This window comes from Diabrotica undecimpunctata, chromosome 4, assembly GCF_040954645.1.
Source record: "Diabrotica undecimpunctata isolate CICGRU chromosome 4, icDiaUnde3, whole genome shotgun sequence".
Taxonomy (NCBI): Eukaryota; Metazoa; Arthropoda; class Insecta; order Coleoptera; family Chrysomelidae; genus Diabrotica; species Diabrotica undecimpunctata.
In genome coordinates, this window is record NC_092806.1 from 61,810,386 (window position 1) to 61,882,474 (window position 72,089).

General features: G+C 33.7%; 1 protein-coding gene across 1 annotated transcript; it reads left to right on the forward strand.

Annotated features, from left to right (window-relative positions):
• Positions 1–6,992: 6,992 nt before the first annotated feature.
• On the forward strand, positions 6,993–22,692 carry LOC140438252 (aspartate aminotransferase, mitochondrial-like). Its single transcript, XM_072527948.1, has 4 exons — positions 6,993–7,258; positions 8,721–9,053; positions 17,855–18,159; positions 22,146–22,692. The coding sequence occupies exons 1-4, from the start codon at positions 7,068–7,070 to the stop codon at positions 22,601–22,603; spliced, it is 1,287 nt and encodes a 428-aa protein (XP_072384049.1). The 5' UTR covers positions 6,993–7,067; the 3' UTR covers positions 22,604–22,692.
• Positions 22,693–72,089: the final 49,397 nt, after the last annotated feature.

Here is a 72,089-nt window from a genome sequence, read left to right on the forward strand (position 1 = left end):
CATCGACTACCAAGAGAACGACTTTTCACACCATGCTGAACACGGATGGCAAACTGCTAGAATCAACGGAAGACAAACTGAAAGAATGGGAAAACTATATTAAAATTCTTTTTCACGACATACGAGAAGAACCAAGATTGGAAAATAACAACGAAGGGTCAACAATTCTGAAATCTGAAATCATAAATGCAATTAATCATCCTAAAACAAATAAAAGCCCAGGTCCAGACGGAATATACCCAGAAACGTTAAAATTAATCAGCGAAGAAAATATCGAAATATTTGTCCTTTTATTCAATCGCATTTATGATACAGGTAAAATACCCCAAGATTGGCTGGAGTCAATATTCATCCCACTACCAAAAAAGCCAAACCCACAACACTGCAATGAGTTCCGTCTGATAAGCCTTATGAGTCATGCAGTAAAAGTCCTACTAAAAATCGTACATAATCGTATCTATAGAAAGTGCGAAACAATCATCGGAGACGATCAGTTTGGATTCAGAGCCGGCATGGGAATGAGAGAAGCCCTGTTCAGTTTACTAGTTCTCGCCCAAAAATGCTACGACCAACAGAAAGATATATTTATATGCTTTATAGACTTCGGAAAAGCATTTGATAGAGTAAGACACGACCTACTATTAGAACGTTTGCAAGAAGTCGGTTTAGATGGAAAAGACATCAATATCTTAAAAAACTTGTACTGGAACCAAAACGCCAGAGTTAGGATCGAAGGTTCCACATCCGCAGAAGTAGAAATTAGGAGGGGAGTTAGACAAGGATGTGTTCTGTCGCCTCTGCTGTTTAATCTTTACTCCGAGTTTCTATTTAAAGAAGCATTGGAGGATTCCAAGGATGGAGTCAAGGTGAATGGCGTAAATATCAACAGTATCAGATACGCCGATGATACAGTGTTAATTGCGGATTCCGACGTAGGTCTACAACGACTCATCGACAAGACCAACTCGACCTGTGAGCAATTTGGTATGAAAATAAACATTAAAAAAACCAAAGTGATGTCAATCCGAAAAAATCAAAACGTACCTCAACCTTGCACAATAAATGGGCACATTTTAGAACAGGTCAATAGATTTAAGTACCTGGGATGTTGGATCGATAGCAGCCTAAATCCTGATCTAGAAATAAGATCGAGAATAGAACAGGTCAGAAAATCTTTCGAAAAAATAAAAAAACTGCTTTGTGATTCTCGAATAAAACTCGAAATTCGACTACGTTTATCAAAATGCTACGTCTGGTCGACTCTTCTATATACAGTTGAAACGTGGACTCTAAAAACATCAACCGTAAATAAATTGGAGGCCTTTGAAATGTGGATCTACCGGAGAATGCTCAAAATTTCATGGACATCGCATACCTCAAACGAAGAAGTGCTGCATAGAATAGGCAAGGAAAGAGAACTTTTTAACACAGTAAAAGTTAGAAAAACATCATACCTAGGCCACATACTGAGAAATAATAAGTACCAATATGCCCAACTTATAGTGAAAGGAAAAATCGAGGGAAAGAGAGGCCTAGGAAGGAAAAGACTATCGTGGCTCAGAAACATCCGACAATGGACAGGGCTAAATTTTGAACAGCTAATAAGAACAGCTGAAGATAGAGAAGATTTTAAAATTGTAGTAGCCAACCTCCATTGAGGAGAGGGCACTTTAAGAAGAAGAAGAAGTTCAATTAAACTCAACTTCAAATCCTCATATTATTGATTTTATTTGTTTAAAACTGTAAACTATTTGTATCATCACAACAAGTATAAACTTACAAGTATTGCTTTGTACAAAAGTTTTATAGTACGGATATGTAATGCGAATGAGAGAAGAACGATGGCCAAACAGGCGTTAAACTTTTTTTCATGGAATACAAGAATGAGAGCATAACTACCATTAGAATAGAGAGAAGGAATCAGAGAAAAAATGGGAGATAGAGTCATCGATAAGGAGGAATAGACCGACCGAAAAAGGTGGAGGTCGAAATGCGGGATGCGGCGGAGGTTTTTGCTACAATACACTTTTTTGTTAGAATTTCAAAATAAGGAAACCACTTATTTATGATCCTCAATTATTGTAATACATAATTTTGCAACTTCCAGTCATAAGTAATGTACTTTTTAATATTTATGCAGCAAAACTACATGACATGTTAATTAAAACATATAAAATAATTAAAATCAAATGATGAATCGATTTGGCAGCGTTCTACAAACGGTTTTTAATAATTACAAACATACCAAAAGCTTTTAAAAAGTGCAAAATAATTGCTGTATTAAAACCCAGTAAACCCCACAATAAAGTTAAAAAGCTATCTTCTTCTTCTTCTTCAGTGCCTTATCTGGCCCGGATGTTGGCGATCATTAAGGCTATCAAGGTTTTGTTGACTGCTCTGCGAAATAGCTCCTCGGAGATTATCCCAAACCATTTTCGAAGGTTTTTCAACCACGAGATACGACGGCGTTCCGGTCCTCTCCTGCCAAATAATTTACCCTGCATAACGAGGCGAAGAATTCGATAGTTTTTGATACCTAACATTATTGCAAGAAAGACTGGCTACGCCGACAAACTAGCAATAGCAGTACAGCACAAACAGTTTGAAATTGCTCAAAACGTTCTGACAAACGACCTCTACAAATTATATGGATAGTTCACAAAGTGGCGCCTGATAACCAACCAACCACCAGAAGTCAAAATAAGGAACGTAGTACTACCACACCAACCCTATCCAAAATATCTGGGACTCATCTTAAACAGGACACTGTCGTGTAGACAACATCTACAAGTAACTGCACAAAAAATAAGTACTAGAAATAACCCTATTTAGAACCTCTGTGATAATAACTGGGTTGCATCTGCGGACATACTAAGTGTACAATATCTGTGCTAAGTGTGATCTACTCTATGGCAGAGTACTATGCACTAGTCTGGCTAAAAAGTCGCCGTGTAAAGATAGTGGATATGCAGCATACTGCATCAATGAGAACAATAAGCGCGTGCATCAAGACTACTCCATTATATTGGCTTCCCATCCTCAGCCATATACCTTCGCCTGTTCTACGAAGACAAAAAGATAGATGTTGGCCTTGATAAAAGAGTATTCGAAAATAAATAGTAACTTACAACTCACGATCCATAAAGACATCCAGAGTTTAGCAGCAAACCGACTTCCATCCAGAAAACCACCAATAGTAACAGCCCAATAGCTAACAGAAGATTATTTCAATGTTACCTCTAGATGGTGCACGCTGTGAAGTCAAGAAGCTCCACCTGCAGTATGCAACCTTATTGGCCTAGTCCAAAAGTCTGATAGCTTCAACCAGCCACGCAATATCTGGAAGAGCCTTAATCAAATTAGTACGGGACATGCGGTGCGCGCACGTAACCTGAATAAATCGAGAAAACGGTCTGCCTCCAGCTGCGACTGTGGTTCTCCAGATCAAACCATCCAACACATAGTGAAGACATGTAAATTGAGGGAAAAATTTTAATCAAAATTGTACATCGCCGTATATACAGAGAATGCGAAAGAAATCTGAGCGACAATCAATTTGGATTTCGTATGGGGCTTGGTACAAGGGAGGCATTATTTGTCCTCCAGATATTACTACAAAAATGCCGAGATCAACGAAAAGACGTGTTTCTCTGTTTTATCGACTACGAAAAAGCGTTTGATCGAGTAAAACACAAAACTCATAGAAACCCTAAACATGGTATAGACCATAACACGGTGGCCCTTATTAAAAACCTATATTGGGATCAAATTGCGTCGAATAAAATAGACAATCGTATGACAGCAGAAATGTCAATAAAAAGAGGAGTTTGCCAGGGCTGTGTCCTTTCTTCACTATTGTTTAATATATATTCCGAAAAGATCTTCAAAAATGCCCTCGAAAAAATTGAAAAAGGAATAAAAATTAACGGAGAATATGTAAACAACTTAAGATACGCAGACGACATCGTCATTATTACGAACAGTGCTAAGGGTTTGCAACGACTTTTAAATGCCATAACCAGAGAAGGAGATAGCTTGGGACTGAATATAAACACAAATAAAACAAAAGTAATGGCCGTTACACGTGCACCAAATGCCGACATTAATATTCGTATCTACAACAAACAGATAGAACCCGTATAAAAACTCCAGTATCTTGGTTGCTGGATAACAAACGATCTTGACTACGAAGTTGAAATACGTGCTCGTATAGAGTATGCTAGGTCCGCTTTTCAAAGAATGAAAAAATTCTTATCGTTGGATAAGATAAATACCTTATCGTTGGATGTCCGATACCAATTTGTAAAAACATTCATTTATTCCATATTGCTATACGGAGTGGAAACATGGACTCTCGGAATCACAAGTATGAGACATGTAGAAGCCTTTGAGATGTGGGTTTTTCGAAGGATGCTGAAGATCTCTTGGACAGAGCACGTGACCAACAACGAGGTGCTGAGAAGAATGGGGACTGAAAGAAAAATTCTAAATATTGTAAAAACCAGAAAAACGAGTTATTTATGACATATTTACAGAGGAGAAAAATACGACTTAATACGACTGATAATGGAAGGGAAAGTGGAAGTTAGAAGAGGTCCAGGAAGAAGAAAATGCTCCTGGCTGAAAAATGTAAGAGACTGGACAGGCACGGACACACATTCAATACTAAGAACAGCTCAAGATAGAGAGCAATTTGCTGTAGTTATAGCCTAACTTCAGTAATGGAGAGGGCACCTTAAGAAGAAGTATATAAAGAACAAATCAAGGACAACAAAAACCATATTGGTGGGATCAAGATATTTCGCAGGAAATAACACAGAAAAGAAAATTGTATCAAAAATATCTGAACACAAGAAATGTGGCAGACAGAATCGAATACAAAAGAATGCAAGCGATGGTCAGAAGAAAAATATGCCAAAAGAAAAATGAATCCTGGGAAAAAAAGTGCACCATGATAAATACATACATTGGTGGAAGCCAAAGTTCAGAAAGCTGGAAACTGTTAAAAAATTTAAGAAACAACAGAAAAAGAGATATTATCCAGTCCATATCACCGCAAACTTGGGAAGAATACTTTAAAGATTTACTAACAGAGACAAGAGAGCCCTTCAAACAGATTGAGAACTATGGTTTACAAGGCGTCAGGCTGATAGGATCACCAATCAGAATAAATGAGAGAGAAGTCGAAACCGTATGCAGACATCAAAAGAATGGCAAATCACCTGGCCCAGGAAATGTAGCTCCGGAACTTATTAAACATGGACCCAAAATACTAATGCAACGACAACTTTTCCAGGAATGCATAAATAAACATGAAATACCTGAGGAATGGAAAGAGTCGCATATGAGCACCATCCATAAAAAGGGAGATAAATCGAAACCTGAAAACTATAGAGGAATTGCAGTTACTAGTAGTATTAGCAGAATATATGGGAAAATAATAAAAAATCAAATAGAAGAAGAATACCAAGATATGGAAGCCGAAGAACAGGCTGGTTTTCGTGCAGGTCGATCTACAATAGACCATGTCTTCTCTATTACCCAGATAATTGAAAAGAAAGTTGCTCGTGGCCAAGAAGTCCATCTGACGTTCGTAGACCTTAGGAAAGCATATGATAGTATCCCGCTTGATAAATTATGGGGGGCACTGGGGAAAAAATATAAATATAGAATTGATTGAAGCAGTAAAAACGTTGTACTACCAACAAACAACAAGAATTAAAACAGGAAATCTAATAACACCGGGATTCAAAGTGACTAAAGGACTAAGACCAGGATGCTGTATATCCCCAACATTATTCAAAATATACCTCGAAGCAGCACTCAACAAGTGGAAGAAAAAATGTACGAATATGGGCATACCACTAATAGACTTAACTTTGTACACTCTGTGCTTTGCGGATGACCAGGTCATCATAGCACAGGACTCTGAAGACCTTAGTTACATTTAAACCTTAGCGAAAACTATTAGAAGAGTTTACAGAGTGGGGTTTGGAAGTGAACATGGAAAAAACTGAGTACATGAGTATCGGAGGAGATCAACATAACCTTTTCGTAGAGGAAAATCAAGAGATCAAACTATGTGATGACTACAAATACCTAGGAGTAAAGATCACTCAGGACGGAAAATTGGATGCAGCCATTAAGGAACGAAATACTCAGGGAATGAAAGGCATAGCCTTACTGAACAGCGTACTGTGGGATAAAAACATCTCAGAACAGAGAAAATGCTTAAAGCAACAGAAATGGACTTCTGGCGCCGCTCGGCGGGAATCTCCAGACGCGACAGAATAACAAACGAGAGAGTCCGAGAAATCATGGGGGTTACACATAATATTGTTGATGACATCAAAACGACACAACTCAGATGGTACGGACACGTAAGGAGAATGCCGGAGAATAGAATACCAAGACAAATTCTTGAATGGCAACCAAGAGGTAGGCGAAGACCAGGAAGGACTAGAAGAAGTTGGAGAGAAGGAGTTGATAAAGAAATCAGAGAAAGAGAACTGGAGGACGATCTATAGAACGATAGAATGAGATGGAGATTGGAAATCGGAAGACGTCGAAGAACGTTGTAAACCGACATTATATATATATATATATATATATATATATATATATATATATATATATATATATATATATATATATATATATATATATATATAAGAACAAATAAATAAATAAATATTCATATTATATAATAATGTAAACAATGTGTTCTAATTTTTAAAATATTTTATCATACCTAAACTGATTACATTACGAGATATTGTTAGTTTTTTTCAAATTTCGGGAATATTTTTGATTTTTGTATGTAGAAATAACAAAATTATTTTTATTCAATAAATAACTAATACAAAATATAAACCATATCAACATGCAATTAATGTAATGATGAATGTGATATTAAGAAAATGAGTCTAAAATAAATATTCGAAATGTCTAAGCAAGTCAAGTTCCTATATTGTGATTAATTGAGTCTGAAGTGCAGCAGATGACATGTATTTGTCAGACACGTCAAATTCTTAATAAAATATATTTTTGGCATAAATTAAAGTAAAATGTCCAACGTAAAAAGTTTTGGTGGTGCAAAATTTTTAGTACCAAATTTATGTATCAAATCCCAATACCGAAATACGGCTTGGTTTACAAAAGTTCCGAAAGCTGCTCCTGATCCAATTTTTGGCCTTCTAGAGGCCTATTTGAAAGACCCTGCGAAACAAAAAGTAAATCTAACTGTAGGAGCGTATAGGTTAGTAAATACCTCTTATTGACATGGAATGTATGTTGGACATGCAATGTTTTGTTGTTATGTAATTCTTTTGATATTTAAATCCTTAAAGAACGAAAATATTACACATGAATTATTAGAATCTATCAGTAACAAAATATGTTGTTCTATATTGTGCTATAACTATTTAGTAAATGCTTAAGTGGTAAAGATGCTTCTTAACAATTAAATATATCTAAAAAAGCAGAAAATAATAAAATACTTTTGTCATTCATATTCATTCATCCACTAATCCAAGACCAAAGCCCCCAACATTTAACGGCCAGCATGAAGTAAAACCTTTATAACACGATATGAAGATTTTACTAATTAAAAGAATATTTTCCCATATCCTCTAAAGATAGGTTTATTTTTATGCTGTATTTGACGCTTCTCTTGTGACATATAATATTTAATCTTATATACTAAAACGCTAAGCCCTTTTCTTGTCCACCACTTTACTCAAAAACCATATTAGATAATTAAAATATTTTTTCGGAATATTATTAGTATTACGTATGAGATTGTCAAGATATACTTTTGGTACAAAAATTCACTTCCGGTTTTGAGATGACCGGAAGTTAAAATTTACTTTAAGTTTTAGACCCCACAATGTATATATGGATCGAAAGGTCTCGTCAAGACGAATCTAAATATGTACTTCCGGTTGCAATCCGACAATTTTTACTTGCATTATTATTGATGAATGTTATGTATGTTCTTGCTTATATTGTTTGTATTGATCTCTTAATTTTTCTCGCAAAATAAAAATTTCATTTAAAAAACTCGATGTCGAGTTGGTCCGCTAGTACTTTACTATTATTAATTGTATGCTGATAATGTAGTGTTAAAAAGAAATTCTGATATATATTTAGAGCAAAGGCTAAAACAATCAAGACGAAGAAAAATGTTTAAATATTAACAGAACAAAAACTAAGGTGTTCGCTTAAAAACAAGGTTTTTACTATAAATAGGATAATTACTTTGAATAGTTTATTGGTGTGACAAAAAGGATAAAATTAAGAACTGAGATATTTGAGGAAGTCTAGGGGGGCACTAATTGATGCGAAAATGGGGAGCACATGTTAAGATGGTTAGGATATGTTCAATACCGAATTGATAATCACCCAACAACACAGTAGACAAAAAAATTTGGTTAGAAACTATCAAGCAGGTTATGTCTGTGAAGGGAATTGATACTGGCATGACTTAAGATGAAATGTTTAAGAAACTTATAGTGAAAGATAAATAAAAAGCCGACCCTGCATAGGATCAAACCTAAGAGAATGATGATGATAAAGTTTTATTTATATTTTTCGGAATTTTTATATTCAGGTGATTTATGACAATATATTTTACACTTCCTTAGCTAGATAATAATTGAATTTTTGAAATTTTTTGAATTTTTTATTTTAACTTGTGTTATTTTTTTAAATTTGTACAGAGATGATGTAGGAAAACCGTTCGTTTTACAAAGTGTTCGCAAGGCAGAATTAAAAATGATGTGCAAAGATATGGATAAAGAATATGCAGGCATGATAGGGGATCAAGTATTTGGAAGAAAAGCCTTTGATTTTGCAATGGGAGAAGGTAATGAATTTTCAGAATGTGGCCGAACTGTTTTTTGTCAAACCATTTCCGGATCAGGAGCAATTTGTGTAGTAGGTGGATTTTTGGCTAAGTGGTTTCCACGAAGGGTAGTTTATGTATGTGAACCCACCTGGCCCAATCATCATGGCATTCTTCGGTATGCTGGAATGTGTACGAAAACATACAGGTAAATGTATAGTAGGTCTTTCTCTTCTTAAATGCTTTTGTTGTTTTGAGCTGCAATCTATTATTTTAGATCATTAGCTAAGATATTCGACTTCTATCCACTTACCTTCTGCTCTCTATTTTATCTTAAATTATATATATATATATATATATATATATATATATATATATATATATATATATATATATACAAACAACACAGTTTATTAGGGCTGCAGTCAGTAGGTTTGGCCGGGATGTTATAGAAACATTCTTTTGACTTTTGGTCGAGCTTTCGGAATTCTTTTATTCCTTCTTCAAGACACTGTAATTAGAAGAAAGTGTAAATATTTACAACATAGCCCTAATAAACTGTGTTGTTTGTTTATATCGACAGTCAATAATATCCAGTATTTCTTGTATATATTTTGTTATGATATGTAAAATCGAGAAAAATATTGGTTTGTTTAAAAATATTTCAAAGTTCAAAAACATTAAAATAATTCAGATAAGTAGGATAATATCCAACAAACATTTCGAAGAAGGAAAGTTATTAAATTCTTGGATTACCTGTACTAAACAAAATGTAAGCTCTGCATAAATTATTTCTTTGTTATACTTGAGTGACCCGCATAATTTTAAGTGAAATCCAAAGACAATTGAACAGGGTTTTCCAAAATACATTAATGCAGTGATTAGAGACAAATAGAAGAGATTTTAGAAAGAGGTTTTTGTTAGTTTTTAAGAATTATAGAAAATATTATTTGTAAATAAGTTTTAGGAAATTTTATAATTATAGGTAAAAATTTGTTTGTTATCGAAATGAAAAAATGGGGGAATTGTGACGAGTTTTGATTGGCGGAGATTGAAAAAGGTGGGATAAGTATGTAGGAAAAAGTTTAGCGAGATTGAGGAGAGAGAAAAGATAATCAGTTGGTTTTCCAAGTCTGTAAGACGAACAGTGATTGTTCTCTGGTGGTTCCCAAGAGTAGCAAGCAGTAGTGTTGAATGTTAGTGAGTTTTTGTGGAGTTAGTGTATCTGACAGAAGCTGAAGCAGCAAAATATTGTAAGTCATATTTTCCTACTTATATTCCAAGAGTCACTGTTCAGGCCAACGAGAGATTCAGTTTATCGTAAAGAGAAGATATTCCAAGAGTCATTTTTCACTCGGGCCAACGAGAGATTCAGTTTATCGAGAGGAGAAAGGCTATCATAATTTGAATGATTGTTGCTTTTGAAGGAGATCATTAAGGACGATATACTTGCAACAATCTGTTGTAAGATTGCTGATTACATAGGGAGCGGTTGAGAGGAGATAATACAGTCTACAAGGAACAAGGATTTGGACCACTCATCATCAGAGAGAGATATTTTTGTTTTCTGCAGTTTTTTTCTTTTATTGATAACACAATTTTTACACGTAATTTAGAAAGGATATAAATATTTTGATTAGGAGAGTTAGAATAGTTTGGGATTTTGAGTTTTCAATTAATATTGTTTGTACCATTAATTTTGATTGTTCACGTACGGAGAACAAAATTTTGAGAATCCTTATATGAGATTTGTTTATTGAAAACTTTTGAGTGTGAATTATTTCATTATTTTTATTTCAATATATAGTGTTAGATCATATGTGTTTTTTATTATTCCGGTATTCTCTGGACCTTACCTTTCACATGTAATAGCATAGATATTGAAGCACGAATTTAACCCTGAGATAAAAGAATTAAAAATTGTGATAGAGTCATAATCATATCATTTAAATAATTTTAATTAATCAAAAAAATTAATTAGCTAATTATTGCTTGGCGCACCAAGACTTTAAATATCACAATAACTGGCTTCCAAAACGTGGGGCTTGAAAATATCGCAGCTTTACATTTGAAGGAAGGGAAAGAGATCTGGAATAAGTACAGGTGATCCAGAGATAAAAACATATACCATTGAGGAAATTTGAATTTGAAAGTATTTTGACAATTTTTCCAGGGAATATAAATTTGATTTATTGATTGATCGTAGTTAGTGGATATTTACTGCTATTGAATTATTTGATTTTATTTTCTTTACCAATCGTACATTTGATATTTATTTTGAATTATTTGAATTTTACTGATTGCATATTTGATTATTGTCGTGAAAATTTAATACATTTGGGGAGAAATATTGTCGTGTTCTGAAACATAATTATAGAGTGTTGTAAAATTTCACATTTGGCGGGGACAAAAACAGTAACGAAAAGAAACAACATGTCGACCACAAGGAGTCAAAGCAAAATGCAAGAAAGGAAGGAGGATAACAGAGAAGAGGAAACAATTATTGATGAAGGATCGGATAGTGAAGGAAATGCTACAATAATGGAGGAAAGAAAAGAAACAGGGATGCTGGAAAAATTATTAGCAATGATGCAAATACAGAGACAAACAATAGAGAAAAACCAAATTGAAACATCAAAGAAAATTGATAGAAATCAACAAGAAACAAAACAGACAATGGAAGAAAACCAACGGGAAACAAGGCTAGCAATAGAACAAAAATTAGAAGAAAATGATAGAAAAATGGAAAAGCGTTTTGACAAATATGAAAATGAGGTAAAAGTCTGTTTAGAAAAAGTCAGAGAAGAAACAGAGAGGAAACTAGAGATGCAGAGAGAAGAAATAGAAACTAAAATGAAAGATATTAAGACTGTACAGAAAAAAGAATTAGAACAGTTAGAAGAAAAATTTGAAATGGCGCTACAAGAAGACAGGAAGGAAGTAGAAAGAAGATTAAAGCAAAATGAAAAACAAATGGCAGAAATTGAACTAAGAGGGGTAGAGAGAAAAGAAGTTATCATCCATGGAACAAGCGAGTCGAAAATACAATTTGGCGGGGATATTCGGAAAACACACCCAGTACCGTTTGTTAAAAATTTGAAAACCAAATTACAACATATTAGATATTTTGACGAGTGCAAAGAAACAATTAGAAACCATTTGAAAGAAGGAGCAGCGTTATGGTATGAAAGCAAGGAAGATGAGTTTGAAAATTGGACAGATTTTGAAAATAAATTTCTCAACTATTTCTGGGGGAAAAATAAACAGAGAGAAATCAACCAAGAGCTACAGAATGGAAAATATCACGAAAAAATGGGAATATCTGAAGAAAGATATGCTTTGCAGATATATAACAATTCAAAATATCTAGAATACAAATATTCTACCGAACAGCTGGTAGAAATGATCAGCAGACATTTTGAGGAAACGTTGGAAGATCAAGTGATTTTGAGAAACTATCAAGATATTGATAGTTTGTGCCAATTCCTTCAATTAAAAGAAGCGAAAAAAAAAGAAATGAGAAATGGAAGACAACATGACCAATGTAATGGACCGGAAAGAAGGTATTCATCAAATTATGACCAGAGAAACCGACATCCCAGATCAACAAACGAATATAGGCCGAGAAATTACAATAATTACAATAGACAACAAAATTACGATAACCGGAATGATACACAAAATAGAACAAATGAAAATCACAACAGGAATAGAGATGCACAAAATCCTCCGAATAGGAATACTAACGAACAAAGGGACGATAGAAATAACCAGAGCTTCCAACAACAAAATAGAAGGGAGATGAATCATGTAGCAATAGGAAACGAAAGACAAATTTCTAATTCTAATCTAATATTTTTAGACGCATTTATAAAACATAAAGCGATTAAAATTGTGATTGATTCTGGCTCGGAGATATCGCTAATCAATAAAAAACTAGTAAAAGAATTAAATTTGGACAGATTTGTGTATAAGATTCCTAGGGTTGATTTAGTGGGTGCAAACAATAAAAATTTGACGACAGTAAACGTAGGTTTGGGAGTACAGATAAGAGTGGGAAACAAATTCCATATTATGAAATGTGTGGTGATTGAAGATTTAAATCATGATATGATAGCGGGAATTGATGAATTGAGGAAAAAAGATATCACCATAAATTTTTCGGAAAATAAACTGGAAATCAGAGCAGAACCAGACAACACAGGAGAAGAAAAGCAAACAGATAGGAAAACAAATTCTGGAAGGATCAATGCACAGGAAAAACGCAAAGAAATCGATATGACTGTAGAGGATAAACCGAAAGTACAAGAACAAGATCTAACAGAAGAGAAAAAGAGAAGGAAGAAAAAGAAGAAGAGTTCGAAAAGAAAGCAGGAAAATAAGATGGAGACCAGAGAAAAACAGGAAAGAAGAATTGTTGGCAACCGACGATAAAACAGAATGGAAGCAGGAAGAAAAAGAAAGTATCATCAGAGAAATGAAAGGAATAGAAACATGGTGCTCGGAATACCAAAGGGAATTAGAGGATAAAAAGAAAACAGAAAAAAAAATGGCACTGATGGACGAGAATCCAGAATTTTGTGAAGAAGTATTATGGACAGTGAACACATGTGAACAAAAGGAGGATGAAAGAAAAATAAATTGTGGAGAAAACAGGGGAAAGAAAATAGAGAAGATTTTAGGAAACCATGGAGATCTTATTAATGAAGTAAACTGAGTGGCTAAAAATTATGAACTTTCTGTTAAGGGAAAATACTTGGAAAAATGTAAAACGAAAATATATCCAATCCCGTATAAAGACAGGCAATATACGGGGTATTTTAACATTCACGACATTTATCAGTATCATAAGTAGATTTTAATAACATAGTAAAATAATTTGATCCTAGAAAACTTTTGTCATTTTTAAAATTTAACAAAGAGTTTTCGGCAGATCAAATGGCGGGGATTTGTTATGATATGTAAAATCGAGAAAAATATTGGTTTGTTTAAAAATATTTCAAAGTTCAAAAACATTAAAATAATTCAGATAAGTAGGATAATATCCAACAAACATTTCGAAGAAGGAAAGTTATTAAATTCTTGGATTACCTGTACTAAACAAAATGTAAGCTCTGCATAAATTATTTCTTTGTTATACTTGAGTGACCCGCATAATTTTAAGTGAAATCCAAAGACAATTGAACAGGGTTTTCCAAAATACATTAATGCAGTGATTAGAGACAAATAGAAGAGATTTTAGAAAGAGGTTTTTGTTAGTTTTTAAGAATTATAGAAAATATTATTTGTAAATAAGTTTTAGGAAATTTTATAATTATAGGTAAAAATTTGTTTGTTATCGAAATGAAAAAATGGGGGAATTGTGACGAGTTTTGATTGGCGGAGATTGAAAAAGGTGGGATAAGTATGTAGGAAAAAGTTTAGCGAGATTGAGGAGAGAGAAAAGATAATCAGTTGGTTTTCCAAGTCTGTAAGACGAACAGTGATTGTTCTCTGGTGGTTCCCAAGAGTAGCAAGCAGTAGTGTTGAATGTTAGTGAGTTTTTGTGGAGTTAGTGTATCTGACAGAAGCTGAAGCAGCAAAATATTGTAAGTCATATTTTCCTACTTATATTCCAAGAGTCACTGTTCAGGCCAACGAGAGATTCAGTTTATCGTAAAGAGAAGATATTCCAAGAGTCATTTTTCACTCGGGCCAACGAGAGATTCAGTTTATCGAGAGGAGAAAGGCTATCATAATTTGAATGATTGTTGCTTTTGAAGGAGATCATTAAGGACGATATACTTGCAACAATCTGTTGTAAGATTGCTGATTACATAGGGAGCGGTTGAGAGGAGATAATACAGTCTACAAGGAACAAGGATTTGGACCACTCATCATCAGAGAGAGATATTTTTGTTTTCTGCAGTTTTTTTCTTTTATTGATAACACAATTTTTACACGTAATTTAGAAAGGATATAAATATTTTGATTAGGAGAGTTAGAATAGTTTGGGATTTTGAGTTTTCAATTAATATTGTTTGTACCATTAATTTTGATTGTTCACGTACGGAGAACAAAATTTTGAGAATCCTTATATGAGATTTGTTTATTGAAAACTTTTGAGTGTGAATTATTTCATTATTTTTATTTCAATATATAGTGTTAGATCATATGTGTTTTTTATTATTCCGGTATTCTCTGGACCTTACCTTTCACATGTAATAGCATAGATATTGAAGCACGAATTTAACCCTGAGATAAAAGAATTAAAAATTGTGATAGAGTCATAATCATATCATTTAAATAATTTTAATTAATCAAAAAAATTAATTAGCTAATTATTGCTTGGCGCACCAAGACTTTAAATATCACAATAATATATATATATATATATATATATATATATATATATATATATATATATATATATAGATATATATATATATATATATATATATATATATATATATATATATATATATATATATATATATATATATATATATATATATTCCCTGTATCATTTGAACGGTAATACTTATAAAAGCGAAATTTGGAGGGAGAAAATAGACAGACGTAGGTTTCTCAATTAGTCATAATAAGTGACGTAATTGGGATAGATGACGTTATAGAGTCACTGTGATCGATAATTTTACATGGCGAGTGATATCTCGTTTGAAATGTATTGAACATACCTATTTAATTATTATTCTAATTTTTTTTTTTCAATTTTCATTTCATTTCATTTTTCAATTCTTAAGTTGTTCTTACTTTGATAAGATTTTGCAAAAATGTTTATGCCTTGAATCTTTAGTTTAATTATTATTGTTTCACGAGACGTTTATATATTTATATATGTGCAGAATGGTACGTACTGTAGCCAACAAAGTAGCAGCTGTTTAAATAATATTGGTGAATGTAGAAACAATTTCCATACTGCGGAAAATCTTTTTAATGAGAGAAACCCTGACGGCCTGACCGCCCTATATCGGGGACTTCTTTGAGGAAGCTTCCTTAGAACTTTGAAGAAACAGGTAGGGTTCAAGCTGCCAAATGATCTGGTTAAGCAACAATTATTAATGGTAAAAAAACTGACATTGCAAAAATCGTAGTAAACCCTACTTCTTGTGTCTATCTATGGAATCAGTTAAAGGACAGTACACCGAGTGTTATCCAAAAGCAAATTTCGTCCATATAAATTAAAAATTGTGCACCATCTTTCAGATGATGACCATGATCAAAAACTAAAATTCTGTGAAAATATGTCCAATCAAATTAACTAACAGCCAGATTACATAAAAACAATTTGTTTGAATGACAAAAGTACTTTTTTCCCCAATGCACAATTAACACCCACAATGTAAGGTCTTGGAGTTACTCAAATCCATACGTCTTTAGTGAGTATGTAGTGAACATACTCAATATTCAGAAAAAGTGGACAGGTATTTTGCGAAACCACATAGTTAGGCCTGTTTTTCTTAATACCGTTGAAGTGTATTTATAGATTTCACAAAACGGAATTGAGCCGTTATTTCTTGAAATTCTGAAATATAATTCAGATAAATTCGTCAACTTGGAAATAACGTTTTAACAATATGGTTCTCTTGCACACTATTATGGTGCAGTAAGACGTTACGTAGATGAGGAGTATCGTGGCAGATGAACTGGACGAAGAGGTTCTATAGAATGGCCAGCTCGGCCACCGGACTTCAGACTATTAGATTGTTTTCTGTGGGGTACCTGAAATCAAAGGTTTATGTTACGTTCAGTTCAAGTTATCAAAAAACAGAACTAAACTAGTTTTGTAAAAGTTAAAAATGGGTTAAATGGTTTCTAGCGCCTATCGTCTCGGTCCGTTCTGGTCCATCTTTTTCTGTTAGAATACGAGTATCTCGTCCAAGTTTCTTTCGCTCAATACCTTCCTATTGCTAGTCCATCTTGTTTCGGATCTTCTACGTTTCCTCCTCTTCGCTGATTTTCAATTTCGCGCAGATTTCGGAATTCTGCACTAATTCGTTCGGACTACATGTCCATACTATGGCAATTTTTGTTTTTCAACATCTTCCACGCTCCTAACTTTGTCTTGTCATGATATTCTGTATGACCTTCGTCTAACATTTGGCATGATTTGTCACATAATTGAATAACTAGCAGTCTACCAGTCTACCAGCAGTGTACTATCTTGCCAGAGTTATTTAAAACCACTTCTTCAGTTTTCTTTGGTATTAGATTTCCATTTACGCTGTTAATTCCCAATACTATGCTTGGATTTGTTTTCATTTAAATAGTAATTTACGTCTTCTGGTATCTTAGGTATCTAATTTTGCAGAATCTAGAAAAGCAAAAGAAAATAAACCAATGACAAGACGTAGTTTATAAAAAGAATTCTTGTCTTCAGATACTTATCTGTATAAGATCTAGTAACTTTAAGTAACGCTGTAGACAAAATGACGTAAAATTCGCGTTTTTTATAGCAAAATATAACCATACGCACTCATTATCACGACAGTCGCAGCCGCTGCAATTTCTGTGTCGGATATGTTGACGTTGGCTCTAGAGGGAACAGACTGATTTTGCCCCCAATACTCAACCCAATGTGTGGATGCCTCACCGAACGTGGGAACACAGTTGACCCAACGTTGGCTCCAACGTTGGCGCCAACGTTGGATCCCATGTGTGAAGCCAGCCTTATGCTAAGTTCCAGTTAATTTTTAACCAATATTCAACATTTATAATATTTGTTATTATTACTGTTGTTCTATATTATATATCACAACAACGAAAATGGTTAGTTAGCCTTGTAACAAATTAATTAGATATTTTGTTTTGTTGGTTATTTTTTAAACCTATTGTAATGAGCTCACACTTAACATTCACTCGATTTTATTTTCTGTATTGTCAGTATTACCGTGGACGTAACATAACTAATTTTTGTCCATCCATAGTGACTATTCATTGACACCATCTCAAATATGTACTCGAAAGCCGATACTAACTTTTTGTATAATAAATAATGTTTATTATCAGGTACTACAACTATAAAACACTGGCCTTGGACTTCGAATGTTTGAAAGAAGATTTGCATAAAATACCCAGTAGATCCATAGTGTTGTTTCACGCTTCAGCACATAACCCCACAGGAGTTGATCCTACACCTGAGCAATGGAATGAAATAATAGCTATCTGTAAAGAGAAGCAATTTTATATTATTGTTGATTTCGCATATCAAGGTTTTGGTTCGGGAGATCCCGAGTTCGATGCATATCCTGTGCGTCAGTTTGCTAAAGCTGGGATTGGTATGGCCGTATGTCAAAGTTTCTCCAAAAATATGGGTAAACGTTATATACTTTTATAAATTTAATATATATTTATTAAACTATATTTATAATATTTACTATGAATAATCAATGTGTAGTTTTTTGGATCCTAACTTCTTAGTACTGTTTAATTTAACATAATATGTTTTCAAACTGTTTCTTCAATACTAAAAACGATTGGCTTCTTATTTTGTACTTTATTTTGGTACATCTTGTTTCGGAAACATCTAGAAATTTAAAGCAAAAAGTAAAAATTCGAAGATTTTTACTTGTTCGAAACCAAAATTCAAATTCTCACCTAAATATGTGCTTTCTACGATTTACAGAACAAGCAGACGATGAACTGGTCGACATGGGGAATCTAAAATTGCACTCCAATCATATCGACTCATCTATGTAAGAACCTTTTATGAACTGGCTTCTAATACTCAAAATACGAGTAAATAAAGATATAGAGAAGACAGTTAAGATTTGATTTCACGTATAGTGCCTCTACAATTCGCTTCGACTCATTAGAGCGACTCGGTAGGAAGCCCTGAACGTATTCTTTGTCAAAGGAAGTAAAAATGAAATAACTTCCTAAAGATGCAATCGGCGAATCTGAGAATAAAGCAAAAAGTAAAAAATCCGAAGATTTCTACTTGTTTTAGTTGGACGAGGACGAAATTCGTATAAGCGAATTGTGGAGGCACTATACAACGAAATCAAATCTTAACTATCTTTTTTTTTTATCTTTATTAACTCGTATTTTGAGTATTAAGAGCCATTTCGTAAATGGTTCTTGTTTAGAGGAATTGGTATGATCTGTAATGCAATTTTAGATTCCCAATGTCGACCTATTCATCGTCTGCTTGCTTTGTAAATCGCAGAAGGCATAAGTTTAGTTGAGAATCAGAATTTTGGTTTCGAACAAGTAGAAATCTTCGGTTTTTTGGCTCGCCCGTCGTCCATCTGAGGAAGCTTCTACTAAATCTAGCACATGGTTTGCTACAAATAAACTAAAACTTAACTCTGATAAAACGCAAAATTTGGTTATATCTGCAAGTAATTTACACAATGATCCAGATGACCAGGAGACTTTTAAACTATTGGGAATAACCATAGATCATCGACTGAACTGGTCGGCTCATATCTCACAACTTAGAAAAAGCTATCAAGTTCATTATTTGTTATTCGCTAACTAGAAAGCGTTGTCAACTATGAAACATTAAAAATGACATACTTTTCTTTATTATACTCTCACCTAAGCTATGGTGTAATTATATATGGCAATTCAACAAATGCACTTTAAATTTTTGGAATGCAAAAGAAAGCTGTCAGGATTTTAGCAGGGGTTAGTTTTCTAGAGCACTGCTGACCTTTCTTTATCAAATTCAAAATTATGCCGCTACCGACTTTGTTGATATTTCAAGTTCTAACTGAAATTTATAAAAAGAATGCACATTTAATAAAGCAGTCTAATGTCCATGTTCACAATACGCGAAACTGTCACTACCTATGAACAAATCGTTCTAGATTATGTCTTTCAGAAAAAATGGCCTTAAATTATAACTATTACAATATTTTACCAAAAAGTCTTAAACAGCTAAGCTGTAATAGTTTCGATAAAGTTATAAAAAAATATCATCGAAAATATGAAATAACATCGAAGAAATATACGAGCATATAAAGGCGAGTATAAAGCAAGCAGCATTCGAAGCCCTTGGGGAAAAAGAACATATAACAAATAAACAGCACTATTATGAAATAAATGAACCAACAAAAAGAATAATTTAAGAAAAAAAGCAACTATACAGAAAATGGCTGACTACAAACAACGATGAAGTTTATAAAGAATATAGAGAAAAAGATAGAGAAGTGAAAAAACAAATAACACAGCAAAAGAATGAAGAATGGGAAAGAATCTGCTTAAATATTGAAACATATATAGGAGGTACAAGAACTTCGGAGTCATGGAAAGTACTGAGAGGATTGAAACAAAACTCAAAAGAAAAAATTAAATTGGGAAATATACAGGACAAAGAATGGAAGGACTACTACAAGGAACTATTAACAGAACAAAGACCACAATTCATTGGAAAAGAAAACAGGCGAAGACGAAGCAGATTTCCACAACAAGAAATACAAATAACAGATAGGGAAATGAGAACGGCCATAAAAGCAATCAAAAATAAGAAAGCACCGGGACCTGGAGGCATCTCACCTGAGCTTATAAAATACGGATCAAAAAAATTACACCGGATGATACAATGGATATTTCAGAAAGCCATAAATGGAGAACAGCTCCCAAAGGAATGGACGGCGGCATATATGACATCTATATTTAAAAAAGGAGATAGAAAACGATGCGAAAACTACAGAGGAATAAGCGTAATATCATCAATAGGAAGATTATATGGGAAGATACTACGAGAAAAGATAGAGCAAGCGATAAAAGGCAAAATCGGAGAGGATCAGGCAGGCTTCACGGCAGGAAGAAATACAGACGGAACTCATAGAAGCTACAAAAGCTCTGTATAAAGAAAATAAAGTGTCCATTAAAATGGGAACAAGAATCATAGGAGACTTCACCACAACAAAAGGGCTCCTGCAGGGTTGTTCCACATCTCCAACCCTATTCAAAATATACTTAGAGAAAGCCTTGACTACATGGAAAAGAAAATGCGAAGGCATGGGAGTACCGGTACGGAACGAATACCTATATACATTAAGTTTTGCAGACGATCAAGTAGTGATTGCAAAAGACCAAGACGACCTCAGCTACATGATGAAAAAACTACAAGAAGAATATACCAAGGCTGGCCTAGATATTAACCTCGCGAAAACAGAGTACCTATCTACAAGTGAAGAAGACATAGAAGATCTACAGATTGATGACAACGTAACAATCAAAGGAAAGGATAAATTCAAATACCTGGGGTTTATAATCACGAAAAAGAAAAACAGAGGAAGAAATTACACAAAGATTAGGACAAACAAGAACAGCAATCCGACAACTTAACTCAGTATGGTGGGATAGACACCTAAATATGAAGACAAAAACGCAGATTTATAAAACATTAGTGCGAAGTATTATGACATATGGGGCTGAAAATTGGATCATAAACAAGAAAACCAGCAGTAAGATAGTAGCAACAGAGATGGAATGCCTGCGAAGATGCTGCAGAGTAACAAGAATGGATAGGAGAAGTAATGACGAAATAAAGCAAAGAACATCAATAGAAACAGACATACTAACATATATAGAACAAAAAAGACTAAAGTGGTATGGACATGTAAGAAGAACTAGCGACAGCAGATGGATAAAGAAAATAACCGAATGGAGCCCCATAGGAAGGAGGAAAAGAGGACGACCCCGAAAATCCTGGAGGAACGAAGTAGACGACGCCATGAGTAAGAGAGGACTGAACGATGGAGAATTGAACAACAGAGAGAGATGGAAACGGTTGAGCGAGGGAAGGCAGTGAATACTGTAGAATCCCTAAATATATATATATATATATATACATATATATATATATATATATATATATATATATATATATATATATATATATATATATAAAATATCTTCTGAAACATTGTTTTTACTGCTCAGAAGAATATATGACTCATTGCAGAACATCCACTGAACTGCTTACCGTAACTTTGCCATAAATATATTTTTCTGTTTAATATGTGTTCTTGTTTGTATATATTTAACTTACGTTTTATATTACTTTTTTTGTTTTTTAAATTGCTACAAACAATATTTTTGTATCTGTTATGTAGTTAATTAAAAACTCTACTATTCTCTACTTTCTTGATTTTTCCATTTTTTTGTATTTAGTGTCCACTCGTTTATGATTTGTACATAACAATTTTTGCTTTTAAATAATTCACTCTTACCAAAACGATTTTTATTACCTAGATCTTTTGAAAAACTGACTTTATTCCTTGTTATCGTTTCTTTTAATCAATTTTAGATTATAATTGTTAAACATATAAAATATGCATTTCAGGACTTTATGGAGAACGAACTGGTCTGGCCACATTCATCTGTGACTCTCCAGACGAAGCAAAGCGAGTGGAGTCCCAAGTAAAACTTATAGCCAGATCTTTATACTCAAATCCACCAATTAATGGTGCTCGAATAGCGCTAGAAATTCTATGTGATAAAGAACTCAAAAAATTATGGCTCTCAGAACTTAAACAGATGGCAGCGAGAATCAAGTGGACAAGAAAAACTTTAAAAGAGGGAATAATCAAAGCTGGATCAAAATTGAATTGGGATCATATAACCAACCAGATAGGAATGTTTTCGTACACGGGTATAAAGCGACCAGCTGTACAAAAAATAATAAAGGACTATCACATTTATATGATGGAAAACGGAAGAATATCCATGTCAGGACTTAATACTAAAAATATCGGTTATGTCAGTGAAGCTTTTCATAAAGCCACTTCTGACAAAAAGTAAATATTACTGTGATAGACGTTTTTGTGTTAATAAAAAAGACGACTGTTTTATATTTTTTTATATTAAAAATAAAATTTTTGCTATTTTTGCGTACGTGTATTACTGAGTTACCTTATGCATTTTTCTTTTGCTTTTTCCTTTATAAATAATTTTAAATATGTAATAATTTTCATCCTGACGTAAACATTTTACTCTGAATGAACCAAATGCACAGGTAAAGCACATACTCAAAGCACTTGCCATGTTATAGATGGCGTGGATGATGTTAGTGGCAAGAGGTGCATTTTTCGTGATTTATTTCGTAACCAACAAGAAGAAGAAAAAAATTTAAAAAATATGGCCAAGGCGATGTATTTTCAAGGCGTGAAAAGAATGTATTACTAAGTAAAATGGACAGTGGGCATTTGATAAATTGTACTCACATATCAGCAAAAGATTTTAAAAAATTAACACTCTTCGTGAGTCCTAAAATATCTCAAATGGATACAAAATTTCGGAAAACCATACTATCCAGGATCGTTTAACTATTACACTGCACTTTTTAGCTACATGCGACTCCTATAATACTAGCTTACAATATTTATTTAAAGGCAAAGTGAAAACAACGCATATTTGTAACGTGTTTAATAAAACAACCGGTCCTATTTTATGTAAAAACTTACAGTATATCTTATCAACTAACTTACTCATAAGGGCGCCGCATTTATATTACGAATACATTATTCTACAATTCTCTGGAGTAGTCCATATTTATTCTATCTTGTATGAAAGCCTCTTTATGTAAGCCAGTTGATACATCTTTAAAGTTCTCAACACACATCATCGTTCCAGGAAATGTAACCGTTATATGAGAAATTAGATCGAAATTAGCTTGTTCGTTGCACTGCTCTCCTCTTGGATCTGAGCGTCTCGATCAGCAACTCTAAATGTAGGCCCAGGATGGCGGAATCTACAAGACTCTCCAGCTCTGCATGAACTCCTCAGAAAGAAATAACAGTCTACTGTCTTTGAAGGACACGATCTCTTCGGGTTAACGCAACAGACCGTAATTCTTACTTCGTTTTCTCGGAAGATCACTTCAAGCATGCTTATGACAATCTTTCAATCCAGATTTTCTAGTGCATGGCCTATCTTTGGCCAAATTATTGATGCCATAATTGCACACGATGTTGTTCAAATTAGTTGGAGCACACTATATGTCCTCTTAGCTTGCCATGTCTGTATAAGACTTCCTGGTCACCATATACAGCAAAGATCGAGAACTATCTTCTAATCGCAGTACTCTTCCAACTTTAGCTGACTTTTGAACTCGTCCAAGTGACCGAACTTCTTACTGAATACGGACGAGATTTATTTAGTCATCTAGTCTTAGGCAACATAATGGGCTGGAACTTCTGTGATCACGCGAATCTGGCACTCATTCCTTCTGCCTAATTTGAAATAAATTCCTTAAAGCTTAGTTGTCGGTCATCTTTGTTCTCATGTTTAAGGGTTCGTGCTTCTGTTTAATTTAAACCAGTGTAGACGATATATGTCAACAATTTTAATTTTTTTTTACCTTTTGGCAATGTATTAATTCGGTCTATTACCTCATTTATCCTCTTTTTAATGTCATACGGACCTTCACGTTGTTTTTGCAATTCAGGAGACAAGCCTTGACAATGTTGTAGATTATTAAGCAAGACAAGATCACCTACTTCAAAGCTTTCATTCTTGCATCGAGAATCATATTTATCTTTCGTTCTGTCACTGGCTAACTCTATATATTGTCGGACAAGTTTATGAATTTTTTTTATTTTTAAGTTCATGAGGTGAACATATTCTTCTTTTGGAATATATTCCTCGGAAGGTCTGCTGCTAAACTCTATGTCGCAGGGCAAACGAACTTCACGATCTGGTCCCCCGTACTTTAGGAGTTCATTCGGTATTCGGTCCTCTCCTGGTGATTTTTTATTTTTTAATTTCTTAAACGCTTCCTTTATCTCTTCCTCCTCAATATTTATTTCTTCTGTTGTCGTCAACTCCGGTGTCTGCCCATGTTTCCTTCAAAATATGTTTCGTTTTTATTAGTTTATTCATCTCTTCTCTTTGTCCTCTGATCATTCTCCATATTTCTTTTTCTCATTCAATAAGTTTCATTTCTCAGTCAGTTATAATGGTTGTATGCCTGTTGTGTTTGTTGTGCTCTGTAAAAAGGCTTTACAGCCTTTTTACAGAGCACAACAATTAATTTTCAATTTTTGAAATTTTTCCCAGCTTTCCTTGATATTAGCGTTTTCTAATATTATTCCTCACAATCTTTTCTGATATTATTTTTCTATATAGGTATTCCGTGGATTCCGTATTTAGTCGTTCAACTCTGATTTTTGTTTGCGTTGGCGCCGCTGTCTTGGGTGTAAAATTTTTCATGGTGATTCTTCTTTTACATAATACTAGGCTATGGTCGCTACCTGCATCTGATGAGTTGAAGACTCTTTCGTAGATTATTTGTGATGGACGTATTACTGTTGGTTATTACATAATCGATCCTAGATCTTTGTCCACGGTTGGTATTGGATGTATATTTGTGTTGGTCTTTGTGGTCAAAAAATGTGTTGTTTATTCTAAGTTCGTTATTCGTGCAGTAGTTTATCAGTAGTTTTCCATTTTCGTTTTTAACATTCTCATTATGTTTTTGCTTAATTTCGATTATTACTTGATTGCCTTGCTACTATTCGAGCGTTAAAATCCTCCAATATTATCATCTTTTTTCTGACTTCATCTACTACTTAAGTATAAACATGAAAGGGATAATCTTCTCTAAATCCAACCGATATTTCATCCCAAGTTAGATATGTTGATGGATGCAAATATTTAAGGAGGTTAGAAACAAATACTTCAAAACTTTCGCTAAAGGCTAAAAATTTGGCAAGTGTGTCAATATATTTGCTTGTTTCCTTAGTAAGTTTCCTATAGAAATGAGCATGTATAATAAGGAATTGAAGTCTTCTTCTAGACAAGGTCAACCGGTAAATCTCCATGGATATGCTGTTTGTGCGAAATATATCCTGATGATTTTGATTGAATTTGCACCACCTATATTTAGTAACTATATAAGAGCTCTAATTTTAATTACATCAGTATTTTTATACACCTATTTTTCACAGAACCTTCGTTGATCAAAAAAATGCTACAAATTTCAGATGGCTCCTTGCATTTAATATGTTCCTTAGGATCAGATAAGTGTGCTACAATGACAAATTGTGTGAGACAAATTTTAATGAACATGTCACTGGATCAACATAGACTCTAAGGTGCGATCTCATAGAACGTGAAGTGGTGTCCTTCATCGGCGAAGAGAAATAGAAAATAGGTGATAGAAAAACACAAACTATAAAGACAGGAATCAACACAACGTGGAATACCGTTATTTCTTCTCAATATTTGTGACTGTCTATATATGGCCAGCGCTTGCTATCCCGTTTTGTCGGTAAATCGATCCCGGTTCAAAAGAATCGGAAGCTGATGCACCGCATGTCCAACCCTTTGGACGCGGCTAGAAGAGGTACGATTAGTGTGGTAATAATTTTACTAAGGTGTGGTCTAACGAAGTTGTGTTGGAATTTTTATAATTGTACAAATTACTGAACTTAATAAAATTTTTTTCCGCCAATACTGATGGCGTACAACCTACTTAACCCTTAATACTCACCATCGGACATTTTGGAGTAGATCGAGTGCATTTATCAAAAAGCAAATATTTACTAATTTCACAGTAACGTGAGATCCCAACCGTTGTCTCTTTTTTGATCGTTAATATCGTTTTTCTGTTTTTCTTTGCCGGCGTAAACTAGAGAAGAGCGTCGCCATTCCGCGAGCTGTCTGATTCCAGCTTAACACTTTAATGGAAATTTAAAGCTGATTTGTAGCACGTACTTACCTCATTAAACCTTTCAACGTGACTGGAGACAGGTACGGCCACTGTTGTGGTAATTTTACTATTAAGTGTTCTAACGAAGTTGTGTTGGTATTTTATATCATTGTATAAATTACCTAAGTTACTAAAAATTTTACCGGCAATACTGGTGGACAAAACTTACCTAAACCCTGTTCTCGAAGGGACACGCTTCATTGAGATAGTTATCGAGAAGTTAATATTTATCAATTTCACATTAACATATGATGCCATCAACAACTCCAAGCAGCGCTTTGTAATGGACTGAAAAGATACTCGCGATGTTCAGAATACCTGGAATGATGGGGGCCTCTGAACGCATTGATGCGCGAGTCAGACAAATATATTCGTAGGTCTGAGAAACCATGTGTTACAGACGATGACTACCTGAACTATAATAGCAGCTATAGAGGACAGAGCGGAGTATATAATAACGTTGTATATTATTCTTATAATGTTTATGGGATTGCTTCCATCAAGAGTTCCATATAGTAGAACTCTAGGGGTAGTTTACCCCTTGCATGGGGTTGATTAACTCGAACTTACTGGATACTCATAATTACTTTATTGGTTATCTAAGTACAATAATAGAGAGAGTACCCAGTTGACGGATGACAACACTAGCTTCGACTGTTCACTCTTAATTCTTAATTCTTAATAATCTACTACCGTTATTTTTCGGGTATTTATGCATTTCATGTTTTAAATATAATTTGTACACAATATTTAATAAGCTTTTGATTACATTGCAAATTTCACTAGATCAGCGCGTGTTCTAGTTACACCGACATTTTCAATGTCATAAACAAACAATCGCATTTAGCAATAAGCGATGAATAATATTATTGAAAGGATTTTAAATTTTAAACTGAATTGGGTTACTTAGATCTGATTTCTGGATGCTTAATTAAATCCCGTTACAAGTATTTACTTTTTTGATGAGATTGAGGTTATTTTTCACCATGTGAATATACCTTAAGGCATTATATTCAAATGATGCAAATAATCACCAGCGCCGACCAATATCACTAGAAGTGTACTCTTGGCCTGGTCCGTTCTAGTTAGTCATCTAGATATTCTTCTTTTTCTTCTTCCTCTTTATAAGCAATTCTGCTTGTTAAATGGCGGAATAATACCTCTATAGAAGGTTGTCGCTCCATTTTTGCGCTGTCGTCCGATACTTCTTTTGCTGATTGGTGACTTATCTCTTGCTATTTTGACGACACTGGTCTCCTCCATTTTGCTTATATGGTTATTCCATTCTTTTTTTCTATTTTGTGTCTATTCATTTATAAACTGAATGTTACATTTTCTACAGTAGGTAGCGGGTAGGAACTTCTTTTGGATACTCCTATCAGGGAAATTGAATCAATCCTTGCCTTCCGCAGATTCCAGGTGTTTCCTGACCCGGGAAACTAGTACCTGCTAAGAGTCCCTTGTCCAGGGTTACGGATGAAGTCCACAACGGCATTCAGGGCGGAGAAGAAGGTCTTCACAACGGTCTGGAGGACGGAAGTGGCAGCCCCCGATTTTAGGGCTTGTTTAAAATCGAAGGGTAGGTGAGACACTAGCTGTAGTGGAAGCAACTCGCATAGGAGAAGGATACTCTGATGTAAAATCCCTGGCCCTCCAGGTTGGGGGTTGAGGCACCGGGCCAACTCCTCGGTACTCATAAAATACGTAAAATGTTAAGAAGCCTAACCAAAGCCTCGGAACAAAAGATTGGAAACACAGTAGACGAAAACAGCAAAGAAAACGGTTAATGAATTTTTGTACATGGAATGTACAAGGTATCTCCCGAAAAACGCCAGAAATCATGTCAGAACTCAAAAATGCAGAGATAGATATCGCGGTACTTACAGAAACTAAAAAGAAAGGTATGGGTTCTGAAAAGTGGGGTTACTATGACCTGTTCTATAGTGGAGTAACTAAAGACCAAAGAGCACAACAAGGTGTTGCTATTGTTATCCGCAAAACTTTAAGAAGACATATTACCTCTTGGGAAGCAATAAATCAGAGATTGATAAAAATGAACATCACGATAAAAGGAAGCAGAATAGCCATACTAGGTGTATATGGAATTAATGAGGACGCATTGGTCAACAGTAAAGATACATTTTTCGAACAACTGAACGATGAAATTATAAAAGTAGGAACATCTAGGGAGATCATACTTCTAGGAGACTTCAACAGCAGAGTTGGATGGAAATTGAACAACAAAGTGGTAGGAACACACGGTGAAAATACCAGAAATGATAATGGAACCAGATTAATAACAACATGCACCCAAAATAACTTATAAATATTAAATGGATTTTATCCACATCGCGATATACACAAATACACGTGGATACAACAGACCAGAAATCTGAAATCTATAATAGATTATAGCATTGTAAGACAGAGAACTAAAATTAAAATACAAGATGTTCGAGTAGCCAGAGGGCCATCATGTGGCACCGATCATCATTTGCTAAAAGTTAAAACGATACTTCCAAACAGGTACGAAAAAGAAAAAGAGCACATCGAGTCAAATCAGTTAATAAAACAAGTACGCTACAACCTAGACAGTTTAAACCATGAGAGTGTAAAGCTACTGTATAAAAAACGATTAGACCAGAAATTAGAAATGGGTTTATATTATGTATATTATAATTAGAAATGGGAAAATTTATACCAATATCAGACTTCGATTGAAGCGGTCGTATTTTGCTACACTCCGACAAATTAAAATTTAATTGATTTTAAATGTGTTTTTAAAAACCCAAAGAAATAATTTATTGTGATTGTGTTTGTAGACATTCAAGTAAGTGATAACGATAAATTTGGTGTTTATTATCAATCAAATAATTACAATTCATATCTAAAACTAGCAAAGTTAATTATGCCTAATACATCGTTTTGCGCTAACTGCTCAAAGCTAACTTCTACCTCCGATAGAAAGCTCCAGTGTGATGGCTGTAAGAAACCAATACACATTTCTTGTACGGATCTGTCGGCCGAGGATCGAGTTACGAAGCAAAAAGTACGTGGTATATGTATACTTTGCAATCCATGTACTTCAAACATTGGGAATATTACTGAAATCAAGAGTTTACTAGTCGAGTTTAAAGCGGACATTAAGAAGAAAATTGAAAACTTTGATATTAAATTATCTGAATTCAGCAATAAATTAAATCAACTTGATTCTATTACAACAACAGAATTTACCGACAGCATTGTTAATGAAGCAGCTGACCGAATATCTCATTCCAAAAATTTTTTGGTTAGAGGCGTCCCTGAAACTACAGGGGACGCACAAAATAAAAAAGATCATGATAAGAATAAAATAAATTTAGCCCTAGAAGTCATTGGATGTCAAGAAAGTCCTGTTACATTTATAGAGTCGGTAAACCAGATCAAAATAAACGTTATCCCCGCAGGATAAAAGTGATAATGAGTTCTGAACACCATACTCGAAAAATTCTTCGTAACAAAAAAAAACTTTTGGAAAACAAATCAACTGAAACTTATTCTGTTATTGATGACAAGACACCTATGCAGCAACTTCGTTTAAAGGAACTTCGTACTGAGCTTGAAACTCGTAAAAATAATGGAGAAAATGACCTTACGATTAAATATGTGAATGGTTGTCCAAAGATAATGAAATTTCGTTCATAATTCTTCTGCACCAAAATTTACGGATTGGCTTGTTATGTATACAAACCTAAACTCACTTATGTCCAAATTTAATGAATTTAGAAGTACTGTCCAACTTTTAAAACCTCACATTATTCTTCTAACAGAAACGTGGCTTAATTCTTCTATTCCCGACGCTCTTGTAAACATTGATAATTTCACTATATTTCGTAGAGATAGAGGTACTCGTCGTGGGGGAGGAGTATGCATCTATTTAGCAAATGAAATTACCAATACTTTTTCCATTAGTAATAAAACAATAGACGTACCCGGTATAGAAATTATCCACTTCTTCTTCTTCTTCTGGTTCCTATCCGTTTCGGATGTTGGAAATCATATTGGCAATCATGACCTTGCTCGCTGCGGCTCGAAACAGCTCCGTTGAGGTTTTCTTAAACCATGTTCTTAAATTCCGCAGCCATGATATTCTCCTTCTACCGGGTCCTCGCTTACCTTTGACTTTACCTTGCAATATAGACTGCAGCAGGGAGTAACGGTGCTGAATTATCCACTTACTTATTACTAATAACTCTTTCATATTTAATATAGTTTGCATATACCGACCTCCGGATACAGTACTTACCCAGGACAATATGCTTATTAACAAACTTGAGGAATTATCATCCCTTGAAAATCTTATTGTTGTTGGAGATTTCAATTTTCCAGACATAAGCTGGCCCATTATTTCCAAAACTGATACTATCAATTCCCAAAATTTGTTTAGAAACTTTGTCATGAACTCAAATTTATTACAACTGATAACTGAACCTACAAGGTTTAGAGCGAACAATAATCCTTCAATTTTAGACTTATTTTTCACAAATGATGATCAACTAATTTCTACACTTGAAGTGTCCTCTCCTGTGGGTCTTTCAGACCACTCACTTATTACTGCTCACATTCAATTTAGTTTAACACCGCCTTGCAAAAATAATTTCGTAACGTATGCCACTACTGATTTCTTTAATGTAAATTCAGTTTTATCCCAGTTAAACTGGCAATCTATTTTTCTTAATCACTCTGATCCATCGTCAATGTGGGACTCTTTTCTTCATACTGCTATTACAACAATTTCTGATTATACAACCGAACGGCAGCTATACAGAAACCGACTAAAACCTTGGATTAACCTCTCAGCTACCCATTTAATTCGACACAAGCGAAAGCTTTGGCGAAGGTATAAACTTACTGGATCCCTTGATGATTTTCTCGCCCACCGTAATTTTTCTAACCGAGTCAAACAATCTTTGCTAAAGTTAAGAACATAATTTGAAGAATCTATCATTGCTAGTGGTAATAGTAAAAAAGTTTATCGGTACATTCGTACATCTTTATCTTCTAAAGTCTCCATACCGTTACTTCAAAAAGCTGACGGGTCTTTATGTTCTTCGAATAACGAATCTTCGGAATGTTTATCGTTATTCTTTTCTCAGGTTTTCACAAATGAACCTAACGATACCATTCCTCAAATAATGTGCCCACGTTTGTCTAAAACTCTTGACAATATATCTTTCACACCGGATGAAGTTAAACATCATTTAAGGAAACTACGAAATAATTCATCACCTGGATTAGACGGACTCACCTCTTTTTTCCTCAAACAATGTGCAGAATCTGTAGCCATCCCTATATCTCTTATAATGAATGCTTCTTTTAATCAAGGTTCTCTCCCCTCGTCCTGGAAATTGGCTTCGGTTACTCCTATATTCAAGAAAGGAAATAAACTTGATTGCAATAACTATCGTCCAATCAGCCTGGTTCCTATTGTCGGCAAGGTCATGGAATCGATTATTTCAGAAGCTATGTCTGAGTTTCTTCTTCAAGAAAATATCATCCCTCACCAACAGCATGGCTTTATCAAAGGTCGTTCAACGATCACAAACTTACTTCATTGTGTAAATGATTGGTCATTATCTTTAAACAATCGAAATCCTGTCGATGTAGTCTACTTAGACTTCTCCAAAGCTTTTGACCGTGTTCCAAAACGTCGATTACTAGCTAAATTGGATCACTATGGTATCCGCGGAAAGTTGAACATTTGGATTGAAGATTTTCTATCCGATAGATACTTCAGGGTTCGTGTTGGGGAAGACCACTCACTAGATAAGCCAGTCAAGAGTGGAGTCCCACAAGGATCAGTACTTGGACCGCTACTATTTTGTGTCTACACTAGTGATCTTCCGCTCATCTTATCCAGTAAGGTTTCCATTTACGCTGATGACACGAAATTATATGTGAATCCAACTATTAACCAACATGTTCTTCAACAAGATCTTGACGCAATATTCAAATGGTCCTCAGAATGGTTACTTCCGCTTAACATTGAAAAATGCGTTGTTTTACATATCGGCAAAAATAACCCATCACTACCGTACTTTATTAATGGACATCCCTTAAACTCGGTAACCTCCCACAATGATCTCGGAGTGATAATTAATAGTGACTTAAATTGGTCTGATCACATAGTGTCGGTGTGTAAACGTGCAAACTCGAAACTGTTTTTGATCCGTAAATGTTTTACACGTATATCTCTAACTTCTGTTAGTAAACTTTACTCAATATACGTTAGACCTATTCTTGAGTTTGCCGGACCAGTGTGGAATCCAGATCTCATTCGCGATAAGATCTTACTTGAAAATGTTCAGCGTAAAGCTACAAGACTGGCATACGGTCGTGTAAGACCTAACTATGAAGATAGATTATCCATGGCTCATCTTACGACATTCGAGCAGCGACGTCTTCGAGGTGATCTAATTATGTCCTTCCGTATTTTAAAACATAACTTTGGGAACCTAAGCACCATATTCACTTTGAATCAAGACGAAAGATTAAGAGGCCATCGATACAAATTGAAAATAGAACAAACTACTGCAAGGTCCAGGGTGAACTTCTTGCCAAATAGAATCTTTAATATCTGGAACAATTTGGATCAAGACACCATATCGGCAACTAGTATTAACATCTTTAAAAATAAACTTGATAGTGGTTTATTTTATTTATAGGATTTTTTTTCTTTGACAGCATTATTTATTTATTTATTTATTGTCTCACCATTCAACTTTTGTATGATATACTTAATTGTTTATGTTTACTTTACTTTATAATTGGTATTAGTTTTATAAGGATGTTTTTTTTTATTTTTGATTTTTGGGCATAATAGGAGCTCGCTCCTCTGCCCTTATTTGTAATATAATAATAATAATAATAATAATAATAACAATAATAATAATAATTTCGAAAATACCGAAGAACACTACGAACACATCAAAAGGGCGATTCATTTAGCAGTAGGAGAAGCACTGGGGAAATGTGACGAAAATCATAAAGGAATAAAACCATACTGGTGGGATGAAGAAATAGAGAAGGAAATTAAAGATAAACGTCGGAAATACCAAACATTCTTAACAACAAAAACAGAAAACGATAAAACAATTTACAAAGAAGCACAAGCCAAAGTAAGAAAAAAGATCACTCAAAAAAAGAACGAATCATGGGAACAGAACTGCCACAAGATCAACACCTACATAGGAGGTAGAAGAAGCACAGAGAGTTGAAGATTGATTAAAAGTATGAGAAATAATAAGAAAAAAGACGTTATATCACCAATAACAACAGAAAAATGGGAAGAATATTTCAAAAAATTACTAACAGAACAAAGACCAGAATTTGCTAACATGGAAGACAACACGATAGGTATACGTATAAATTCATCACCATTACAAATAAGTAAATCAGAGATGGAAGAAATAACCAAATCCCTGAAAAATGGAAAATCCCCTGGTCCTGGTGACATCCCTGCAGAATTAGTGAAAGCCGGTACAGACAAACTCCAGGAACAGTTAAGAAAACTCTTTCAAGACTGCTTGAATGGAGCCGAATTACCAAAAGAGTGGAAATTATCTATCATGTCAACTATCCACAAAAAAGGCAGCAAGGATCAGTGTGAAAATTACAGAGGAATTGCGGTAAACAGCACAATAAGTAGAATGTATGGGAAACTTATTAAGAACAAAATAGAAAATGACTATAGAGATTACGAAGCAGAGGAACAAGCTGGTTTTAGAGCTGGGCGATCCATAGTAGACCACCTGTACTCTATTACGCAAGTTATTGAAAAAAAAAACAGCCGTCAATAAAGAAATTCACCTGATGTACGTAGACTTACAAAAAGCATATGACAGTGTACCCCTAAGTAAACTATGGTCAACCCTACAGCAAACCAACATTAAGCATGGTCTCATCAAAGCAGTCCAAAGTCTGTATAATGGAACGACTGCAAAAATTAAAACTGGATCAAGGATATCTGAAGGATTTAAGGTCACGAAAGGACTAAAGCAGGGTTGCTGTATTTCGCCTACCCTTTTCAAAATTTATCTGGAACAAGCACTCAAGCTGTGGAAAAGAAAATGTAATGGCATGGGAATTCCTCTCAATGACGAGACTACACTGTACACCTTATGTTTCGCTGATGACCAAATACTGATTGCTCAGGATCATGACGACTTGAGTTACATGACTCGGAAGCTAATAGAAGAATATAACAAATGGGGTCTCGAAGTCAACATTAAGAAAACTGAAGCCATGTGTATTGGAGGGACAAAACAGTCCATTATATTAGACGATGGGGTAGAAATTAGAAACTGTGATGAATACAAGTACCTGGGTATGAAGATAACTCAAGATGGAACACTCGATGCTGCTATAAAAAAACAGAAACATACAGGGTAGAAAAGCCATATCCATGATGAACGGAATTCTGTGGGACCAAACAATATCTAAAGCGAACAAACAACTCATATACAACACCATACTTAAAAGTGTAATCACATATGGCAGCGAAGTTTGGCAAATGAAACAAAGAACAGAGAAACTGTTACTAGCAACAGAAATGGACTTCTGGAGAAGAGCAGCAGGAAAATCAAGAAGAGATAGGATACCAAATGAGAGAATACGTGAAATGATGGGAGTCAAGCATACAATAGTTGATGACATAAAAACAAAACAGTTAATATGGTACGGCCATGTACAGAGAATGCCAGATGACAGGATTCCAAAACAGATTTTGACGTGGACACCACAAGGGAGAAGGAAAAGAGGAAGGCCGAGAAAAAGCTGGAGAGAGGGAATTGAAAAAGAACTAGAGGAAAGAGAAATCCCTCCAGGCCTATGGCTGAATAGAGAAGAATGGCGGTTAGGAGTCGGAAGGCGTCGGAGAACGCTGTAAACCGATAGTAGTAGTATGCTACATTTTCTTCTAATCTCTTGACTTATCTTCCGATCTCTCAGCGTAATTAATGTAATTCTTCTCAGTGCTCTCGTCTCTGCCGTTTCCAGTAGCCTTTGCGTTGTAGCTGTGCCGGGTCTTGTTTCTGAGGCATATGTTAATATTGGTCTTACACTGGCTTTATAAATTCTTGACTTCATCTCATGGTTAATGTGTCGGTTTCGCCATATAGTGTTATTAAAGCATCCTGTCAGTCTTTTTGCTTTTTGTACTTTATCTCTCACTTGTTTGTCCAGGTCGCTCTAGGTAAACGGTGTAATTCCCAGGTAGTTTATTTCCATTACTTGTTCTATACTGAAGTCATCAATTTCTATTTTACATCTGGTTGGTTCTTGGCTGACTACTACTGTTTTAGTTTTCTGAGATAAGATTGTCATATTAAATTATTTTGCTCTTATGTTAAATCTGTAGACCAGTCTTTGAAGACTATCTTCATCTTGGGCTATCAATATTGCGTCGTCTGCATAACAGAGTATTTTTATTTCCTTGTTTCCCATTCTGTATTATCTTCCTTTGTTAATGCTTTTGATGATTTCATCCATGATTAAATTGAAGAGCATGGGGCTCAATTAATCCCCTTCTCTTATTCCGCTTCCTATTTATATTGGTTCTGTAAGTTGTCCATCTATTTTGACTTCCATTTTGTTCTTTTGGTACATGTTTTCGATATTAGATATTATAATATTTAGGGGAACTTCTCTATTATACAGAAGATAGATTACATCTTTGAGTCTTACTCTATCAAACGCTTTCTTTAGGTCAATCAGACACAAAAATGCTGGTCTGTTATACTCAATGATTTCTCAGTAATTTGCTTTATAACGAATATTGCATCTGTACACAATCTTTCACGACGAAAACCCTGTTGTTCATCTGCTAAACTTATCCTCTGATTTATTAGCACTTGTAAAATTTTAGTTGTAAGTTTTACGGTAGTATTTAACAAGTTTATACCTGTGTTGTTTTCTGGCTGTTTTTTATCTCCTTTTTTACATATTAGAATTAGTTCGCTCGTTCTCCATTCTTCCGGTATTTTATTGCGTTTTATAATTTGATTCATTAATGTTGTTAAATGTTCTGCATTGCTGCTCCACAATACTTCAGTAATTTGTTTGCTATTCCGTATTTACCTGCTGCTTTTCTGTTCTTCAGGTTATCAAGAATTTTCCGAACTTCCTGTACATTTAAATTAAGTTTTTCATTTGTGGTCATTTCTAGTGTTTCCGGTTCTAGCGTCGTTTGTTCTTCCTCTGCATAGAGTTGTCTTTAGGTAGTCAATCCACGTATCCTTTTCTATATGTTTTGGTTCTATTAGTTCCTTTACCTCCGTTCTTTGACCTCTTATGAAGCGCCACATTTGTGATCATTTTTTATTTTTCTTACAATAAGTGCATGTGTTTTGTTTTTAATCTAGATATTAACTGACGTAATATTATTACGGCAACAAGAAATAATTTTAAAACATGGACACTGTTTCACGGACCATCGATAAGTTCTGATTCAACTATTTTGCACTTTTTTGTTTATTAAAAATTAGAAAGTGCATAAATTTCATTTTATAATTACACCAATTAAAAATATATAACCTAGAAATGTATTACTGGTAGTAGACTATATTTATTAAAAAGTTGTTTTTCTTTTGTCAGTGTACCATGTGTTAATGATAAATCCAGAAATGCAAACTTAAAATACATGTGTAAAACAGTAACGGCTTTGCAAGCCCTTGACCAAAAGAGAACAAAAGTATAAACCGGAGAATCTGCCGAATTACAAGATTTTTTTAGTGCAATGACCACTCAGGCAGGTGCTTGGCTCGAAATTCTTTTGTTTTTTTTTGCGAGTTTCGAATAATGTGGTCATAGCTCACGGCGGTGTTTTGATATACATACACGGTATCTAAAATTAAAGCGTTTATTTAAATTGAAACGAAGACAATAGTTTAATTTAAAATCAGAAGGATTCGATTTGCTCATGGTTCTTAAGCAGAACTGATATACAAACTGTACATTCATTTATAAGTTTTAGCTGTTTTTTGGATATAAAACTTACACATAATATTTCCTCTATGGTATTTGCGGTCTGTTCTTTAATTACACGAAATATATTTTCATTTTTTTATTGATTTTTGTGGTTCGTATAGTTTGTTTTTTTTTTTCGAAAATTTTTACGTGTTCCTGTTTTCTTGTTGTGATGATAATTGCCTCTGATAAGTACATGCCTATTGGCTTTATTGATTTTACTTATACACTGAATATAAAAATTTGCTACCGGAACAGGTTTTCATATCTTAGTGCTTTCTGTTTTAAAAAGATTTGCTCTGTCAAAGTGACACCATAGCTTTCAAATCATTTTTTTTTTTCTTTCTATTGCATATTTCATTAGTAATATGAACGACATTTTTGTACTTTCTCTTTTATAGAAGTTTTAGTACTCGGTTGTAATTCAACCAGAATTTTGGTCACTTTGTAGGCCTCTAATCTAACATTCAAATAATAATACTCATTCTACGATCACTGCTTATTAATAACTAAAATTTATTTTAAGCAAACTCAAGCTATGACATTTTTATTGATATTAGCAATAGTGTTTATAGAGATATTTGTTCTTGATATTTAACCGCATCCCGAGTAATTTGAACCCATTTTGATTAAATATGAATACGTATGCTTTTAATGTACCCTTTTTGGTTAACCATTAATAAGTAGGGTTTACATTTCTTCTTCTTCTTCCTTCTTATATATAGGCTTTAAAGCCTGTTTTTTCTTCAATATTAGCCTCTTAAATTGTTTAAATTATAGCACCATCTTTTTCTTGGTCTTCCAATACTTTTTCGTCCATTTGGTGACTTATCTCGTGCTATTCGTACTATCCTATCCTCTGCCATTCTACTAATATGTTCGTTCCATTTCTGTTTTCGTTTTGTCACCCATCCATTTATGTCTTCTATATTGCATGCTCTTCTTATGTTTTCGCTTCTCTCCCTACGAACAGACTTTTCCCTGATATTCGTCGAAGTATTTGCATCTTTGTTGTTTCTAGTAGTCGTCTCGTGTTAGATGTATCAGGTCTTGTCTTGCCGTTTATGTGTGTATGTTAATATAGGTCTAATTGCTGCTTTATCGATTTTTGTTTTTGTGTCTTGTCTTAGATGTTTGTTCTTCCAGATTGTGTCATTAAGAGATCCCCCCGCTTTACTTGCTTTTAAGCTTTGTTGTCGTACTTTTTCTTCAACATCTCCGTAACTAGTTATATCTATTCCCAGATATCTAAACCTTCCCTCCTGCTTTATTATTTTCCCATCAATTTCGATTTCACATCGACGTAGTGGGTATTTAGATGTTGTCATACATTTGGTTTTTTTCTGCTGATATTATCATATTGTATTCCTTGGCTTTTGTATTGAAGATGTGTGTTAATCTCTGGAGCTCGTCTTCTGTCTCGGTGATTAATGCGGCGTTGTCTGCATAACATAATATTTATTTCTTTGTTTCCCATTCTGTATCCATAAACTTTACGTACTGCTTGTATTATTTGGTTCATTATTATATTAAAAAGGAGTGGGCTTAACGAGTCACCCTGTCTGACTCCGCTGTGTACTGGTATACACTGTGTTAGTTTTTCATTTATCTTTGCCTGTATTCAGTTATGGAGGTAGATGTTTTCAATAGTTTGTATATTATTGATTGGTATGTTTTACTTATGCTTTACACAAGTACCTAAAATGAAAGGGATATGTAGAATATCATCAAATAACTATTTAATTATGTTACCAACAGAACATTTTTAGAAACTAAGTATAATACTAATATACTAAGACAAAAATTGAAAAAAGAAGAACAATAAAAACAAAATTACTCCTAACTACAAATCCAAAATACAAATTGCAGATGCAGCAGCCCAAATACACAATACAAAGATGCTACACGCAATAACCCGAGCGTTCGAGCATACACAATTTACTTTGGCCACATAGCTAAAAGAACGGAGACCATGGAAAGACTATTGGCAGTAGAAAAAAAGGTAGAAGGCCGAAGACCCAAAGGAAGATCTCCAACACGATGGGCAAACCAAATAAAGTCTCTGGTGGAAAAATCCCTACATAAAGCCGTCCATATGGGACAGTATCACAGCCAATGGAGGCTAAATGAATGAGGAGAGGTGGTCTCCTCAGAGCGACATAATTATATAAAGGACTTTACAATGCCGTAGTAGAAATCCGAACATTTCTTACTTGGCGAAACTAAAATTCAGATCTCTTTCTACAATATACAAATCAGACAGATTGATTAATTACTTGACAAAAGGAATTTGCATTCCATAACTTTCCACCTATCCACCACGGTAAATATCCTTCGCAAATTAGTTTCGAGTACTCACGAAAATGAGTAAATAAACAAAGCAGAAATATGTTTGAGATTTAATTTCAATGCAAAGTTCCTGCCATCCGCTTAAACGTATTCAGACCTTATTATAAGTCATAAAGTCATTAGTCATAAAAGAATAATTGAATCACTTATTTGAGAAACTCCATGTCAAAATTTTACCAAAATCGTTTTTTCACTAAAATGAACTTTTAAACTATAAATACACATTTTTGTAAAAAAACGCCTTCAGTTAGTGCATTCGTAATCTATTTACAGCGGTGTGATTTGGCGATGTATTAGAGAAACACCATAAGTCCATGACTAAATGCGTTTCTCCTATGCGCCGCGCATGTAGTCGATGATGCAATAATGCCAATAATAACTTAGCAGTCAAGTTCAATCTTGTGTTGTGAATACACGTAGATAAATAAATGTGTAGTGAATATGAATATAGTAGTAATAATATTATGGATTACTTATTTCTATTATATCTTAACAAAAACATTTTAAAATGAGTGAAAGCGATAGTGATCATAACGATATTATTAATTTACCTTATAAAAAAAAGAAAAGAATAAAAAGACTCTCCGAATATAGAAATGAAATAATAAAACGAGCTAGAGTCAAAGGAAATGAATACATCAATTGGAAGGGAAAGAACATTCCTGCAGTTCCTTCTCCATCATCCAGAGATTGCAAGTAAGTTGATAATTTGTTAATTTTCTATTAAAAAATTTTCTTTGAAAACAATTTTTTGTTGACTTATCAATATAAATTTTTTAATATGTACTTAATGTTTAGGTGCAGGAGAAAGTGTTTCTCATTGGTAGTAGCGATGAAAAACTTCAGATTTTCCAGTGATTTAGAGACCTGACTACAAACAATGGGCAAGATTGTTACTTACAAAGCCTAATTTCCACAATTGAAGTTAAGCAACGACGTAGAAGAAAAGGACTTGGTGAGTCTTCAAAACCTAATAGAAATAGTAGCTATGTATACTCCATATCAACCCCTAATAGAAAAATTACCGTTTGTAAATTAGCCTTCTGTTTTATTCACGGAGTAACAATTGACCGAGTGAGGCGACTTGTATTTCTTCTAAGTGCAGGAAAATTACAATGCGACAAACGAGGAAAAAATACCCCAGGCAATGCAATTTCTGGTATTATTATAGATGCTATTCGTGAACATATTAAATCATATCCCACAAAGTTAGCTTATTATACTAGCAAGGAAAAGTATTCTTTAAATGAGAAACTAGACTTAACCCTTATGTACAAAACGTTTACAGAAAAATTTCTGGAATATGCCACTATTAAGTATTCATATTACAGAAAAGTTTTTAAAGAAGACTTTGAAAGACCGCAGGTAGACACATGTTGTATGTGTGAGGAGCTTGCAATGAAAATAAATAGTACGTATTTGAACGATAATGCAAAGAGAGTTGCAGCTGCCGAGAAAATGGTTCATCTACGTCGAGCTAAGAAATTTTCAACTCAAATGAAAATGGTTAAAGAAATGGCAGAGTCCCACGAGGAAATTGGAGTTATTTCTATAGATTTTACGCAGAATCTTCAATTGCCACAAATTCCGGTGGAAGAGGTTTTCTATCTTCGCCAGGTAACAGTGAACGTTTTTTGTATTCACAATAATAAAACAGGAAAAGCAACGTTTTTCTTGTATCATGAGGGTAACGGTACGAAGGGGCAAAATGAAGTTTGCTCATTTCTTATGAGATATTTTAAAGAAAACATGCCATTAGTGAAATATCTTCATGTTTTCTCTGACGGGTGTGGGACGCAAAATAAAAACCACACCGTGTTAAGGTTTTTTCCGCTTTAATTTCGCTCGAAAAATTTAAGACCATTGACCATTATTTTCCTATTAGAGGTCATTCTTTTCTACCCTGTGATAGGGATTTTGCGGTGATTAAAAGAAAAATTAGAAAAGTAGACCGTATATACACCATCGAAGAATATGGACAACTGATAAAAACTTCATGTAAAAATATCCGCTTTAATGTGGTAGTGGTTAATGCTAAAGACGTAATTGATTACAAAAGTTGGTGGCCAAAGTACTACAAAAAAACCATGTTTTACGTTAGTATATTTTAGCGCTAATGTATGGGGATGGATTTAATCTAGAGGAATGGGAATGGTATGGCATATTAATGGCAGGTTTGTTAGGTAGACTTATCTGAATATTCTAGAAAACTTCATGTTTCCCAGTGTAGAACAGTTGTATCCAGAAAATAATTTTATCCTCCAACAAGATAATTATCCTGTTCACACTGCAAATATAATAAACCATTGACTCCAGAATAACAACATAGAAACCTTACGATGGCCCAGCTACAGTCCAGATTTAAACCCATTCGAGAATGTGTGGAGGGTTAATATAAAACGGTTGTATCGGCTTAATTTTATATCTCAAAATGCTGAAGAGCTGTGGCACGTATACAACAGGTTTTGGAAGAGCTCTCTAAAGAAGACAATTTCATAATTCCTTTCACGCAGATGGACCGAAGACTACAAGCTGATATCAATACTGATGGAGTTCTGACAAAACACTAATTTTAGTTTTACATACCTAAATTTAGTATAGTTTTGGTCTTCCAGACCTTCGCTTTCTTTCGAGAGTTTCTTGTTCCCTCCATTTTTTATTAATAAAAAAAACTGTGGTTCTGCTTATGTTAATATGTTTTCTGCCTCTGATAGTGTCCAGTTATCTTTTAATTTGGTTACAATTCTTGCTTTAATATATTGTTGAGTTAAGTCGTTTGTTTTATTCCTTAATAATAATAAAAATAATAACAACAACCCTATTTTATGTAAAAACTATCATTTATATACTCTTTATAAAATGGAGGAATTTAAAATAATATCAAAATTTAGAACTTAATCCCTATTACAATTTATGAAGTAACATATGTAATCAATTGTTTGTTGTTTGTTTGTTTATTTTATTATTTGTCTGTCATAATAAATATAATATAATATATATAAGAGAATATTGAAATTCGAGTAGTACCTTTAAAATGCCATTAAGTAGAGAACGTGTATTTATTTCGACCATATTATCATAAATACATAATATCAGCTAGGTACTACTAATAATAATAGATGGCAAGAAAAACATTTTGGCTAAAAACTTGCGTTAAAGGTATTACGACTTTGGTATTATTTTGTCCAACTCATTCTTTAATACTTCCTTATCTTTATTTATTTTCATATATAGTGTGACATACCGTTGATATAATAGGAAATATTCTAGTGTACATGTGAAATCCCCAATTTTTTATTAGGTTTAATTTGTTTTCGACTGGCATCTTGTAATAAAAGTTACAAGTTAAAAATTTGAAAATATAAGGGCTGTTATAAAAAAAGCATCGATTCCTTATGTTAGTTGCCCTAAGTTTCGATTAATGTCTATAACCCGTTGATTTGTTTTGTGTGAATTTTGTAAATTGTTAAAACAAATGAGTTTCTCATAGGCGTCTAATATACGTTGATTGTAAAAGAGGGGAATTGTGAGAAATCCCACGAATTTTCTACGGCTGTTGAGTACAAATCTGACGGTCTGTAATTATTGTTTCCACGTTACTTTAAATACTTCTACCTCTTGAGAATTAATTTATACCGGGGTATGTTCAGAATTTTAAAATATAATTAATTGCCTCTTTTTACTATTTTGATAGGTCATACATACTAATAGTCCATTGAAATGTTGCATTTTGTATGATGTGTTGGAAGGGTAAGTATCAAGTTTGTGTGGTTGCTACCCTTGTCCCCCAGCCGCAATCTTGGAAAAAGGGGGAAAAGAGTTTTCGCGCTGTATCTCGTAAACTAGCAACTCTACAGAAAATGCTATTTAACATTATTTGTAGCAAATTAAATTGTCTACAACTTTAATTTTATTACTTTTAATAGTAAAATGGAAAATAAAAAGTTATAAACAGAAAAATCTAAAAATTTTGTAATCTTTTTGGGCTTTATAACTTTCTTTCTGGTAATTTTACAATAAAATGACATTAAAGTAATATTATCGAGGGTTTTTTATAGAATAATTTTCACTACAAATTTGTTTAATTTCTTAATTTTACTGAATTTTACAGCGCTCCGAACTTGGCCGGGTTCTTGAATACTCGTCATCTTGGAATACGTAAGTCAAAAGGTTTTCGCGCTGTATCTCGTAAACTAGCATTCTTACAGAAAATTTTATGACACAATATTTATAGCAAAGTAAATTTTCTACAAATTTATTTCTATTACTTTTTATGTTTTATGGTAAAATAAAAAATATAAAAGTTATTACCAAAAATAAATATATAAATTACTAGAAAACCCAGAAATACCCCAATACTAAGAAGCAAGAGAGACGAATATTGCTTCTTAACAAAGCCATGAAGGTATTATTTGTAATATTTAACAGTTAACACAAAGATCTAATAGTACTCATGAAGAGAAAAGCATAAATCTGATTCGTAGATGTAACGATAATATGAGACCTAACGATGTAGTAGCTACTACAGGACATTGTAGGTATTTTCAGCCTATTTCAGGATGTTTTTGTTCCTTCCTTTTATTTTTTGTCTACCTTCATTTTGTCTTTAAATCTTGCTCTGAACCTACCTATATTTCTATCTTCTACCACATTAGTTCTCTTTATATGTTCTACATCGAAGCTTACATATCAGTCCTATAATTTTGATGAATCCAATAATTAAGATGCACGTTCACTATAGATATCATAGGCTATTGATTATGTACTTTAGAAAGGAACTATAACCTTAAAGGAGTTATTATTTCATATGGTCAATAGACCCCAAATATGAAAAAACCGTGAATATATATATATATATATATATATATATATATATATATATATATATATATATATATATATATATATATATATATATATTGTTATGATGTTTTGTTTGTGAATGATAAGCAATGAGTATTTTTAATAATATAATATATAGGGTTTTTATCGCGGTTCTCAAAGAATTAGTTTGTAAGTACTTTTTTAAATTATCTTTATTATATCTATTATGAAACACAGATATATGTCTAACCTAGCCAATGTAAATTTAAAATAAACTATCTTTAAATTGAAATTCTTATGAAACTAATTAAATTCTATAGACAATGTAAAATTTAAACAAACTATCTACAAAATTGAAATTGTTATGACACTAACTAAATTATATTAACAAAATTTTGTACCTTTCTGTCACTGAATGCCTAAATGAACTGTTTTCCACTATATAGATTATAATCACCACTCAAATGTCTTCTTCTCAGCTTCGGTTATCCTTGTTTTTGTGAAATTACTTTTTCCAATTATTAGCTTCCACCAATTTAAGATATTTTTCTTCACCAGCATTTATAAACCACCAAGCAAACCAGCAAACAGCATTTATTTTTATTCTTCTTTTCAATATATCAATATCCAATCACCAAAATATCATTTAATTTTAATATTCAATTAATACTTCTTCCATTATCATCATTTATACATAACATAATTTTTAATCTTCAATATTATTTTCTTTATACTGTTTCTTAATATTGATTTAACTCACTATATTTCAACTAACTTTTTATTTAACTCAACTAATTTTCATACTAAAAAACTCATAACTGATTGACTAACTGAATGGACTTTCTTACTAAACTCCCCTCTTGAATCCAAATCACGGGTATTTATATCTTTTCAATCTTCCAGAACCATCTGGTAAGAAATCATGTTCGATTTAGTTCTATTTCTTCTATATGGATGTTCTCGAAAAAAATATATGTTCGATCCACAGACATCATTATTTCGAGAATGTTCCACCGTAAACAAAGGTCAAATTCTCTATTCTGGAGAATTCTTTAATTTTCTATTGATAATTTTGTTGACATTTAGGCTTTTCAGATCAGAATAAACACTTAAATCAGTAAATATATATAAATTAAACATTTTAAACTAACATTATTATTATAACCCCACTTTATATTCCTAATTATTTAAAATGTCACTTGGAGAGTATGTATATCTGTCTGTCATTCACATGTATAGTTGGTTGCCTAGTCACATGGCTCACTTAAATCTATCTACCACATTATAATTACTAAAATACAACTTTTTACAATTATTATATGCTAATTTTTTAAAAATGCCCTCACATAAATATATTTTTATAAAATTCTCTAGTATATAACTTATTAAAATAACCAAATTTAATATCTAATATTATCTAATTTGTAACTTATAAATTAATTTCTATAAACACCAATCATATCAATATATATATATATATATATATATATATATATATATATATATATATATATATATATATATATATATATATATATATATATATATATATATATATATATATAAAGAAAAACGAACAGAGATAACCCAGACTATAAAGCGCTCAACAGAAGCATTAAGAAAAATATTCGAAAAGACCTCAGAGCTTATAGAACAAACCAGATTCCCGAAACCATAGAGAACAATAAGAACATGAAAGTACTAAAAGCGTAAATCCACTGGCAGGAATAAAATCATAAAGATAAAAGACGACCGTGGAACATTGTGCTCGCATAAGGAAGAGCTCGGAGAAATCTGAAAATTTTATGAGAAGCTGTATACTTCTACTATTCCGAACCCCGGTATACCAACAACATATCTTAAATGTGGGCTCAGAGGATCTACCTGAAATAATAACATCAGAAATTAGAGCCGTCCTAAAACAAATGTAAAATGGAAAAATAACAGAAGAAGATAAAATTACTTCAGAGATGCTAAAAATGGAAGGCACTGCATTAGAAGAGGTAATGAGAGCATTACTGAATAAATGCCTATTGCAAGGACAAATACCAAAAGCATGGAAAAATGCGGAAGTCATTCTACTCCGTAAAAAAGGGGACGCCGCAAATATAGAAAACTACCGACCAAAAAGCTTATTGTCACACATTTACAAACTACTAACCAGAATAATAACAAATAGATTAACAGCTAAGCTAGATGCATACCAACCAGTGGAACAAGCAGGCTTTCGTAAGGGTTTTAGCACTATCGATCACTTACAAACAATCCGGATAGTTATTGAAAAAACAATAGAGTACAACATACCACTACATCTGGCATTTGTCGATTATCACAAAGCATTTGACAATATCGAGAAATAGGCTTTCTTAACAGCATTGGACGACGCCAGAGTAGATTTAAGATATGCTGCCCTCTTTAAGAATATATACGATGATGCTACTTTTCACGTAAAAATAGATAATGATCTGGAAACTATGAAAATAGACCTTGGCAAAAGTGTAAGACAAGGCGACACCATCTCACCCAAGTTATTTACTTTGGCATTAGAAAATGTCTTCAAAAACCTAAATTGGCCCGAAAAGGGATTAAAAATAGATGGAGTATATCTTAACCATTTGCGTTTCGCAGACGACATAGTACTAATAAGCACAGATATCCATGAACTAAAATAATGCTACAAGATTTAAATCACAAATCGAATCAAATAGGATCAAAAATGAATCTCGACAAAACAAAGATATTAAGCAACAGCCTAGAAATCATCACGATAGATAACATCAATATAGGAAAGGTAGAAAAGGTAGAAGAATATATATATATATATATATATATATATATATATATATATATATATATATATATATATACGATATAACAGCTGTAGCTGGAAAGCAGTGGATGAGAATTGCAAAAGATAGAAAAGCGTCGAAGCAATTGGAGGAGGCCTATGTCCAACAATGGATAAATGAAGGCTGAAGAAAAAGAAGAAGATATATGTATATATTGTTATGATGTGTTTGTTTGTTTGAATGATGAGCAATGAGTATTTTTAATAATATAATATATAGGGTTTTTATCGCGGTTCTCAAAGAATTAGCTTGTAAGTACTTTTTTAAATTATCTTTATTATAACTATTATGAAACACACATATATATCTAACCTAGCCAATGTAAATTTAAAATAAACTATCGTTAGATTGATGTTCTTATAAAACTAATTAAATTCTATAGACAGTGTTAAATTTAAACAAACTATCTTCAAAATTGAAATTGTTATAACACTAACTAAATTATATTAACAAAATTTTGTACCTTTCTTTCACTGAATGCCTAAATGAACTGTTTTCCACTATATATATTCTAATCACCACTGAAAGTCTTCGTACTTCGGTTATCCTTGTTTTTGTGAAATTTCTTTTTCCAATTATCAGCTTCTACCAATTTAAGATATATTTTTCTTCACCAGCATTTATATACCACCAAGCAAACCAGCAAACAGCATTTATATTTATTCTTCTTTTCAATATACCAATATCCAATTATTATAAGTTGATTTATACTAATCTCCAACCATAACACAATTTAATTCCTTCCAATGTCCATCCAATATTCTTCTAATATACTTTTATAATCTTCAATAATTATTTGTGTATAATTATAAATGTGCATTAAATATATGCATAATTTTTAATCTTCATTTAACTCACTATATTAAACAATTGGACTATCTCCAACTAACTTTCATATTTCTTATTAAACTGCTTGACTGACTTACTAAAACTGTGAACAATTGACTTCACTAACTAATCTACTAACTTTCATAATAAACTGCTTGACTTCTGACTAAAAACTGCCATCTTGAATCCAAATCACGGGTATTTATATCTTTTTGGATATTCTAGAACCATCTGGTAAGAGATCATGTTCCAATTTGTTCTATTTCTTCGATATGGATGTTCTCGAAAAAATATCTGTTCCATCCACCGACATAATCATTATTCCAGAATATTCGACCGTAAACAATGGTCACACTCTGCACTCTGGAGAATTCGTTAATGTTCCATTGATAATTTTGTTGACATTTAGGCTTTTCAGATCAGAATAAACATTTAAATCATTAAATATATATAAATTAAACATTTTAAACTAACATTATTATTATAACCCCACTTATATTCGTATTATGATTAATTTCTATCTGTCAATTTACTGTATAGTTGGTTGCCTATGCACATGGCTCACTTAAATATATTTACAACATTAAAATACAACTTTTTACACTTATTATATGCTAATTTATTAAAAATGCCCTCACATAAATATATTTTTATTAAATTCTCTAGTATATAACTTATTTAAAATAATCAAATACTTTTTTATATCTAATATTATGTAGTATATAACTTATAAATTAATTTTTTTAAACAATGTCATTTCAATATATATATATATATATATATATATATATATATATATATATATATATGTATATATATATATATATATATATATATATATAAAATACCTTTTTCCACATGGGTATAGGTATAGGCATTGCTTTACAAAAAAAAACAACTTTAATCCTTGAGGAAGGAAGTAGGGCTATCTCTGCTGCAGATATTTTTGCTTTACCATCGTTCATGTAAATCAGATTTAGCAAATTGTTTTATGCATTTTTAACGTGCGTGTGAGTTGATTTAATAAAGGTTATGGTATGAACATAAAGCTGAAATAATCGGTATGGATTAAAACTTCACCAGGTAAAGCTCCGTGCTCCCTCCAAAAGGGTACTCACTAAAGACACTCCATGCTTAGACCACTACAGTATGGGAGGTTAAAGTCCCCCAAGATACAAAGCTTATGATTTGGATTTTCATCCGATAGTTTCTCCACATTCTCTGTAAACTCCAAATATTTCTCCAGTTCACTTCGCAGTGAAAGATAGGCAGTAGCAGTGATAAACGTATTTATTTTAATTTTAATTTTAATAAATAAATGCTTAACATTATTATTGGCTAACAAAACTATGCTAAATATTGTTTTACTGACAGCTATAAGCACCCCACCTCCTTGAGAAAATGTACTTGTTACTTAAGATGTATCCTTTCGGTGGATGTTGTAGTCAAACATTTGTAGTTTCTTCTTCTTCTGGTTCCTATCCGTTTCGGATGTTGGAAATCATATTGGCAATCATGACCTTGCTCGCTGCGGCTCGAAACAGCTCCGTTGAGGTTTTCTTAAACCATGTTCTTAAATTCCGCAGCCATGATATTCTCCTTTTACCGGGTCCTCGCTTACCTTTGACTTTACCTTGCAATATAGACTGCAGCAGGGAGTAACGGTGCTGATTTCTCATAACATGTCCCAGATATTGCAATTTTATGCGTTTGATCGTAAACACAATCTCTGGTTCCTTCTTCATTTTTTCTAGAACTTCCTTGTTCGTGATCCTTGCTGTCCATGATATTCTCAGCATTCTTCTATAAAGCCACATCTCAAATGCTTCAAGTTTTTTAATAGTGGTGTCTGTAAGCGTCCATGCCTCCGACCCGTACAACAACACAGAGAAAACATAGCATCTCAAATGTCTCATTTTTGTATCTAGGGATATGTTGTGACTTTTGAAGATGGCGCTCATTTTGTTAAAGACCGTTCTTGCCTTTCCTATGCGGCACTTTATTTCCTGTACATTGCTCCACTGTTCGTTTATAATAGTTCCCAAGTAGCAATACTGTTTTACTCGCTCTATCTGCTATTTGTAGTTTAGCATTGTTAATGTCATCAGTCATACTATGTTTCAATAAGAACTATGGTGTCATATTGTAAGTATGATATATTTTCATGGAGAAGATGAAGTTTTATTCGCAGACCTGACATTCTCAAAATAAACAGGTATTGATGAAGTGAGTGGTTTCAACTTTTGTGATCAATTTTGTATACCATTTGTATATTTTAAAGTAAGATTTGATTCATCATTACGCTGCCTTTTCTTAAGTGCTGCTTTTATCTACAAGATGTTCGTTGGTTAGATCAGCCTTAGGAAACACTTTTAAGCTTCTATCGAGCATTCTTTTGTTTCTCAAGATTGAACGAACCATCTCAGAAGACTCAAGGGTTAGGCATAGTGATTGATGTCCATCCTTATTGTGTTTTTTAATTCTGGCTGAGCTCAGTGTGCTAACCAGGGAGCCTGACAGGCCCAAGAGGATGTCATTGACGTAGATAAATCGTCTTCCTCGTGTTAGTAGCTCCTTGATAGCTAATACATTTAATTTGCATTGTGTTGTCAATGTATCATTCCTTTCTAAAGTGCCTCTTATTATTTTAAAAGTTTTCTCTAGTGTTACCCTAGTGAAAAGACTGGAGATATCAAACATGACTAGCATATTGTTAAAATTATATAATCTATTTCTGCTTGTAAATTACTATTTAAATGGAAATAAGCCTCAATTAAAGGTTAAAGTAAGTTTGTTTCAATTTCCACTTTCAATGTATTTTGAGAACGATTTCCGAAGTGAAAATTGAAACGTCAATAAACTTACTTTAACCTTTAATTGTGGCTTATTCTCATTTAAATAGGAATTTATTTAAAATGCCACAAGAAAACAGCTTCAGAACAATATTTCTGCTAGTGTTGCAAAAATTGCTGTGAGTTTTTGAGAAAACCTATGCTGCTACAAACTGCCGCAGGGTACATTCTCTTTGTGAATTTTTGTAACTCCGTATAGGTGTGGTGCCCTGTAGTAGTGTGGTTTAGAGTTTTTCTTTATAGTCTATAGGTATTCCTTAAATTTGTCAGTGTTTTATATATTTTGTTTTCCAGTGATTTGGTATGTCCTTTTTTATTTGGTAGAGGGTCCATTTGTGACCAATTCTTGTATTTTCTCCTAAAATTCACTTTTATTTATAATTACAGTTGCATTGCCCTTGCATTGGTAATACTATTATGGACTCATCTTCGTTTAGGGCTTTGATAGCTTTGAGTCCCTCTTTACTAACATTTGCATTTGATCCTGCGCTTTTCTTACAGTTCCTTTTCGCATAGTACTCTGTATTCTTTCTTTTCCTGTGCTGATAGTACTTGACAGACTTTTCCACCTGCAGTGATTATGTCAAGTTTAGGAACAGTTGGGCGTGTTACAGCGTAATTTAGACCTTTTGAGAACATCAGGTCTCTGTTCCGTATAACTATCTTTTATATAGATAGATTGACAACTGTTCTGTTATTTGCACTGTGTCTTGTTATGATATTGTATTTGTTGTTTCTGATGTTGTTGGTTCTTAAATTTGTTAATTGGTGTGCTTCTTTATCTATTTTATGTGTTTATATATATATATATATATATATATATATATATATATATATATATATATATATATATATATATATATATATATATATATATATATATATATATATATATATATATATATATATATATATATATATATATATATATATATATATATACTATCTGTTTGCAATGTCTTATTAAGTCTTAAGTAAATATAAATTAAACCTGTATAATTGGAAGTATATTGCTTAGGAAAGAGACAGGTGGAAGGAGTTGGGAGAGGCCTATTTTCAAAAATTGACGATAGAAGGACGATAGAAAATGAAATTAAACCAGTTATATTGAACTCTCTCCTAAAAACAGTTTCTCTCCTAGAAAACCTTTCTAATATTTTATATATCATGTTTAGGAAGAGTGATCATCCTGCAGTTGTAGTAAACTATCTGAAGTTATTTTTTGTGAATATTTACAATAATACATATTTTACCAAAACTATTTCTTCTAGTATTTGAATATACTACTTGCATATCAGACTCCATACTGAGTCAGTTTTGTAAGCTGTTACATATCGTGAAGAGAAATATGAAAGCGTACTGCAAAATCAGAATATACTAGGCCATATAACAAGTTTAGTACTTTAAGTGATGTTTCTACTTAACTCAGAAATCATTTTCATAATACAGGTGTTGGATAACGCTACATTTTTTTGTTAACACTAACCACTGATACTACAAAGTTGTCGTGTATTTATTAATAAATTTCAAGAATATTTAGAAACATCAAATGTTTTAGGTATTTTGTTTGTCTAGTTGTGTACTTTTCACACTGTTCTGGTATATGCGTGCACATATCTTCAAACGATAAGTCAATTTGTTTCGATAACAAGTCAGAATACACACAATTTTCTAACTTTCCTGCCCATTTTATTCGTTCTCATTATCTCAAAATGAAACAATGCTTGTCTGTTATGAAGTTGTGAGAAAACAATATTTAACTTATTCAGTGGCTGTAATTATTATTACTTTGTTTTGTATTTTTCATATTACCTACGTTTGTTGTGCATACAAAGAATATTACGTGCAATTAAAAGAATATATTTCTTTCGGAGAAACAGCCAACGTTTTATTTGACGCAATTTCTTTGAGTTTGAGTCGACTAGTGACTAGTGGTTTTAATTTAAAATGAAGTATTATTTGAACAATACCAGTAAATATACATATCATATATCATATACATATCATAACCAGAGGAGAAAAATATGAGCTGCTGAGAATTATTATGCAAGGAAGGATCCAAGGAAGAAGAAGCAGCAGCCAACAAAGTGACCGTAGCCGTTATGATATCCAACCTCCGATAGGAGATGGAACTTTAAGAAGAAGAAGGAAATATACACGTGTTGGAAGCTTCTTCTTATCCTCATTTCTGAATATTTGATAAGGATATGGTGGGGTCACTAATATTCTAAGGGAGTGAGTAACCTGTTAGTTAAGGTGTGCACCTCAATGTGCTGTTCTGTGTAGAATTAACCTATTGTTCAGTTTTTGTGATTCATCAATCCACTTAAAGAATAGGTCCTATTTTTACTGATCGTTAGTTTCACAGACACTGCAAATGGTGATGTATATTGTAGTGGTACCTTCAGTTTCCAACAGCTAAAAGTGATGCATTTGACAGCCACGTGCTATTTAGTTCCGGTTAAATAAGCATGATAGTCTGAGTCATTTCTTCGTGAAATTTTATTTTTTATTTACTATAAAATGGATACTTTTGATTACTGGTGTTAAAAGTGCTAAAAATTATATGAAATAAAATAATTTGATGTTGATATCGAAAGTAAATAAAATACTAGATAGTATACCTAATCAAGTAATAAAACACTGAAAACTTTTGTTTTCAACACTACCACATATTTTATTATAACTTATTAGCACTACAGCAGAGCTATTTTTCGAGGGCTAAAAACCATAGGGTTCCAAACGACATTTACAAAAATTTTCAGGAAACGAATTTTAAAATCGTTGTGGTATAAAATGCAAATTTTATGCATTTTTCAAAATGTTACACTTGTACTTGGAACCGTATGGCACTGAAATCGCTGTACTTGGAGCTATATATCCCTAAATAAATTTGAAGATTTAAAAATATGTTATCATTGTACACTTTATTGCCTTTGTAGCACTGATAGCAATAATAGCCTATAAGAAAATTAACTAAGAGTAAAAAATTAACTTTTATTTATAAACTGTTTCGTTTCAGAAATCAAACCTTTTATGTAATTCTGATCTTCCAATGGCTTCCATTTATAAGCAAACTCAATATGCTCAAGCTTTTTCTCACTCAGAGATTTAGGTTTTGTGATATCGGCCGGAGATACTAATAAGTCAGCAGTGCAATTATTTATGAGAACTACTCTTTGTGTCTTCGTAGTACTTCTGGTAACTTTACTAACATTGACTGTAGACAATTCGGCGCTGTGATCATTCAGCTAATACTGAACAGTAAACATTTCTCCTTACAGAAAACGATATTGACAAACTTTAATGTAAGGTATTTTATTATATTACGAAGTTTCTACAAATAAATGTGGGAAGGTCGGGGGCTACTCATGATGTTGCAGAGGCACTTGCACGAAGGGAAGGTTATGACATGATCCTATTTCAGGAGATCAGAGTTGGTCTCTCGACAGGGGATCATTAAAGATAGGAAATCTGCCGTGGCCATATACGTGGCGAATCGAGCAGCTGGCATCACCAGACACTCCGTTAAGAATGGTTATGTTAAGGTATATGTCGAAAACCTGGTAGTATATAACTGCTATATTTCACCAAACATCCCGCTTCGAGTATATGAAGAGTACATTGACTTGATTATGCAAGAGGCTAGGATGGAGCCTGTACCGGTCGTCATAGCTGGTGACCTGAATACGAAGGATCGTCCATGGAACCCACGAATGCAAGATGGGAGAGGAAAATACCTATCAGAATGGATCCACGCCATGGGGCTTACTGTGCTAAATGACGGTAAGGCACCTACATTCGTGAGAGGTAATAGTGAATCCTTTCTGGACATCACACTGATTTCAACGACATTTCTAAACAGGGTCGTAAACTGGATTGTTTTGGAAGAAGAATCGCTAAGCTTACACAAGTATGTGAGTTTTGAAATAGCTAGCAAAAGAAGAAACGTAAAAATGGGGATATCAATCTAAAGAGATGTTTAAATGAGGAGGTTTTTGTAGATGCTTTTGGCTTGATTGGTCCGGGATGTAAGAATGTGCGTGAGTTAATTGAGGGTCTGAGTGATGCAAAGGAGTTGGCTTGTGTAAGATCAAATGGGAGGTATGAAAGAAAACAACCATACTGGTGGAACGAAAAGCTTGAAAATCTGAGGACAAATTGCATGAGAGTAAGAAGGGAGTGTAAGAGGTTAAGAAGAGTACAAGCAGGATATTTGGAAGAAAAAATAAATGTATTAAAGCGGATGCAGAATGAATACAGGAATGAGATAAGAAGATCTAAGAAAGAAAGGTGAAGTAGCTTGCTTCAGGATCTCGAAAGGGATATCTGGGGGCAGGGCTTCAAAATTGTCTGTACCAAATAAAGGGGAAAAAGACACCCTACCCCAGCCTGAGAATGAAAAATTCCGTTTAATACATTTTCCTCGGGTGGAGGATAGGCGTGAAAGGGTTATTGGTTTTGTAGATGCGGAACCTTTTACTGAGTTGGAACTCGGCGAGGCTGTTGGACGAATGAAGATCCGAAAGACACCTGACATAGATGGAGTCATGCCGGAGACGGTAAGACTCGCCGCACTAAGATACCCGCAGATTTTCCTGAGATTGCAAAACAAACTGCTTGAACAACAGCAGTTTCCAACAATGTTGAAAGAAGCTAAGGTTACCCTTATCCCGAAAGGTAGAGGTGAAGAGGAAGAGGTACGATTTCGGCCAATTTGCTTTCTTAGTTCGATAGCTAAATTGTACGAACAGCTTGAAAAAGACCGCCGTGAGGAAGAGCTAGAAGAAAAGCATACACTGAGCGACCGCCAATATGGTGATAAGGCCAAAAGGTCTACCAAGATGCGGAGAAGTAAACTCTTTAGTTAAGTAGGATACAAAGAGATGGGTGGCTCTTATCCTGCTTGACGTCAAGAAGGCCTTTAATACGGCATCATGGGAAAAAATCATGTCCAGGCTGAGAGAATTAAGCGTTAGTGAGTACCTGGTCAATGTAACTGACAGATACTTTACTGACAGGTCCATAAGAGAAAAAGATACCAGCATCAGTACTAGGTCCCATCCTCTGGAATGTCCTATACGACGGAGTGTTGAGGCTATAGATGCCAAGGGGATGTACTCTTGTAGCTTATGCCGATGATCTTGCACTGGTTGCGAAGGCAAGTCAGAAAACGGACATGGCTAATGCGGCTAACACAGCCCTGCGTCCCATTAGTAGATGAATCAGAGAGAGCGATATATAGCTAGCGCCTCAGAAAACTGAGGTATTAGTTCTCAAAGGGAGCCGGGAAAGGTGTGGAGGTTGCACCAGTTAAATCGATTAAGTATCTGGGAGTCTGGTTGTCGGAAGAACACATCCAAAAGACGGTAGAGAAGGTGGACCGAAATCTGGAGGCATTGATACGGCTGATGCCAAACATTGGAGGCCCAGGTAGCACCAAAAGAAAGGTGTTAAATGGAGTTTTCCAGTCGGTGGTAACCTACGCTGCCCCCGTGTAGTGTAGCGTGCTGCTAAGCTGATGGAGACCTCGCAAAGGCGAATTCTCCTCAGGGTATCTAGCGCATATAGGACAGTTTCAAATGAGGCTCTATATATCATTGGAGCGGTGATACCGATCGTTTTGTTGTGCAAAGAGCGAGCGAGTGTATATGCGAGGAGGATGGATGTAAATATAGATGAAAATGAGAGAGAAAGAACGATAGTAGAGTGGCAGAGGAAATGGGCGAATGATAGCGAAAAGGCAACGTGGACGAAGGAGCTTATTCCCGATCTGAGGCCGTGGTGGGAATGTAAGTTCAGGAAATTAGACTACTTCCTGACGCAGTTTCTGACTGGACATGGTAGTTTTGGCACCGTCACAAATAGAATAGGCAAATAGGCGTTCGGGTTACCGAACGCTCCCGCCCACATTTTTAACTGCCAGAGCCAGAGATGGGCAAATGAGAGGGGGGATTTCGAGAGGCGAATGGGTTTCGGGCTGGATGAAAGAAACGTTGTTAACATAATGTTGAGAGGAGAGAAAGAATGGAGAGAAGTACACTGTCTGATTTCTGGGGTGATGAAGAAAAAGGAGCAGGAGGACAGAGAAGGAAATTGAGCCAGGTATCTGAAATTTATGGTTATGAAATTTATAGTTAATATTTTTTATTAGTTTATGGCCTAATGTCTGAAACATTTTCTGATTTACGGTAACAGGTATGGTTATTTATAAATTTTTAGTTTTTTATTTTAGTTGTTCTTTGAGTGGCAAGACCAAGTCTGGAACGGTGGTTAAGGTTTTAGCCGGAACACGGTTAATCCGGCACTACCCTGGGGTCTTCTGGCCTAGTATCCTACTCGGCCGAAAGATGCCAGGGTGTCTTGCTCCGTGATATTAGATGTCTAAAAAAGATTTCGCCCACCGTTGCCTGCCAGAATTCAATGGATACCTTCTTAGGCTCTTACTGGAATCTGGCAATATGGCAATTAAAAAAAAGAAAGGTATTTTATTATATTGGTATAAGGATGCTGTTTTTTGTTTGTTTTTAAAGTGTGTTGGTTTCATATTTATTAATCACATAGAATAGCTTTCGTCTGTAATCTTTTAACAAAAGTGTAACAAGCGCTAGTGAAGACCAAATATCCATAAAAATCATAGCTTTCTCTATGCGAGAATGGATATTATCGACAACCTGTATGCACGAATGACCAGATATGGAGTATTTCATAGGTACCATTTGGATATTAGGATGTTTGTTCAGGAAGTCAGTGATTGCTATTGAGGTGAGAGAGTTCCTGTTCTGAGGAACACAACTATCACCCCACGTGATTATCTCATTTATTTCCGGATGTTTTAAAACTACTTTCTTTAAAATTGTATACATTTGTCTTTATACATTTAATTTCTGTTTGTAAAACAGCACAGATACTTCAAATTTAGCTGATTACATTCATGACATTTTCCAGACCAAAACATATAATGGCACAGTTTTTTTTGTCATTTTCACGTTCTTGGCGCATTATCAGTTTCTTTGTAATGAGAAAGTGATATGTCTGTTCCTCTTCTACATGCACCCTATTCTCTTTTTTGGTCAATCTATAGTCGTCGCAGATGTCACACCTATCCGTTTTCGGTTGCAAGAACTCTAGATTATGCTCAAAATTAAAAATGTGTCTATACAATGACAGCGTTGCACTGCACATTTCAATGTATAAATCATACATTTTTTTAACATTAAGTGTTGGATCTAGATATCTTCGTTTTGAAGCTTTCCTACAATAATGTATCTGTACATATGGAAAGATTGTATGTATTGTGTTATTACTAAGTGTGGTGTGCCTAAATTACTTTTCTGTAAATGCACAGTATATATGGGCTTTTGGCTCATGCAAAGCGTATTTAAGAAACATGACTTGCATACTCTCAATTTTTCAGTAAAGTAATACTCAAATGAAAAAGGTTTGTAGTTTGTTTCAGTACTGCGTTTTCTCTTAACTAAAATCTCTTTAATATAAATGCATACTTTCCATTTTGGTGCAATAAGTAATACTTGTTTTTTGTCTCCAATCTTTCTTTGGGGTTACAGTTTTCATTACATCGGAAACGACAACTTTGGTTGCAATCTGTACATGTATTAATTACTTTAGCAAGCCTAGCTATACCTTTAGCTCTGATGTAGTTTTTTCTTGTTGATAATTCTCTTTCCGTTGTGTTTTTTTTCCACATTTGGAGATTCCGCTTTCATTTTCGAATCCTATTTACCTCCTTCACTGAGTTTTTTTTTCAGATTTTGATTCGGAACATGAGATGGAACTGTAGTCTACTAAAAAAAACTGGTAAAAAACTTACATCGGCCAAACGGGTAGATCGTTTAACAAACCGATAGCAGAACACAAAAAGGCTTTTAATAATAAAAAACAGATTCTACGTATGCAATTCGCCTTCTAGATAATAACCATTCTTTTAATCCCCAATTTTAAATTCTTCACATTTAAAATAAAGGCCTCAAGCTATCCTTATTATAATCTATGGAAATTAAGAAATTAAAAACTGCAGATATCATTCTACATTATAAACGTGATACAAACAGTTTTCCCCTCGTCAACTTATTCAGTTAAAGACTATAAAGTGTTAGATGTACCTATAACCAAAATAGCTCACTTAAGAAAGGCACTCTGCCGAAACAGCTGTAGTGATAATAAATTATAATAAAATTTGTGGAAATGTTGAAAAAAAGTTTTCAGTGCTTTATTACTTGAGAAAATGAACTTCCATCAAGTAACGGTCGAATCCATCACAGCATACCTAATATTGACAGAGTATTATTAAATGAAAAGACTGATATATTTTTGTACACACTTATGCCAAATCAAAGAATGGAACAAAAAAGTATTTTGGAGTGTGTTAACATTTATTTCCTAGCTGAGTGCTTTCGTCTTACAAAGCCTTCTTCACAGTTATGGTCAAATTTTTAAAAAGTACCACTACTTGGGAGATATATCATTTTGGTGGAAAAAATCCACACTTTTCTTTAGGTTAAGATACTTCTTTGAAAAAAACACATAAAAGACTGTACACTGGAATCCAGAAACAACACGTTAAAATATTTAGTTGTGGTGCGGGTGTCAGAACCCGACCATTTATTGGAGTTGAAGCAGCAGATAGAATAAGAATCTCAGTATGTCTATATTAAAATATCTGTCTGTATCTGAGGGTGGAGATTAGGTAGGAGTAGAAATTATTACTAAAGGTTGCATTAACCAATGATTTTGAAACTGAGGTTGTTGTTTACAGGTAAACAATTGAACAGTAGATATATCTGTACTTGGATAGGTTTTTGCTGCTATTACTGAATTTCTGAAACTTTTGTTTATACATATGTAGTTTATTTCTGTACAGACCACTCGTTGATGTATATTTGATGGTGATGTCCAGGTGTAAAGACGATTATTTCCAAGTTTAAAGTTGTATCTTTGATTAACGGTTGCTTCTCTAAACAGAATGACTTCAACATATTTCTTTTGTTTCGTTTTCCCAAACCATGTTTTTCTATGATACCTTCCTATTCTCCTTCGCCATTCTTCGCACTAAAATCTTCCATGATAATATTGAGGTCGTGTTCCTTTGTAGATGGTAATACACGTTCTCAACCATTATAAAATTTTCAGTATCTTATTCATCATCGTCGTGTCGGTGCATATAAATTCATATTTATTGTTGGTGTTTCATTAATAGTATTAATATTACATTTGTGTATTGGATGGTTTATCCGCATCCTGTGTCACAATTATTGCGCCCCTTCTTGCTTGTTTCGAATTGTCTTTTTCTGTGTAGTATACAATATGATCGTGTTTAGTTACTTTGTCAAAACCTGTTTAGTTCACTTATTGCATGGGTACTTAAGCCCGCCACTCCCGTTCCAACGGCGCAGTACGATTTTGTGGAATGCAGTTGCAGTACAGCATTGTTGAAAATCGGATGGGAACACACACATACCGATTCTGCAGTATGAGTTTTACTTTCAAATCAGAAACATGTCAGATAACGATATACTTTTAGCGGCTCTTGCTCTTTGTATAACCGAAAATAAACGAAAAAATACAAGGCACGTAGGTGTTGTTGCAAAGATTGGTTGCTAAAATACAGAATCTGCTTACGTTGAATTGTTATCACTATGAGCAATAATACCTTTTATTCAGAAGCAGGATACAGTTATGCGTTCTTCCATAACACCACCTGAAAGACTGTCAACAATTTTAAGGTAAGTACCATATATATAATTAATATTTAATATGTGTCATTCGACGCTAAAATTGCGTATTTATAACTGGGGTTCACTTTTAAAAAATTTTATTAATAATTTTATTACAATTTTAGATGTTTAGCAACGAAACGAAGATACGAGGATTTGAAGTTTTCCGCTGTCATCTCTCCTCAAGCCTTGGGCAGAATAATACCCGAAACTTTTGCTGCAATTTACACAGTTTTTACAAAGAATTATCTAAAGGTAGTAAGACATGTGAGAGGTAGGTAAAACCTATGAAATTACGTTTAATGCCAAATAAAACAGTACCTTATAATAAATACAAACTCAAGAAAAAGTACAGAAATCAACAAAAACCCATTATACTCGTAGGTGTAAAAACATAAAAAGTTTAAAACATGATCTAGGTGAATGTTTGGTGACAATATTGTTAATTAAAGAATCAATTATTATTTTCAGTAAAGGTTTGAAGAATTCTGATGCAAAAAACTGTAAATAACTGCTATCGTATTAAGTCTGTCGGAGATCAGTGTAACCATCTGTGCAAACACTTTTGTAAGATGTTCAAAAATTAGTAATTTTCTTTTTTATCGACTCTTCATTAGCATCCGCTTTCACTTCTTGAGATTTAGCAACCAAAATATCTATAGCTTTTTTTCTAGCGATTTTATCATGATATAATACTTCTCGCTATAAGTCATTATTGAAAATTTTACCAGTAAATGTTTTTTTTTGCAGACGTACGATTTTGTCGTCGTCACAATACACACGATCAAATTTACAATTCAACCAACTCGGTCGTACTGCTGCAGACTGACTTGTTCGTCAGTCGTCAAATCGCGTCGATTTGATCGAATGGTGCAAATACGCGATCAAATTACGTTCAATTTTGTAGCATTCGACCAAATCGTGCTGCGCCTTTGGAACGTGAGTAGCGAGCTTTATACCTAGTCGCTTCATTTATTTAATGGTGTTATTAATTTTTCCTAAATATGTATTTATAAAGAAAAAGAATAACGTAAAAATAAAGAAAGTCCTGAAAAATATATAAGCAATGAATTCGAAAGTAAAAACACACCATATGTGAAAGTATTTCTTAGATGACATACTTAAAATAACAGTAAAGAAATATATAACATTATAACAACATTTAATTCTGCAACAAAACATTAAGATATTTGTTTTCACTAAACTTCACAAAACTTTACTTTTACTAAAACAAAATAAGACAGAACAGAAATTTACAAGAACAAATTGAATTTGTTTGATATTGTGATAGTACGATTTCTTTATGAACTCTTTATATTTATGACGTTCAACTATAACTGTTTTATTAAGCAATAAAACACTGAAAACTTTTTTTTTTCAATACTTTCACAAATTTTGTTATAATTTAATCACTACAGCTGTTTCGGCAGAGTGTCTTTCTCAAATGATCTATTTTTGTTATGGTCTTACATTTCATAGTCTTTAACTAAATAAGTTAAGAAGGGGAGAAATATTTGTCTCAAGTTGGTCATTCAGAAATATATCTGTATTTTTTAATTTGGTAATTTTCATATATTCTAATAATGATAGCTTAAGGCCTTTATTTTAAATGTGAAGAATTTAAAATTGGTTATTAAAAGAATGATTGTGATCTAGAAGGTGAAGTGCGTAAGGAGAATCTGTTTTTCTATTATTGAAAGCCCTTTTATGTTCTGCTATCCGTTTGTTAAAGGTTCTACCCGTTTGACCAATGTAAGTTTTTGGGCAGTCACCACATGTAAGTTTGTATACACCACTGTGTAAGTGCTTTTTCTTTTGGCTCTTGTTCTTAATATATTTACTTAAGTTGTTTTTCATTCTGAAAGCTGGTGTTAATTCTTTCTTTTTTTGTGTTTGGCTATTACTGATGATATCTTGCCCGTATATGTAATCGAGCAGAAAGTATTGGTTGTTTTCTCTGTTGGCGGAAAGACTAATGTCAGGGCTTCCTATGCAGTTTTTGGTTTAAAATTTTGTTTATTGTCTGTTCGTTGTAGACATTCCTTACTGCTGTTTGTCTAATGATATTCAATTCTATCTCGAAGTTGTTTTTTTGGCATGGGAATTTCTATTAATCTATGTAACATGCTATGATAGGCTGCTAATTTATGTTGTATATGATGGGATGATGAATTGTGTGTAGTCGTGTCAGTATGGGTAGGTTTACTAAATTTGGAAAAAAACGCCAGCTTCCAGAACGAACAACTTTAGTAAATATATTAAGAACAACTGAAGCATGTTCAATCATCCTGCAAATTCTTCCAAATTTTTGCCCTTACAAAATTCTTTTAGCTACACCTATGGCTAACAAATCTTTAAAATAATTATGCTACCTTTCTAATTGGCATATTGAGGTTCGAGTCATGGTTCTCCTATGATCCTTTCCCATCTCAGAATCAAGTCAATTGCTTGTGTATTTTTTATATTCACTAACCCTTCACTTCTAAGAACAGGTATAATTCCCTCGCTTCTTAAAAAATCTCCGAAAATCAATTTAGTCCCTTTCACCCGAGTCGCTTCTTAATTCTAAGGTATAATTAGGGATAATCTTGCATGAGCCACAAAAATATTCCCTCTTTATAGAAAATTTAAGCTCTCATACATATTTCAAAAAATATTACTTTATTTGTCTACCAGCCTTCGAGTTAAGCAGGTCAACTTGGCGGTAAGTCGTTTATTCAGATTGTGTCTTGTAACTGTCCCGCTCATTTCGATTTTCTTTTAATAATTATAGACTTAATCTCACTTATATTTGCCTTTATACATCCTACTTCTCATATCGTATCTTGTACCTTGTATCCGGAATATTGTAAGTTGTATATTGCCTATTGCATCTTACATCATACATCCTACTGCTGCATATGTCTGGCCGTTGAGTTCGCTAGATATCATCCTGCCGCTGTATTACCTGTGAGTGTTTCTGTTGACGCAACCGCCAAATTGTTTATTGTCGTCCGTCCAGAACAACTACTGCATCCTTCATCAATCAGCCAATCCCGTCCACTGCTGGACATAGGCCTCCCTCAGTTCTTTCCAGTGTTCTCTACACTGGGCCGCTTGTAGCCAGTTTCCCGCTACTCTTTTTATGTCGTCGGTCCATCTAGTCGGTGGTCGTCCTCGGCTTCTTTTATAATTTCTGGGCCTCCATTCCATAATTCGTCTTGTCCATCGTCCATCTTGTGTTCTGACTGCATCCTTACTTGAGGACATATCTCTCAGACACAAGCCAATATGAACCTGTAAGTAAATTTTGTTGTTGTCTTTTATTCGACCCAAAAGCCGAGAGTTTTACAAGCAGATACACTAAATCCCGTTGCAAGTGATTTATAGCATTTCCATACTTTATTTTTCTTTGTGACAAAGGACTATTCACATTATAAGTACGGTCAAATTATTGCTGATTAATTTATATGTATATATTATTTATCTGTTTTGCTTACCTGTATTTAAATGCTAATAGCGTTTAGTTTAAAAAAAAATATAGTGATCACTAAATTTTATCATATGTCCTCAAGGTGTAACAATTTTTAAATTCATTAATTTTATTAACTTAGTAATTCATAGATTTCAGAATAATTTTTAAAGTAACGATTCACTTAATTAAATCATTTCTTTTCAATCTCTTAAGAATATCATATTTACAGTATATATATATATATATATATATATATATATATATATATATATATATATATATATATATATATTTACTTACGTATATTACTCTTTGTGCACATACAATATATAATTTATAATTAATTTTGAGTTTATTGCACTTCCAAAAAAACCAGGAGCCAAAAAATGCAAAGGCTACCATACTATAAACCTCATGAGTCATCTTCTAAAATTGTTCCTAAAGATAATTCATAAGAGAATCTACAGGCTGTGTGAAAGTCAAATTTCCCCCAACCCGTTCGGGTTCACAAATGCTGTTGGTACTAGAGAGGATTTGTTCTCAGTACAAGTCTTATTCCAGAGATGCATAGATGTCAACTGCGACCTATACGCATGTCTGGTGGATTACGAGAAAGCGTTTGATCGAGTACAGCACGCCAAGATGATGCAAATACTAAAAGAAGCAGGAATTAACAACCAAGATCTGAAAATAATAATCTTAACTGGAATCAGACAGCATATTTCAGAGTTGAAGGTGAACACACTGACTATGAGAAAGTAAGGAGCGAGGCCAGGCTGTATTTTGTCTCCTCTAATCTTCAATCTGTACTCTGAAAGAATATTTATCGAAGCTTTGCACGAAACTGAAATAAGTATTCTACTAAATGGTTACCGGCTAAACAACATCAGATATGCAGATGACACCATAGTATTTGCGGACAACTTAGAAGACCTACAAGTTCTTATGAACAAAATCACGTATCACAGTCAACAATGCGGACTCAATATAAACGTTAAGAAGACAAAGCTTATGATAATTAGCAAGAAAAGAATAACAGAAGGTCAACTCTACGTCAACCAATCCTCTGTAGAAAGAGTGACGCACTACAACTACATCGGCACCATAATAAATGAAGAACGGACCAACAACCAGGAGATTGGAGCACGCATCGGAAAAAGCTAGATCCACCTTCAATCGGATGGGGGCCTTCTTCAAGAGTCACAACCTCTCTCTTGATACAAAAGTAAGAATGCTGCGATGCTACGTCTTCTCTGTCCTTTTTTATGCTGTTGAATCGTGGACCTTGAACGAAGGTATATGCAGAAAACTGGAAGCATTTGAGATGTGGCTATATCGGAGAATACTTAAGATCTCGTGGACTGACCGAGTCACAAATGAGGAGGTCCTCAGAAGAATAAATAAGAACCGAGAGGTACTGACATCAAATCTCGAAAGTTATAAAATTCTTCGGACATATTATGAGAAATGAATCCAGATATGCTCTCCTTCAAGCCATCCTGCAAGGAAAAATATTTGGAAGACGAGGTCCAGGAAGAAGAAGAACATCTTGGTTAAAGAACCTCAGAATCTAGTTCAATACAACATCTGTGCAACTTTTCCGCGCTGCTGCAGATAAGATAAATATTGCCATGATGATCTCCAACATTTGTAACGGATAGGCACATCAAGAAGAAAAATTAATTCTGTTCAACCTTATCTATTTTGAGTTACCAATATAACACTGTCAGAGCAAATCTTAACAACAATCTTAATCTCTTTTATTTCAACACATAAGTAGTGATTAGTTGTTTTACTATATTTGACATTGTCTCTTTCAGGTATGATTTATTGTGTAACTTTATCAATTTATCTAAATATGTGTATTGCATATTATCTCTTAGTGCTTACCGCGTGATATAATTAAACTCATCATTACTATTTTGTTCCCATATAGTAACCATCTGTATTTTTCTCATATTATTTTTGTCTTATTTTCTTTCCGTTCTCGTCATTTCGTATCTTTCCCGTTATCGTTCTTATCTTATTTTCTGTCTATTCTCTTATTTACTAGGTTTCTCTATTCCCTTCAAAAATAGGGTGATGCCCAAAATTCTCTTCTTTTTCTGGTTTCTTTCTCCATCTCACTCGTTTATCTTCTGTAGTCTAGCCCTGCCGAACGCCGACCAAGATACCTCTACCAGTCCGAAGCCCGGACTTTAATATCGTTTTTTGTGTAAACCTCCCCTTTGTTTATAAAGATTGTACACAACAAGAGCCAGAAAAAGCACTTACACAGTGGTGTATACAAACTTACATGTGGCGACTGCCCAAGAACTTACATCGGTCAAACAGATATAACCTTTAACAAATGGATAGCTGAACACAAAATGCCTTTTAATAATAGAAAAACAGATTCTACCTACGCACTTCACCTTTTAGATCACAATCATTCTTTTAATAACCAATTTCAAATTTTTCACATTCAAAATAAAGGCCTTAAGCTATTATTATTAGACCCTATGGAAATTAACAAATTAAAAAATACAGATAGAGTTCTGAATGAGCAACTTGAGATAAACAAGTCTCCCCTCCTCAACTTATTTAGGTAAAGACTCTAAAGTGTTAGACGTATATCAGAAATAGCTAACTTGAGAAAGGCACTCTGCCGAAACAGCTGTAGTGATAGTAATTTAAGATAAATTTTGTGGAAGTGTTGAAAACAAAAGTCTTCAGTGTTTTATTGCTTGATCAAATGAACTGCCATCAAGTAACGGTCGAATCCATCACATATAATTGTTTTACTGTCGTAGTTTTTACAGAAATTATGAAATTTTTAACATCTGTTTTAATAAAAATTTTTGTATAAAAAATTTTCTTTATAAAAGGTATATTAATTAATTATTTATTAATATACCTTCTATAAAGAAAATTTCTAATAAAAATTTTTGTGACACATATGGTATAGAGCCAACTACAGGAATTTAGTTTCCTTGTGGATCTCTTAATATTTTTAAAAAGTTTTTCGCCACTCGCTCAACACAATATTTAATCTTCCTGCAGTTTAACCCAACACAAATTCAATAAATTCTCACAGGTCAATTTCGGACTTTAGGAAATGCAACAAGATTAACCCTTGACCTGCTGGCATCCATCATTCCTACACCAGATAATTTAAGCGGTGCTGTGCTCTACCACTACTCGTGTCGGAATCCAGAATCCATAGTGTTTGTTGTATCGGGAGCGGAAACCGAAGACTAACTACATCATCGATTTAAGCTTAAAAATACAAACTCTAGTTAATTCCCAGTTATAGTGCTTAATAAAATATAAATTTCAACTATAAATAAGTATTTCTTACTTCCAGTCATTCTATAGTACATTCGTCTTGTTTTTTCAGTATTGTAATTAGTATGTTAACAATTTGAAATTATAAAAATATATAAACAACGTAAACACAACCAACACAACTTATATGGAATCACCCGGTATTTCAAAAAAATATTTATTTCTTTTGAAAAAACTTGTTATTGTTGCGAAGGATAAAGGTTTTTGTTGAAAATAAACAAACCAATAAAACAATCAGATAACACAGCCCGTTACGGTATAGATTATTTGTTTTAATTGTAAATTTAACGAAATTAAATAAACTAACTTTTGCTTTCAAAAACGAAAATGTGCCTAAAGCAGCCCCTAGACAGTCAATATTAGCGTCAATATTATTTTACCATATATTGCACAATAATTAAGTAGGCCAACACAGACGAATCGATATTATTGCACAATAAATTAGTTCTCTACTGAAACTTGTGCTATAAACATGTGGAATAAAAAAACGGCGAGTTGTGTGGCTATCGCATTAGTTGTAGCTTCACAATGGACGAAAAAAAAAATAAACGCAGGTGGATGAAAGAATGGTTCAAAAAAAGAAATAAGTACACTCATGGAAATTTATTAAATGATTTAACCCTTTGTGGACGGACTTTTTTTGTTTATATTTAATGGTAAATAATTTGTTTTTAGGACATATTAGGGCAAAAAATAGGCAAATCAAAGGTTTTTTATATTATATTTTTGTAATTAGTATAAAAAAAGTGGTTCCATGTGGAACCACTATTCCACAAACGAAAAACTTATTTGATGTGAAATGGAATAAAACAATTATTTTTCAGATAGACATAAACCTACTTGACATGTAGTACAATGCCATCTTGTACGACGAGGAGTTTCCTTGGTACTGCAGTGTGTACAACGTACTTTGACTCCATGCTGAGCCATATGGGCTACTTTGTCAGTTCTTATTTCTAGAGGAACTTGTTTTTTAAACCTGTTACTTTAAAATCTTTCAAAGACATACTCTTACCAGTTGACTGTTCAAAAATTATTTATGTATGAGTTTAGTAATGTTAGGTCAAAAAAAATTCTATGCCACCACTTTTTGGATTTTCTATCCAATTCGTAGCAAGATACTAACATATCGGACTTATCTACATAGCCCATATATTTGTTGTAATCTTGTACTAATTGTTTGCAGTTAATTTTCAATGATGTCCCACCCTTTTGTTTCCCCTTCACAGTGATATTTTTTTCAGGTTTGTGAAAATTGCTTAGAAAATGAATAGGTTTTTTATCCATTCATTGCAAAGCTAGCACGCCGTCTTCACTCATTCTCCAGTTTGAGTCACCCCTTTTCATTTTTTTATTTGTTTTAAGTTGGAAAACGTTTTCATCAAGTCGCGTTATAATGCAACAGAATTGAAATAGTTATCGAAATAAACTTTTGTATAATTTTTTCCAACTAAATCTCTTGTAAGATCTTTTATTACTTTTGCCTCGAGCTGTTGTTCCCTTACATTGTTTACTTTTCCGGTGTATATTTGGAATTGTAAAACATATCCTGACTGATCAGCACGTACCCATACCTTATATCCCCTTTTTATGGGCTTCATCGGCATATATTGGCGTAAACTACTTCGTTCCTTGAACCTAATCATCGATTCGTCTATTGATTGTTGCCCGCTGGGATAAATTGAGCTTTTATAAGTGGTTAAAAGTTCCTCTAGCAATGGCCGCACTTTGTAACTTTGTAGAGTTTATCGTAGTTGCCATTATGTTTCTTAGGTTGTAATGAATTGTCATTTATATGAAGATGAGTAAGCAACCATCCAAATCGGTCACGCTGCATACATGAAGAAATAAACTAATCCCTGATAACAAAATTTGCAGACCAAAAATCTCTATAACTGGGCAACATTTTCACACCCATCAAAAGGTTTATTCACAAAAAACACTTTATTTCTTCAAGTGTTGTGGGAGTGTTGTTTTTGTTATTTTCTTGGACTACATATAAATTAGTTTGGGAAACAAGTGTATTCAACAGGTTCTCACTAAACAAATGAAGGAAGAAATCAAGAGGAGTCTCTATAGTATCAGGAACATTTGGTCCAACGTTTTCTGAGAAAGAACGGAGTTGAGCGACATTATTTGGGTCGGTGGCTCATTTTAACTCATCAAGAATAGCAACTGATACCTCGTCTTTACTACAGTCACTGTCATGCGCAACATCTTCATTGTCTGAAATATCGTTTTGTTCATCTAAAACAGCTGACTCCAAAGTCATGTCGAAAGCTTCATCCTCGTTCTTATCAAAATCGGATACATCAGATCCCTCCGATGGGATATCTGCTAGTAAATCGTAAGCGTCATGACTTGTTAATTAACTCAAATCAATACGTTGGAATTCATTTTGGAATTTTGTAACAAAACATACCTATTAGTTACTGATCGGCCTAGTGGCACCTATTGGAACCACAATCAAAATATCAAAATTCACTTAGTTATCTACGTAGTTTATAAAAACTCAATACGGCAATACATAAATACGTATTTATCAACAAATTAACATAATACATACATTTTATCAGTAGAAGAATGTTTGTTTATTTACAATAAATAACCTCACTAGCATTCATTTGTGAGCGCGCCAAATGTATTATGTACAACATGCACAACTGCTCCTGGAATTTTGTTATCGCGTAAGAAGTGAAATACACAACGTCTACATCGTATTCCGTCTGGTGGTCCCAGCGTACGATTACTCGGGCAGTAGGAAAAAATTTGTTTAAAGGTGGTTCCACCGTGGGGCCACTAAGCCTGAAAGGGTTAAGAATTAGCGAACCAAGTGATTTTCAAAACTTTCTGCGACTAGATAGTATATTTTTTGATGAACTATTGAGAATGGTTACACCTGAAATTTAAAAAAGGAATACTGTTATGCGAGATGCTATCTCACCAAGTCAGCGTTTATCAATAACATTACGTTATTTAGCTACTGGAAATACCTTTGAAGATTTAAAATTCTCAAGTGCTGTGTCGCCACAATCCATAGGAATAATTGTAATAAAAACTTGCCAAGCTATAATAAACTGCCTGAAGGATTACATAAAGGTAAATAAGATTATTTAAAACATAAAACAAAATTTATTTTAAATCTCTCAGTTTACTGTACATTTTATATTTTTATTGAAAAGTTGAAAAATAGTTAGAAACAGTAGTGGACTCTGACTTGTTCATAGTCTGTTGTTCGATTAGTAGTTGAGGTTGCGCTCTGTCAAAATAGACAGGACTTGGTTGCACATTAGTATATGGAGTAGATGTAGGAGAAAAAGTATTAATTTGCACATAATTCCTATGCAGTGTTTCCATTTGACCTACAAATAGTATGTCGTTAATGGCCGTTTTTCACAAAAATTTGTTGCTGAGGCGTCGTTTTTTCAAGTTCTACTGCCCAAGTAGAAGCAATTTTTTCATAATCAGTTTGTGGTTGTTCAAGGTGTTTTCGGGCTAAAGCTATTAATTTTTTGAACTCATCAAGTTTTCTTGCCTTCTTTTTTGGTGGTCCCTCCTTTGTGCGTTGCTGTAATAATAGTAATAAGTTTGTATATTAACAATTGTAATTGTAATTGTAGTTGCCAACAACAGAAGCTGAATGACAGCTATTGCCAATGGATTCAATGTTCAATGGAATTTTCCTAATTGTCTAGGAGCTGTAGATGGAAAGCATGTGGCAATCAAAAAACCTCCACATATAGGCTCATATTATTACAATTATAAAAAGTTTTTTAGTATTGTAATGATGGCAATTGTAAATAGCAATTACGAATTTATTATGGTAGATTCAGGAATAAATCGACGAATATCAGACGGATGTGTCTTGAATTATACTGCATTTGGAAAAGCATTATCAGATAATTCACTTAAAATCCCAGAACCTGATCTGTTGCCAAATAGTCAACGAATACTACCCTTTGTCTTTGTTGGAGATGACGCTTTTGCACTGACAGAAAATTTCATGAAACCTTACAGCCAAACGGGATTAACGATGGAAAAAAGAATTTTTAATTATCGACTTAGTCGTGCCCGTCGCATTGTGGAAAATGCATTTGGAATATTAGTATCAAAATTCGGTATATTTCAACGACCTATTGCATTATCGTACCACTAATGAACTCTTTAGGTCAGCTGTAAACAAGGTCAGGATAGCCTTAATGATTTCCAATCTCCGATAGGAGTGGCACAAGAAGAAGAAGATTGCATTATCGCCTGAGAAAGCTCAAATCATCGTCTTATTATGTTGCTATTTACACAATTATTTAAGAAGAAATCAACCTCAGTCATACATGTATAATAATTCTGTGGATGTA

Bases quoted from the DNA above. Each gene is read 5' to 3' on its own strand.
- LOC140438252 (XM_072527948.1), top strand. From the start codon at position 7,068: ATGTCCAACGTAAAAAGTTTTGGTGGTGCAAAATTTTTAGTACCAAAT. The intron at 9,054-17,854 runs GTAAATGTATAG...GTTTATTATCAG, and splicing joins ATGTGTACGAAAACATACAG to GTACTACAACTATAAAACAC. The intron at 18,160-22,145 runs GTAAACGTTATA...TATGCATTTCAG, and splicing joins AAGTTTCTCCAAAAATATGG to GACTTTATGGAGAACGAACT.